Source organism: Pleurodeles waltl, chromosome 7, assembly GCF_031143425.1.
Source record: "Pleurodeles waltl isolate 20211129_DDA chromosome 7, aPleWal1.hap1.20221129, whole genome shotgun sequence".
NCBI classification, from domain to species: domain Eukaryota; kingdom Metazoa; phylum Chordata; class Amphibia; order Caudata; family Salamandridae; genus Pleurodeles; species Pleurodeles waltl.
Window position 1 is genome coordinate 582,490,430 of NC_090446.1, and position 72,089 is coordinate 582,562,518.

Below are 72,089 nucleotides of genomic sequence, written 5' to 3' on the forward strand. Positions count from 1 at the left end.
TAAAAATCAGACTGGTGACTTGAAACAACCAGTCTGCTTTCACTAATGCACTCTTCCCAGGTCAGTGATGAGTTGTGCCTGCACTGGGAACTGCGATTGACTGTAATGTGTGCCCTGTCCCAGCACAGAGTTGGGCAGCGTGCCCTATTTGTAATACACCCTTAGTAGTATATACCAAGATGCAGGTCTTACCCTGTGGCCTGCTCAGTACGAACTGAGGCTTATCTGTAAAAGATAATCAGATTGTTCTTCTTTTGGTTTGAGCCCATTGAACTGTGAGTTGCAGTTTCTTTTACTGATCAATTGAACCTTTCAGTAAATACATGCCCTATTTCTTTTTACTGAGTAACTGCACTGATATAACATTCACATTATTGTGTTTTTGTATTAATTGTGTCTGAGCTTCTACACCACTCTCTAAGATTAATCATTGACACCGCCCCTTAGTTCTCGATGAGTCAAAGGCCAGCGAGTGGCTTCTTGGCATTTTAATGGGCTTCACAGAGGTGCTCCGAGCAGCGCTTCAGTGGCTGCCAGCAGGTTCTTTGTAGGACAAGAAGGAAAGGTTACATGACAGAAAGTCAACAAAATCCAACTGGACACCTCTATGTGCCCCAGACCAACAGGAATGCCATTTTAGGAGGATGTAAAACACCAGATGTTGAAATATGTGGAGACACTCCAGGAAGAACTCCTTCTATGCCCATGAAGAGCACTCAGGGGGGCTGGCGATTGCTAAACAGACGGGGATTGTATACATTGAGCTCCGGCTGTGAACAATGGAGCGCCCCCTGAATCACGCGCCTGGGGGTGTGTCCGAGGAGGAATGCCAGGCGTTGCTAATGTTTTCATTTGGAAAACACCCAAACACCGCTTGGAGTCACTTTGTTGTTTTAAAAAGGACACTTTATTTCAGAAGGAGGCTGAGCTCACATTATAAATCTTTCATCTAATGCTGTACAAGCTATAACATCCTAATCATTAAAATAACATTAAAATCTAAACAACGCCCCCGCACCTAAACACTACACCATACCCACTCTGCCTCTAGCGCCCTCCCCCTTATCCTCATCTTGATAGAAGCATTTCCTTCTCTCTTAACTCCTGCGGGCCTGTCATTCCTTTTCTTTTTCCCTCTCGAGCCCTCTGCCCTCCTGGGAGGGATTGCTGGCTTCACACCAGGGGCTGCCTCTTATTGTTCACTATTGTGGGTCTCTTAGTACTCCTACCAATCCGCATTCCGCTCCCTTTCCACTGCCCCTTCGGCCTCTTTCCTGTACCCTGCTTGTCGTATGTATTTAAACATTGTATGCGAGCCAAATTGTCAACAAATCTGAAGCTCCCCCCCAGATCTTACTGACCAAGCTAAACCCCTGCTCTGTCATTCCTGAAATGTTATCCTTTAAATCATTTAGAACTCTTTTTCCACCACCTGAAAAACCTCCGCCCAACATGTTCTTTCTGTCTCCCCTTTCCACTAAAGCTTTGTTACTGCCAGCTTCTCCAAAGCTCCCAGCAGTGTCATTAGGCAATAGCTGTTCCCCAGGCGTAGTACTTACTGATGAAACAAACCTGGTAACCTGCAAACTAGATCCAGGTGACTAACTAGTCCAAATCCTTTTCCATAAAAATACTGAAATGGCCCCATTCAGTTCTTCAAGGCCCCTGTTAATGTCCACAGGCTTCCCTGCCACTGTCCATACCCATTTAGGCAAAAGTTGTATGTACACCATTGTATTGCATAATACATATAGCTCTTACTACCCCAATGTAGGGGGTTAAAGCACTTGAATTCATGGGTAGCATCCTACACCATGTGTGGCTGGAAGGATAGTTTCTTTGTCTTGATCCTATGTTGGAAGTGTTTCTCCATATCATGCGTGATTACCACCAAAGTCCAGTTATCGTTTTGTTGGATGCAACACGTAGCATTGTGGTGTATGATAAAGTGTAAGAGATAGATGCTCAGAACAGTTCTGCATGTCCTGATATGGTATTTCTTATAATACAGCCTGCTTAGCTGGTTACTGCACTATGTTGCCTAGTCTGAGATTTTGTGTATAGTTGTGGTCCTGTGCAGGTAGGGTTGGAGGGTTAGATGAATGAAGAAGTGTGTTGATGTGGCTGTTTTTTATCATCCCATATCTAAGACTCTTTGTAAGATGTAAAGAAGTGGTCAAATTGTATTTGGGTTCTGCAGTGGTGGAGGATATTAAAGCCCTCTGAATTGACCAGCAATATGTGACAGATCTCTTCATTTATTGCATGCCTGTTCGTTTGGTGATGTTTGGGTTTTTGGCTTTACAGTGCTGGTGAAGGACACCCCTTATAGCATATATGTTTTATGTGAGTTTAGGAAGTCTAAGTTACAATTTGCTGCTTACTGCTGCGTATTCTGGTCTTAATATTATTGTGGGTAATAACTGTTATATATGGAAGTACATAACAATATAATGCCACTGTGAACCATAGGTCAGCACTTCTTACCTTACCTGCATGTCGAAAGCAGTTTTCTGGTTGAGTTGTGTCCAGTTTGTGGGTTGTAAGCTGAGGATTAGGCTTGAGGGTGCAATTGTTATCTAGGTTTTGTTGCTGAGGTAAGGATAGTGCAGTTATCTAGGAAATATCCATGTTTTCAACTGCCTTCACAAGTGTTTATGCTTTTGGGTGTTTCTAATGTTGGCCAGTAGTGAGTTCCAGAGCTTGGCTACTTGTATTGAGAAAGCAGTACTTCCTACTGATTTCTCATTGTAAGGTGGTCAGATGATAAGTGATGAAAGCCTGGTGCACAGTCTTTTGTTTGGTTTGAACTGAATTTAATGTGAAGGTATACCAGTCCTTTTCCTTGGGGGGCTCTATGGACAATGCAGAGTGTCTTAAACATTGTCCTTCTAGCAAACATTTTCATGGATTCCAAGATCATGAGGTCTGCGTAGTAGTGTGTGGTAGTGGACAGTGTCAGATGCAGATGATAAATCAAGAAGCAACAAGTCAGCTACTCTGCTCTTGTCCACTGTGAGTTTTAGCTCACCTCATGTGGATATGATGGCTGACATTGTGCCTCTGCCTGGTCTGAAGTCGGACTGTTGGTCTGACATCATCATAATGCTTGAAGAAACATTGATTATCATTCATTTGATATGCACCTGTAGCTTTCTGGACCGATGGATAGAGTTTTGTTTTTTGAGGAGAGGTCTAATGTAGGATGTTTTCAGCTCCGGTGGAAATGAATTTAGTTCCAGGGACTTGTTGAGTAGGCACCTGGCTACCTTCCCTGCACAGGTTAAGTGAAGGATATCTATGAAGATTTTTGGCAGTAGTGGTTCTGACGGTGATTCTGATGGTATGGCTGTAGTGGTAATACGGAGTATATCTTATTGTGACAGGGTATTGAAAGTATACATTGACTGCTGATTATTGTTGTCTCTTTCTGTGGTGTGAGGTAATGTGTTGTTGGTTGCTGTTCACATTCTCCTTAAGGTAGTTTACAAGCTTTTTAATTTTTTAGATCAAATCATTTGAGATTTTGTCATATAAATCTGGTAGCCATGGTATTTCTGTGTTTTGACACTCTGGATTGCAGAATTCTGTTAACATTTTATGGAGATATTTAGATGGGCAGTCTGCTTCAATTAAGCGTATGGAGTAATGGTGTCCTTTTGTGGTTGTGATGGCTCTTTTATAGGCTCTGTTATAGTCACAAGTGTGTTTTTGTCTGTTACATATCCTGATTTTGTCAATTTGCGTTGTAGTATGTTTAGTTGTGTTTTCATTCTTTTGATGTTGTTACTTACCCATGTGGTATTCTTTTTGTGGTCAACCCTGAATGTGTAATTTTTTGGGGGGCATCTGTTTGTCCAGTGCATTGGAGAGTCAGTGAAGATCCAGCATGTTTACTGGGTTTCTTTCAAGGTGGATATTGAGTTGGTAGAGGTCTAATTAATTTTTAATGTCTGTATAACGGCTTGTTGTTGTGGGTTTTGGTGTCTATGAAGTGTTGTCATTGATAGGTGTTTCGCTCTTGAAAGTGATGATGTTGTGGTCCCTCCAGCTTACGAAAGACTTGCCTGTATCTACAGCTTGTCCTAAAGGTGCAGATATGACAATTAGTGTGTGTCCTGCACAGTGAAGTCTTCAAGGTTGGTTGTAATAGCTGTTGTTGTGGTTAGATTCTTCTTATCAAACCATATGTTGAGGTCTCCTAGAATGTATACATTTGGGTGGTTCAGGTCAGTGTTGCTTACTGTATCAAATGAGACATCTTTAAAGTTGGTATTGCTATGTGGTGGTCTACATATTAAGAGGAAGTAATATGTTATAGTTGGATTGGGATGACATCTTATCATCAAGAATTCACAGCCGCTCATGGTGAGGTTTTCGGTTGTTGTTATCTGTTGTGCTTTTTTATGGAGGACAGCCAGGTCTCCTTTAATTACCAACATAATTTTTGTTTGTGATGAAAAAAACAGATGGGTTGACTTTGTGGCAGGTGGGTATAGAATCTTTGCTGAGCCATGTTCTTGTAAAGAAAGTGAGGTTCTGTGTTGTTTCTGATATTAAGTCAAAAATGTTATAGTCATTTTTGTTCATGGATCTTGCATTGAAGAGTAGGCATTTTATTTGTTGTGTTCCTTTCTTCTTCAAGTCCTTGTGCTTTGAGGAGGATGTATGGTGTAGCATGATTGCAGGTGACGGGACATAGGACATTTTGATGTGGCTGGTTTGCAGGGTGTATTGTGGTTGTGGCTTTTGGCAGAGGTGGAAGAGAGCTTGTTTAGTTAGAGAAGTGAGAATTTTGAGGTTTGTGTGTGTGTGGGGATTTGTGTGGTGGGTGGTGGTGTTGTAATTGCAGTGTTGTCTGGCTCTTCTGCCAATTTGTCTGAGTAACAGCACAGCCACTCTTATAACATTTCCACTTTAATTGGTGTATAGGCCTATACTAGAACTCCTCTCCCCTGTGCCTCTGCTCCTGTGAAGACTTCTGTGTGTGCACCACGTTGTGCCACATAGCACTGCACCAGGGGGTGCATACCCTCACATTTGGAACAGTTGTCTCTACGTTGCACGTTGAGCATAATACACTCCTCTGTTGAAATACCTACATGAAACAATGACTGTATCTCTGTTTGTGTTTCTCAGGCTTCTCTTGGTGGAGCGATCTGGAGAAGTGGTTTGTGGTGGGGCAATAGGAGGCCTCTCTGCATGTGCACCAACAACTTGCTTCTGGTTGGAGTCATCTATTGCAGCCACAGTTAGTTATCATACACACATCAAGCCCTTGACGGTCCAGGATCCTCCTATCCCTAAACCTTTAACTATGATGGAGCCACACTTAACCTCCAAAACATATATATGCCCTTAGCTTATGGCTTTAAGGTACTTAAACAAGGCAAAGTTACACTCAGGAAACATCTCAATAAATGCTTACATAAACGGTGAAAGCCTCCATCCACATGCCAATGTTAGTTGTGACTTGCGGTCTGCTTACTTACCCTCTTTCCTACTCACTGGATAGTTCTTAGCAATGTGTTTCCCTGGGTTATAATTTTAGTACCTTTCACATATTCCCTCATCCACAGCTTGCCTTTTGCCCTTTATATAAAATGGACTACCGGAGGTGATACAACCCTTGAGTAGCGTAAACTTGTCACATTTGACCCTCCTTTGTCAACCGCCTCCTTGCTAACAGTTGGGTAGTCCTTATTCACCTTTGTCTTTGCTCCTGTGTCAATGTTTTTAATCGATGGTCCGGATGCACAACGGCTGTCTCCTCCAGAGCGTGTACTAGTGTCCTAGGCACCACCATTCCTACTTCCTCTTTTTCTTTGTCTTTGCAGTTTGTCTTCTCCTTCCCTAGCTTCCTTGTCGACTACTGTGCCTGCTGTTCTAAATATCTGTCTCACAAGTTCCACCATTACTTCTGAAACTTGGGCCTACCTGCCCCTTCATATGCGTCCTCTTGTATTCTCTCCACAAGCCTCCCACCTGCCGTCTTCATACTCACACTCCTCTCCTTCCCTGGCCGAAAGTGATCTGCCCGTCCCTCCAAGTTGCTTTTCCCTTGTCTCCTCTTCTTCACTTGTGTGCCTCATGATAACTACATCTAATCCTTGGTCAGCTGGGAGGCCAGTCCACGCTCACTGACCTTCTGCCTTTCTGACCACCAACAGCTGCCTCCTTCCCACTGCCAAATTCTGAAATTCAGAATACTGGTGATCTAGGATCACTTCCATCACCACTTCCTGGTGATTGTTCTGTAGCAGCCACCAGTCTCCTGGAGCCCATAGCTCGCTCCTGCTCTCCTTGTTCCAGTCTCTCGTCATCAGAAGATCCCTGTTTTATCCTTTCGGTGTCATGTACCTCAGCCACGCAGCCCTTTCACAGTCCTACGGCCGCCCCTACTTAGGCCCTTGATATGAGTTGTGTCTTATTTGTGATGGGGGTAGCAGCAGTTACGAGTCCCATTGGGATTAGGAGATCCACAAGAACACCCGGAATCTCTTTACTTTCACTCAGAGATTTCAGCTGTTGAAAACAGATGAAACCCTTTGTGTAAAAGTCCAAACATGGGAAATTACCAGATTCAGAATTATCAATTCCCCAGGTAATTCCTCATTTCTTAGTGGATCCTCACCATCCAACTTCTCCTAGATGGGATTTTGCCCAATGCCGGAGTCACGGGTACCCGTAGTATCAGTAACTCTGCGGTGGGGAAAATCTGGTCCTTTTTCCTGTCATTCATGATGAAGCACAGAGTCTGACACCTTGCCCTTTGACCCTTGCAGTCTAGTACTTGTATGTACCTAACCCTTGTCAGTGGATGCCATGTGGCCCGTGGTCCGATTCCTGCATGTGCCCATTTTTAGGGTCGAGCGCATAAATTCTACATCCCTGTTGTAATCTCTCTTTGGGCTTTTAACCAGGCCCATGTCACGCCTATCACTTTCATTGGTTTGTGGGCTTGCCTTTTAAAATCCGCTTGATTTCATTAGTGAAAGGCATGCATACGTCATGCCGTTTCCGGTGTTTATCCCTCCTTTGGCACACTGGCCAACTACTGAAAACATACGAGGCTCCATGTTTTCAACCTTGTTTCTGCACTACTTTATCTTTTAATTTCCACACAGCGCGATCGCGCTGGGTTTTACATAACGCAATTGCGCTTGGGTTTTTGGTTTTCAATTTCAGTGCGATCGCGCTGGGTTTTACATAGAGCGATCATGCTTATTTTTTTTTCTTTCAATTTATGTGGAAAGAAAAGTCCGGTTAGGAGTTTACAATGCTAATAGCTCTAACTCGAGTAAATGCGAGACCAATTGCATTTGAAATGCTTCTTTCTTCTGACAGCCCTCTTGCTGTTGTATGACCATCTTCTTGAGGCAGGAGCAGTCCCTGCCCTCTTTGCCCTCTAGTCTTCGGACCAGTCTCCAGTGTTGTGCTGGCTGTCTTCCTACTCCTCTCCAACAGTGTGTGCTGTGCAGTGGTGTAACGCAACTTGAGGCCCCCCCTGCAAAGTACATAGAGGGATCCCCACCGCCATCCAACACAGTCAGGAGCTTCCATTCCAGGAGCCTGTCACCCGTGAACAGTGTACTGTGCTGAGGGGGCTCCCTGGAGCTCATTGATGTCAATTCATCAGAATGCAAGGGGTAGCGTAAGTGACATCACACGCCTCTTGACCTTCACTTTCTCTCTCACACACACCCTTACACTTACTCATACATTGTCATACACAGTGTCTCTTCCATAAGCACACTCTTATCCACAAGCACACACACAACATACATTTAAAAGCATTTTTTTACGTACCTAAGCTGCCAGATAGGGTCATATTCCAGCTAATTGTACTCCATTTTTTATTACACTAATAGTGAATAGTCTGCTAATAATCACTAGTATTGTAATAAAAAAAATGACTGAAAAAACGGAAAGCAGAACCCCAACTCACGTCCATAAGAACAAGCTGTCCCTGTATTCCTGGCACCGACTTTTCTACCTCTGAGGCCAGGAGTTGCAAAAGCAGTGCCAGGGTTCGCAGCTGCAACCCCTGTGGACCCCTAAAAGACATCCATGCTGGAGCTTTGTCCCCACCCCCACACAGTGGGGGCTAATTTCACACCACTGGCGCTCAGGTCATCCTTTTACGTGTCAACAACTCTGCCTTCATGCTCACTAGCTGACATGTACTTGGCCCTCTGAGGTGAGTGGGAGTGCACCTTCCCTTGGCATGTAGGACTTTTTGAGATATCTTGCTCCTGGGGAGCCCTCCTGTCCTCTAACTGGCCTGCATTCTGCTCTGTTACTTGGACCTTGCCCTCAGCTTGGTCTGCGCTGTTGGACAATGCCCCCTTCGTGGCCCTTTTTTGTGAGCAATGGAAGCTTCATCACTACCCCTTCTAGGGTGGCTAATTTTGAGTTTGGCCACCTAAGCTCAGCCGGGCCATTCACCTCAGCTGTCCATCTATTCCCTCCGTTGTGTTGTGCTCCCACCTTCCACAGAGCTCTTCCTGAACCCTGACGGCACGCAATAATGGGTGCTTAGACGTCTGCCAGTGCTGCCCCTTTGGGGGCTACCTGTTGCTTCGACATAGCGGAGGTCCTCTTCATATGACGTCCTGCTCGACACCCTCAATATCTTGAGGGACACGTGCATTCAGCATCCATAGGAGCCAACCTGATGTGGGATTCTTCAAGGCTGCCCACAAGGGATTGCTGTCCCCGTCTAAAACATCATAACAGGGAGGCAAGGCCAACGGACGGCGATGTCCTCGGTATATCCTCCTGCTCCTCTGAGAGCGCCTCAGACTCCCCAGTGGAGAGGGATTGCCTCTCCTCTTCTCAGGGTCTCCAAAGCCGAAGCTTAAGGGAACATGTTAAACTTTCCTCGGTAAGGTCTTTCGATCCACCAGCCCATGGCCCTTACTCAGTGTAAAACAGAGGTGCTGGTGAAAAAATACTCTCGCAGTAATTTAACCCGGCCTCCTCCAACTGCTGGCAAGACTCAGTGGTGCATAAATAGGCTGCACGAGTTTCACAGCTTTTATTTGGATCCATGCACCGGAGAGGATATGCGATCTTATGAGAGATGCACACCGAATCTTCTTGGTGCTGCTGAATCAAACATAACCACAGAGTAGAAAAAAGAGCTAAAATGAAACTGACGGGTTTCAGGAAATTAATAGATACTTAATAATTTAACAAGCAGAGTTTTCAGTTGTTTGCGAAGACGGACTCAAGGAGATTGTTCCAAGCATTTGCTGCTCTTAAAAAAAAAGGCCCTGTCACCAAATGAAAATAACCTCGTATTGCGGATTTGCAGTAGCCATTGTCCCGTTGAATGTATAAGTTAAGCACTCAGCTGCTGTGATTCCTGGGGAGACAATGTATACTGCACAATGAATAACAGCTAGCACTTTAAATAGTTAATGCATTGATCTAAGAGAACTAAGGATGGGAGACCTATGGCCTCTTCTCCTGGTTCCAGTCCGACATCTGGTGGCAGCATTTGCTCCAGTTGTATCAATTTGTCTGGAGAGTTAGATATATGGAGGTGTCATAGCCAAGGCGAGATTGAATTAGAGCAGAATTAGAGCACTGAGTACTGGAATGTTTTCTTTATTTATAAAAGGTAAAGTTAATTTATTAAGTTCAATTGACAAAAGCATATGCTAGTAACTTTTAATGCTTGTACTTTAACGGATAGGTCACAGTAACTTGTTACAGAGGAACCCTGCGTTCCTCAGAACCTGAATGTAATATGCTGTACAAACAAGAATGGTTCTTCCAATAAAATGTACACAACACTTGACATCTGCAGGAACGTTGAAATAGTCCTCTGGTTATGATAAATCATTACACAAACTCAGCTCTTCAGGCAACTGTGGGGGGGTCTTCATTTGGTTAGTATGGCCATTAGAAAACTGTATAACAAGATGCTCTATAAAAATCAGAGAAAGTGATGTGGGGCAATGCTCATGAGTTGTGACAAAGGTGATAGTGAATAATATAATGACTATTCACAATTATAGAAAAGCTTGGTTGCTTTTAGGACATTGTAGACCCTCATAACTTTCATAATTTGTCATCAAGATACGCTGAATATTATTAATTTGTGGAGTCCAAGCATATATATTACACTAACATTTTGACCCACATGCTGATTTTTTAAAGGAACTGGGGCCACACGTACAAAGATCCAGTTTTGTGACTCACAAACTGCGAGTCTTAGCAACTCGCAATTTGCGACTCGCAACACCGGATGTACAACAGTGTCCATGACACTGTCTGCGATTCGCAATGGGGTCGCAAACGTCCTACCTCATGAATACTCATGAGGTAGGTCGCAACTTGCGACCCCATTGGGAATGGCAACACTCACAGGGATGGTGGCCTGCTGGTGTCAGCAGACCACCATGTCTGTAACTGCTTTTAAATAAAGCAGTATTTTATTTTAATGCATTTTGAAAACAAAAATGAAAAGTTTTCTTTTCATTTTTTCAGAGCAGGCAGTGGTCAGTAGAACCACTGTCTGCTCTGAAAAAATGTTGTTGCATGCATTCACAAAGGGTAAGGGGTCCCAAGGAGACCCTTTCCCTTTTGCGAATGGGTTAGCACCAATTTGAAATTGGTGCTGACTGCGATTGTTTGGGACCGCATTCGCGGTCACAAAACAATCACACATACTATTTAGATTCGGTACTAGGAAGGGACGCCCTTGGCACGCCCCTTCCTAATACCGAATCGCAAACCCCAAACTGCGATTCAGTAACAAGTTACTGAATCGCAGTTTGGGCTTTATACATCCCAAAAAGCATTTTTCTAGTCGCAAACAGGCTGGTTCTGAGAATCGGCCCCTTTGCGACTAGTAAAATGATTTGTACATCTGGCCCCTGGTCTCATCAGGATAAGAGATAAGGATGTTCTCTCAAGTGAGTGGAAATATATGCTGGAGAATGTTGCAAGAAACATAATCAATTCACTTCAAGAAAAAAGATAATGGTTGGGGGTCAGAGAATCCCCAAACATCTGCCACCTGATCTCATCCAATATCATAGCAAGTTGTCATATGTTGAGCACCTTTCTATACAGTTTTCTGATGTTGATATTAACCCACTGAAGATCCTTAAAGTTGACTGAAGAGCTGTGTTTGTGTAGTGATTTATCTTAATGTGAGCATTTTTTCCACCTCTGTATGTGAGATAGGTCCGCTTTCAAATAAATGACTAGGTTACGCATGGTGTTTGGTGGAATTGGTGGAGAACACAGCCAGACAGATGAATTCTTCTTATGAAAGTTGATTCTTCTAATAAGAAGCTCCGTCGTAGCTGAATTAAGATTCAGGAAGTGAGATCTGATCTCCCAGAGTACTGTTAGTAAAATGTTGGATTAAGAATCCTGCAGACCTACGACTGACCTGATTGATGACTTTGAGAACATAAGCCTGGTGATCATCTTGGTCACCTCAACATATGTACCATATTGGACACTCGGGGAGTGCAGGAATTTGGCACAAAATGTAGGATGTAGGTATTGAATAAGTTCGTGTATCCTTTCCTCCTCCTTCCCCTTCTTGTAATCATGCAGTTTTATCTGACTGCTGCATGTAATTTGGAATTAAAGGCCATATTGGTAAAGATGCAATCAAAACTCAAACAGGGTTTTTTTCTCTTATTTTTTTTTACAGTGGCAAAAAGATACATGCATGCACTTTTCTTGAATTTCATCTCTTTGAGCCATATATACGAACACATTTTCCCATAGACACAAAATGGGTAAAACCCTTTGCTACATCTGTCCCTTTGATCTTCACTGTCAAGGATCTCTTCAAGATGTCACCACAGGCATAGATTGTGCCTACAGTCCAGCAAGGGCATTGACTATGTGCAATAAAGCTAAAGGATGCGTACTCCAACATCCTGATATCGTAACAATTAGAAACTATGTGCAGTTTCTTCATGGAGGAGGGGGAAGGCTTCACTTACTGTTACTGAAAGATCCCATCTTTCAGTCTGAGTTTGGGTCCATGCGTTTTTACCAACATTATGCCGCCCAGCAGGGTAGAAAGCTCTTCGTAGTAGCTGGAAAACATCCCTATACTTTTGAACATGTCCCCTGCCTATAGCTGTCTGGTTATAGAAGACACTGAGTGTGATGACCTCAAAGGTTCAGGGGTTCTTTTGGGTCTTTTTATGATTCACAGCACTCATCTGCACATTTCACAACATTGCAACCAGAATCATGCTCTTTGGTAGGTCCCGAGCAGGTATGAAACTGTTTAAAGTTTTAAACTTGTCCTCCTCAAACACATGCATCAATTGTGGAAAGTGCCAGGACTGACAGATAATTCTGCTCTCTCTTTCGGCTATGTACAGTAAAGTTTGATTTACAGAGCTTTCCAGATAATGGAGCTCTTATCTCTGCAACAAGCTAGTTCTTTGCCATGTCCCTCAATTGCTACATTGTCCCGTTAACTAGTGAATGACCAGGCTCAGTTATGTTGTGCTCTCGATGGGCATTATTCACTATATCCCGTTGGCCAAGATGTAGTCCACTACATGCGAACATACAGTAAGAACAAATGGCTCTGATTCTGTGGAAAATATAAACATTCTCATTGTTGGAAAATGGGTTATTGGTAAGGGCAAGTATTTACCTACACTTAGCAATAGGCCACTAACCTCCACTTAGGTCCAGTTAGGTCTCAGTAAATTAAACCCAGCTCAACCCTTGGTAGCTTGGCAACGAGCGACAAGGCTTAACTTAGGAGACAGAATGTAAAACATTCAAATATCACAACACAGTAATTAAATAAAACACAGGAAACAGTTTAAAAATCCAAAATCAATTTATAATAATAGATTATATTTTTGTCTTTAAAATGACACCAAAACGAATAAAATCGGATAAGGGGAATCGGAGATATTAATTTTTAAAGAATTAATGCTTTCTAGCGCATAGAAGCAAATAGCGCTCAAAGGGTTAAAAAAGGTCACACTGGAAAGGAACAAAGTCCAGAGTTCAGGCCACCCACAAGGTAACACTGTCCCACCTACTTCCAGAAGTATTTGATTCAGGAAAGTGGTTCACAGCACCAGCCAAGGGTTCAGAGGCTCTGGTGTGCCTCTTGGGGCCTGGGACTACAACTCCCACAGTGCACCTCTTCAACTTATGGAGTTGCTCCAAACATCTCCAAACTTCTGGATCTTCTTCCAGAGGTCCTTTTTGTGTCCTTGAAGTGTCCACAACTTGATCCAAGGTTCCAGAAGCTCTGAGTTGCTCCTTGGGAGTTGGGACTACAATTCCCAAAATGCACCTGGTCTGAATCCTCAAATGGCCACTAGACGCTGGTCAACTGGGCTCTGCTTGCAGGACTTGATGCAGGGGACCCTGGGCAGCTCCTTTGTACCTGTAGCAAACAGGGAGTCCCTTCTTGAAGCAGTAGAAGACAGGTAAAGTCCTTTTAGTGGTGAAGCCCAAGTGTGCAGCTGGTGCAGTCCTCCAGAGTGCAGTGTCCAGGTGCAGGTCAGGGGTCCAGCAGGGCAGTCCTTCTCCTGTAGTTTTTCCTTGTTGGAATCTGATAGGGATCTGAGGTGTAGGTGCAGGTCTGCCAGTTTTATCCCTGCTCCTGGGTGAAAAACAGGGCGGTCCTGGTTCTCCAATCAGGAGCAGGGTCCTTGCCCCTGTGATGACCACTTCCTGGGAAGTGTGGCAAAAATCAATCCCAGGGAGCAACATTCCTCAAAAATCCATCATGGCTGAGTAATTTTTTGAGGTTATATCTGGTTGAGCCCACCCACTGGTGTGGCGAAAAATCCTAAACACACCTCTCTCCTGCCCTCTCCTAATATAATCAATGGGGCACCTAATTTTCTGGGTTTGCAGGATGTGAGGGTGTTTGCTGGGTTGCTCCAAATGTCCTTCTCTGCCTTTGAAGACCAGTTTGGCAGCCCTCCCCCTTCCTGCTTCACCATCTGCTGAGGGGAGATCTCCTCCCCCAGGCACATCTCTTTGTGTGGAGCCAGGCCACTTCACACCTCATCAAGGCAGCCTGGTCAGGCTGCCAGAGGATGGCCAATCAGAGGACAGCAGCAAAAACACTGCAGGGCTGAAGTTGGCAACTTTTCAGGTAAAGTTTAAAACTCTTTACCTGAACAAGTTATATTAAATCCAACAAATAGAAGTTGTGGGATTTATTATAACAATTAGTTTGATACCAAACCTCTGGTATCTGTTACTTAAGGGGACTTTTAAAATTAAATACAAAGTCTCCCCATTCTAGCCTATGGAGGCCATTCACTACAATGAGGGAAAACCGAATGTGGCTGTTTTACCTCACCAGGGCTTATAAAACTATTTTTATAAGGTCCATGGTTATAGTTACATGGCACCCAGCCCTAGGGGCACATAGGGCACACCTTAGGGGTGACTTATATGTAAAAATAAGGTATTTTAAAACTTTGGAACTACTTTTAATTCCAAAGTTGAATTTGCATGTAACTTTAATTTATAAGCAGCCAGCAAGGCAGTCCTGCCTTTAGAATTACACTGGGCACCTCGGCAGTGCACCTTTGGGGGCACTACCTATGCTAGGGTCCCTAAACCTCCATGCCCTACCATATACTAGGGACTTATAGGTAGGTTGACTTAGCCAATTATGATTAGCCTAATTTGCATACTGATTTTACACAGAGCACAGGCCCTGGGACTGGTTAGCAGTACCCAGGGCACCATCACAGTCAGGAAAACACCAGCAAAAAGTGGAAAATGGGGGCAAAAAGTTAGGGGGGCCTCTGCAATCAGCCCTGTTCTCTCACACTCATGTACTCTACATCATGTTTTGTTTTTCTTTCATTTCCAGTTAAACTATGTATCTCAATGGAGTCTTGAAGATATTATTAGGCAGAGGTTAGAATTGATGTTGTTTTTTTTGGAATGCGGTGGTTAAGTATTATTTTGTAGGACATCTCTCCTTGTATGCCCGTTTGGAAGCCTCAACCAGGTTGGGAAGGCTACATTCCTCATTCCACTTCTATTGGTCAGGGGAGAAGGACACTGCTTGGCCTGGACTGTGGCTGCCTATGCAACAATAGGTCCTAATGTACAGGGAGAGAGTCTGGGGCTCTGTGGGCCACCATCTAACTCAGGCGCAAACGCCATCAACTCCCATGATGCAATTCTGAGGCAAGAAGAAGGGAATCAGCATATTTAGAGAGGGAGTTATAGATGATGTTGAAAAACAAATAACATCTCACTGCGATGGCTTCCAAACAAGGGCCTCTTTTCTAATGCACCCAAATAGATTTTTGTTGAAGAACCTTTCTAAGCTAAGGGCCACCAAAGAAGATTGTGTGACCTATGTATGATTTATTGACAGAAGAAACAGAATTGGGGAACAATTCTTAATGAAGTGGAACTAGTTTAAAATATGACTCTGTGGGACGTATCTTTGCAGTGGTTGTTGGAGGGATCTGAAGATGAGAAGTAATTTTTTTTTTTCTGTAGTTAAAAAATAAACCCCTTCCTGTGAAACTTGATCTGTTATTGCACTTCTGAACCAATGGAGACCACACAATAGTTCATTGCTTTAAGCAAAACGTGTTTAATATTGACATACGCGGCCTGGTAACTTCTGTAAAGTGTATACATTACTGTGTGCTGTAGAGAAAACATCATAGTTCTATGGGCAGCTGCAACAAGCTTCATATGGTTTGGTGCTGCTGCCTCACAGCGTCTATATATGGCCCTTCCGCTAGCCCCGACTACAGCTGACCACGGAGTGAGCTCAGTGATGGGGCATTCAAAGGCCTGGCCTGGTGAGCAGTATGGGCTGCTGCCAGATGCATGGACAAGGCTTGAGGACACTCTGGATCTGCTCAGTAATGTCTGAAGACACTGGTGTGTCCCTATGAACAATGCTTAAATTGTGCCAGTGGTTGCTGATGGCGCTCATTTTAATGGAACAAGACATATTTATTATTATCAGACCAATGATGATGCAACAAGTTTTTGGAGTTGGGGTTCTGGCCTTTGGTGACACCACACTAACATCATATGAGTTAAAAACACCAGTTTCACTGTATAAGTGAGTAAAGTGGAATACCTAAGGCTTTGCAGGAGTGCCTAGCTGGAGAGATCCTTAAAAACTGGATCAAGTGCCTTGACACCAGTGCTTAATTTGTGCTTATTGTTTCCAGTGAGGAGCACCAACACTTATTTTTGACGGCTAGCGCTTATTATTCTGCCTCAAGCATTTACTGCGAGCAAAAGACACATATGGGAAAGATGGAGGAAGAGAAAAATGAAAAAGAGTCACAATGGGATAAAGCAGAAAGCTGCAAGAGTGAGCTGAAGAGGATGGGAGTTGCTGCAAATGGATTGAAGAGGCCCAAAATTGCTTCAGAATTACGCTGCCTCAGTATTCTGTGTTCGCACGTTTAATTGCAGTAGCGCATGTTTAGGAGGAGGGCTTTGGGCATCAGCACGTTTTTATTTACAAATTAAGCACTGCCTGACACTAGAATATTTTTCCAATTACACTCATCAGAAGGTTATAGGTTAGAAAGACTGTTTCGAAGGGAAGCACATAACTGCCTCCGATACATCAACGTTTTCAGTGACCCTAAAGTAATAGAGCCCTTGATCTTCTAAAATATGAATATTCCTTTAAGACATTCTGAGAAATGTTGAAACAGGAACTCAGTCCAGGGTTTGCCATGCCACATCTGGGTAACAGACCTCCATACTTTAAAGGAATGTCTTCATAATGCGTTGCTCTTAGTTGATTGAGAAACATTATGAAGTAGTTACACAATCTAGGGCCAGATTAATGTAGTTGTTTTTTTGTTGCAAACGGCCCAATTCGCAGAATCGGACGTTTGCGACAAGAAAAAAGCATTTTGGTACATACAAACCCTATTTTGCGATTCAGTAACCTATTTACCAAATCGAAAAATATGCTTGTGAGTTGTTATTTGGAAGGGGCGTACCAAGGAAGCCCAAATAGTGAGTCACAGGGAGATGTATGATTGTTTTGTGAGCGCAATTGCGGTCGCAAAACAATCGCAGTGACCACCAATTTCAAATTGGTGGTAACCCATTCGCAAACTGGAAGGGGGTCCCCCTGGAACTCCTTCCCCTTTGTAAATGGGTGCAAAAATGTTTTTTCAGATTAGGCAGTGGTCCCACAGACGACTCACTGTCTGCTCTGAAAAAATGAAAAGAAAACTTTTCAATTTTGTTTTTTGAAAAAAAAACTGCTTAATTCAAAAGCAGTCACAGACATAGTGGTCTGCTGAGCCCAGCAGGCCACCATCCCTGTAAATGCGACCATTCCCAATGGGGTCGCAAATTGTGACCTATCTTATGAATATTGATGAGGTAGGTAATTTGCGACCTCTTTGGGAATCGCAAACAGTGTGAGTTACAATGCTGTACATTTGGTTTTGCGTCTCGCGAATGAGTCGCAAATTGCGAGTTGCAAAACTCACTGTCATACATCTGGCTCCTAGAGCATTCTTGTGTCTTTGTAAGAAATGCGTCCAAGTTTTTATTTTTATGTTCTGTTGTCTTATGCAGAGCAGACAGGTTGAAATATGACTGAAACGTTCTGCTGGCTGAGGAATAAAGCTAATTGAAAAGACCCCTGACGCAGTGCAATGCGTGAGATGCTCTAACCTTATGACTACTGGAATGGCATTCTTTGCTATGTAACCCAGTGCCTGAGTGGCTTTGCCCAATTTGCTTTCAAAGATTTTGTGTAATTTTACCAAGCACTCTAGCCTATTTTCTTAATCTGCAAGAATGAAAAAAGTAACCAGCTGGTTGACAGGTTTTGACAGGGTGGATGCTGTCCAAGCGAGTCAACTGTTCATCTGGAGCAGCACTCTCTGGTAAGCGTGCCACATGGCTGGTATATCAGTGATGCGTGTGCGCTCTGTAAGTTTGTTAAATCCAGTAAAACAAGCATTTGCAATGCAACGGGTCTCGCGTTTGCTCGAGTTAGAGCTATTTGCGTTGTAAACTCCTAAACAGACTTTTCTTCCCACATAAACTGAAAATGAAAAGTAATACAATTTCACATAAGGGAGCCGATTTGAAGTGCCACACCGTGAGAGTGAAGGTGACTAAAAGATCCTTCCGGTTTCGCCTTTGCATAGTAATAAATTTTTTTTTTAAAAGCGTGATCGCGCTGTGTAAAACCCTGAATTCGCAAAGGAGCGCTAAGATAAACAATAGAATTAAACTGGTAGTCATGAAAAGTGCTCGATTAGTGCACAGCGAAATCTTGCTGCCTACGAAATAAAGAGAAAAAGTAGTCCAGAAATTATATGGAAAACATGGAGCCTTGTATGTTTTCAGTAGTTGGCTGGTGCTCTTAAGGAGGGCTAAACACCGAAAAAGGCATGACACATGCATGCCTTTCACTAATGAAATCAAGTGAATTTTAAATGGAAAGCCCATGAACCAATGAAAGTGATGGGCGTGACATGGGTGTGGTTAAAAACCTACAGGGAGATTAAAACAGGGACAGAGCGCTTGCACCCCCAACCCTAAAAATGGGACACTAGCAAAAGCTGGCTCTTTTCCTATTTAATATTAAAATTTTTAATATCAATTATGAGAATAAAACAGGTGAAAATGTTTTCGACCTGTCTAAACTATCTGAACAAATATTAAATTGTTGCAATAGCAAATACAAACAACATTGAGTAAACAACACATATACAGAGGGGTTTAAACAAAATTGAGTATGTGGCAACTGTGTCGGAAGTGCGAACGTCGTGCTCCTAAGAAAAGGCGTCGGCTTCTTCCCCAAGCACCAACAATGTTGAATATTGGGACCAGAGCTGCTTCCTGGGATGTTACTGCCGTTCTTTTGTTTGTGTGTGGGGAGGGGGGGGGGGCGGAGGGGAGTGTGGAAGAGCGGCGGAACGCTCTCTCACTACAGGCAGTCCTTTGTAGTAGTAAAACTCTGACTTTTTTACCTGTCCACTTTTGCATTTTCCTAAAACACATGTTAGCTTAAACCTTTTCACCTTACGTTTTTTAAATCTGTTTTTCCCTTTGTAGTTGTTTACACAGTATCTCTTTTTGATCCTGTCTGAGGATCCAGCAACTCGTTAGAGTCCAAAACAATTCTTGTCGAATAGTTTGGTCTTGACTAATTTTGAGACAAAGAGCTGTCCTTTCTCTTAAATAAAGTAACCTGGTGATAGATTTTCAACGCTCCTCGATTAAGAATTCCAAATGTAAAAGAAAGACGGGACGGCCTCACTAGGGTTTGCGAACTTTAGTTCAACCAGGACAAAGGTGAAACGTGAGATCATGACATCTGTGAATCTGATGCAAAACGTTAATATTTGTAAACATATAGGGCCTATTTTAAGACAAGTGGCATTGCATTGAATGCAGCGCCACTTTTCTTGTGTCCCTTAGCGCCCAACTAAAGCCACCATGTGCAGGGGTGTAGGAGACACTAAATTTCTGGGGGGGACAGGGACAACCTTGAGGTGGGCCCCCTGCACAAAGTTTTTACCCAGAAGGGTTGCCGTGGTGGGGGGAGATGGGGAAGGCGGTCGCTTCCAGTCGAGTCCTGTGTGGCCTGCAATTCCCTGTCTGCTGGGCCCTTTGCTGCCTGTTAGGCAGCAACAGACTCTGTGATGCTGTTTGCCTGTGTGCAGTCCTAAGAGGCCTGTACTGCCTGCTGGGCGCAGTTCTACCCATTGATTCCTGTGCTGCCTGCCATGCACTGTGGTGCCTGTTGGGAGCTTTCTTTCTAGTCAGGCTGTGTCAGTCTCTGGGCCCCTGCCTGCCTATGAAGGTCAGTAAGGCCTATGATTGTTGCTAGGTCCTTGTCTGACTGTCAAGTGGCAGTCTCTGTGCGGCCGCGTTCCTGTGAACTGCTGTGCTGTCTGACAGGGCCGGCCTTAGTGCTGGTGGCGCCCTGTGTGACATTGTTTGTTGGTGCCCCCCAGTGACCACCTCTGCCACGGATTCCCTCACTACTATCCATCACCACTCTCTCTCAGATGCATTTCATTCGTTTTATAGCACCACTCATACCGGGAAATATCCCTTACATTGCAATCAATGCAATGCAGTGCATTGACCACGCTGCCATTACCACAAATATGGGTCTAGCACGCATGCCTTTACCACACATATCTTTACCACGCATATGCGTGGTTACAGCATAGAAAGCGGTCTAGCTGTCCGGGTGGAACAGGAATAAGCAGAGGAGAGAAAGGTAAGTAGGGCTGTGGCCGGGTTTAGGGTGGGAGGTTGGGGTCATTTTTAGGACAGGGTAAGGTCGGGGTAGTTTTTAGGACAGGGTGGGGTAGGTTTTAGGGTTCAGGAGGAGGGCTTGGAGTTCAAGTAGCTTTTAGGACAGTGTGGGGTAGGTTTTAGGGTACAGGGTGGGGGTCATGTAGTATTTAGGACAGAGTGGGGTAGGTTTTAGGGTTCAGGGTGGTGGCAGGGGCGTCAAGGTAGTTTTTAGAGCAGTTCAGGGTAGGTTTTAGGGTTCAGAGTAGGGTCAGGGTAGTTTTTAGGACAGGGCAGGCGGGTTTAGGGCTTAGGGCCGGGGCAGTTTTAAGTCCTTGGAGGGGTGGAGTACGGTATCAGGTGTAAGGGGGCAGGGTAGGGAGAATTGACCACGCATGTTCCTTCACCAAACATGCTTTTATAATGAAATTCGTTGTAAAGCATGCATAGTAGTAAAGACACGGTCGTTGTTGAGAGCGCGATGTTAAGGCATGCACGATATACGCATGTGTTGTTCCATCATTCATCCCTCACGCCAGTCTAGGGTGTCAAAGCACTTTACATCACACAGACATTACGCAGAGACAATCATCATATATGTGTAAATAGTGCATATGAAATGTTACATAAGACAGAGGACTACAAGGTGTAGGTGTCACAGGTCATCCATACTGGTAGCAGGTATAGTTTAAGAGTGCTTCATCTGGAGAAGCGCAAACTCAGAATTTAAAACATAACACCATGGTTGGGGGCTCTCTTTAATAATAAGAACTGATTTGCGCTCAAATTAACTTGTTTTGCAACATTAAGTTAATCAAAAAGTGGGGGGAAATCATAATGCTCTAATCTACACCTTGATGTTTGCATGCAGCTATTTGAGGAGTTCATTGTTCACTGTTCTATATTCAGTTTTAATTTATAAATTGCAGGGGATAAAAAAGGAGCTCTCTGATGTAGGAAGCTGGCCTGGTATGTGGTGAGTACCTATGGTATTATCACCTTATACCAAGTCCAGGTTTCCCCTTATTAGTGAAGTGTAGGCAGTGTCTAGAAGCTAGGCTCTCTAAAGGTAGGTGGATGAGCAGCCAAGACTTATCTAGGACACATGCAAAGATCATGCAATACCACTGTAGTCACACAGCACTTACACACCTGAAAAAAACATGTGTTACGAAAATAAAGGTTCCTTATCACAGTAACACAAACACTAAAACACTAGATAGGCAATACTCCAATAGGATGTAAGTAACACACTATTATATGTACAGCAGCAATCAGAAATTGGCATAAAAAGCTATAGGAAACAGTGAAAAGCAATAGGCAATACTGAAGGCCTAGAGGGGACCAACCATATACTAAAAAAGTGAAATGCGAAAGCCGGGTCCCCACCCAAGGAAGTGGAATCGGTAGAGGGGATCTGGAGGAACTAGGAAACCCCAAAGGTAAGTACCAGAGTGCCCCCCAGCGACCAGGAGAAAAGAGGTAAGTTACTGTTTTTTCCCCAACCCACCAAAAGGGAAACATCCTTTTTTATGACTTTCTTTTTACGAAAGTCGTGGTTAACGAAAGCGCAACAACGCTTTTTTAACCACGACTCCGTTATTTTGTGCCTTAACTACGTATGTTCTGAACAATGAACATGCGTGGTTAAGGTACAAAGAAGGGAGTTGGCGAAGGAGGACGACGCAGGTGAGAAGGAGTCAACTAAGGTAAGTGGTGGGTTTAGGTTTTGGGGAGGGGGTGGGGGTTTTTAGGTTTTGGGGTGGGGTTGGGGGGGTGGGGTGTTTTTGGTTTTGGGGAGGGGGTGGGGGGTTAGGGGGTTTTAGGTTTTGGGCTGGGGTTGGGGGGGTGGGGCATTTTTGGTTTTGGGGAGGGGGTGGTGGTTAGGGGGCTTTAGGTTTTGGGGTGGGGCATTTTTGGTTTTGGGGAGGGGGTGGGGGGTCAGGGGGTTTTAGGTTTTGGGGTGGGGTTGGGGGGGTGGGGCGTTTTTGGTTTTGGGGAGGGGGTGGGGGGTCGGGGTTTTGGAGTGGGGTTGGGGGGGGTGGGGCGTTTTTGGTTTTGGGGAGGGGGTGGGGGGTCGGAGTTTTAGGTTTTGGGGTGGGGTTGGGGGGGTGGGGCGTTTTTGGTTTTGGGGAGAGGGTGGGGGGTCAGGGGGTTTTAGGTTTTGGGTTGGGGTTGGGGGGTGGGGCGTTTTTGGTTTTGGGGAGGGGGTGGGGGGTCAGGGGGTTTTAGGTTTTGGGGTGGGGGGTGGGGCGTTTTTGGTTTTGGGGAGGGGTGGGGGTTAGGGGATTTTAGGTTTTGGGGTGGGGTTGGGGGGTGGGGCGTTTTTGGTTTTGGGGAGGGGGTGGGGGGTCAGGGGGTTTTAGGTTTTGGGGTGGGTTGGGGGGGTGGGGCGTTTTTGGTTTTGGGGAGGGGTGGGGGTCAGGGGGTTTTAGGTTTTGGGGTGGGGTTGGGGGGGTGGGGCGTTTTTGGTTTTGGGGAGGGGGTGTGGGGTTAGGGGGTTTTAGGTTTTGTGGTGGGGTTGGGGGGGTGGGGTGAGGGATGTAGGGTGAATGGTGCCTATTACTAATACTTTTATCAGGAATGCCTTTGCAATGAAATATCGTTGTTAAGGCATTCGTGGTAAAATCATTAGTAGTAAGAACGAGGTCGGTGTTCCGACCTCGTTGTTAAGGCAGTAGTTGTTTTTAAAGTCGGTGTTCCGTCGTACAATCCCACCAAAAGGACTTCAGAGAAGGATATTGCAAAACGCAGACAGGACTGCAAGAGACTAGAGGAGGATCCTGGAAAAGAAGGGGACCAAGTCCAGTTTACGTAGGAGTGTCTGGTCGTGGCAGGAGCCACTACCCACCCATCTGTGGATGCAGGAGTTGGTCGACAGGGAGACGAAGATGGTCAGCAATGCAACAATGGAGCAGATGAAGAGTTCCTAGGTGATGCAGTTGATGTCCCACACCGGATGAAGAATTGCAGTCAGTCTGGGGTGTGGAAAACCCATCAAAATGCCTTAGCAAAAGCAAATGTCGCAGTAGGAGAAAAGTGGAGCTGCCAGGGACCAGCAAGGTCCAGGGGGACTCAACCAATGGAGGGGAGTCCCAGGTGACCATCAGCAAGGCAGAGAGTCTGGAGAATGAGAGGCAGCCCCCACGGAAGACCTATAGGCAAGGAGCCCAGGAGCTGCAGAGAGGCCTACGCAGCACACGCGAAGAGAGGTCCCACGTTGCAGGCGAAGCACGTTGAGGGCTGTGCTTCACAGAGAAGAGTGCTGGGGCTGAGGCTATATGGAGCCTGAAGATCCCTTGGAGGAGATAACAACAAGCCTTGGTAGCTGCAAGAGATGCAGTGCATGGGGGTACTGTCCTGCATGGGACGGCAAGGACCTACCTACTCCACAGTTGGACAGATGGAAGAGAGGACCAAGTGGACCACTTCAGACTACCACCCCTGATTCACAATCCACGCAGCTCAGGAGGAGAGGAGATCCACGCAGCCGGTTGTTGTTGCAGTTGGTGCCTACGGATGCAGGTAAGTGACTCCTTCACTCCAAGGAATTTTCCTTCTTTCTTCTCATGCAGACTGAAGACTTGCTGCCCTCCGAGGAAGCACAGCTGGGCAAATGTTGCAGTTGCTGGAAGGAGTCGGAGAAACAATGTCGAAGTTGTTGCTGGAGCTGCAGATTGTAGTTTCCTGTGAAGTCCAGTTGCGGTTCCAGTGGCCAGAAGTCAAAGTAAACGTTGCAGAGGAGTCCTGCTGGAATCTTGCATGTTGAATCTGAGGACCCACCCAGGAGGGAAACCCTAAATAGCCCAGTAAGGGGGAATTGGTCACCTAGCAGAGTGACCACCTAGGAGGGGGCTGACACTTCACCTCCCTAACCTGGCCACTCAGATGCTCACAGAGGCCTCGGCCAACCTTGGATTCAAGATGGCAGAATCAAGTGCCCACCTGGAGAATCTCTGGGCACCACCCCCGGTGTGGTGATGGACAGGGGAGTGGTTACGTCCTTTCCATTGTCCAGTTTTGTGTCAGAGTAGGGGCTGAGGTCCCTGAACTGGTACAGACTGGTTTATGCAAGGAGGCCACCAATGTGCCCTTCAGAGCATACTAGAAGCTTGGCAAGGCTACCCCTCCCAAGCCATGTAACACCTATTTCCAAAGGGAGAGGGTGTTGCTTCCCTCTTCCAAATGAAATCCTTTGTTCTGCCTTCCTGGGCATGAGCTGCTCAAGCAGCAGAAGGAGGGCAGAAATCTGTCTGAGGGGTGGCAGCAACGTGGGCTGCCCGGAAAACCCCAGAAAGCTGGTAGGAGCAATGCTGGGGATCCTCTAAGGAGCCCCCAAAGTGCATGGAATCATACAATCAATACTGACAATAGTATTGGGGTATGATTCTGACATGTTTGTTACCAAACATGCCCAGGTTCGGAGTTACCATTATGTACCTGGACACAGGTAGTGACCTATGTCTAGTACAAGCGTAAAAGGGCATCGCGCACACTCAAGAGGTCCAGGAAAATGGAGCTGGAGTTTGTGGGGGCACCTCTGCTCCTGCAGAGGTGCCCTCACACACAGACACTTGCACCCTGCCATCGGGGCTAGGAGGGCCTACCATAGGGGTGACTTACAGTGACCTGGTGCAGTGACCTGAAGTGAAAAGGTGCAAGCACCTTTTCACGCACGCAGGCTGCAATGGCAGGCCTGCAAACACAGCTTACATGGGCTCCTATAGGTGGCATAATACATAATAAATGCTGCAGCCCATGGGGAACCCCTGATCCCCCAATGCCCTGGGTACCTGGGTACCATATACTAGGGACTTATAAGGGGCACCAGTATGCCAAGTGTGGGGTGTGTGTGGTCCAAGCAACCAAATTTAATGGGAGAGCGCACTGGGGTACTGGTTAGCAGGATCCCAGTGAACACAGTCAAAACATTCTGACAACAGGCAAAAAGTGGGGTAACCATGCCAAAAAGAGGGTACTTTCCTGCATCTGACAAAAGCAGTAACCCACTGACCTATTCACATTATATACACTTTGTGATCTGCATGTAGACATCCTTTGTAGCAGGCATAGTAACCCTGTACGTTATGATGAGTCAAAACATCTACTAGACAAAACTTCAATCTCTCTCCAGAAAGACCATTAATCACCTGAATTAACTTCAGATTTTTATTGTTGCCTGAAAACTGTTGGTGGCAAGGAACATCCAGCAGGTGCATTTAAAGTCACAATATACTTGCAAACATAGCACCCCCATCCTAAGTCAGCACCAAGTGCAGCAGCAGCGGTTGCATCGCCCTAGCTGCCTTACCTAGCCCTGTGCATCTCTCTGACCATCTGGTTCTTCCTGGGACCCATGCTTTGTGCTGGTCTCTCCGCTGTCTATCCAGCAGTGTCAGGCTCTGTTCCTCCACAGCCTGTGAAGTCCTTGTAAAGCCTGTGAGCTGCCACATTGCTGGCTTTGCATCCACAGGCCATTGGCAGGAAATGAGATTTACAGACGGACCTTAGCCTTCAGAGCAAGCTTTCACAAATACCAGGAAGGCTGAGGGAGAGACAGGGGACCGAAATGTTGGGGGGCCAGGATGTCAACTTAGGGGACAATAATTAGCACTGGGACAGGCAAGCTGGAGAGAGAGGAGCGTGAGAGAGAGTCGACAGAAACGGGGGCCCTAACAAACATTGGCACACAGGGTGCCAGTAGTGTGCTAAAAGCCGGCCCTGCTCATATCTCACAGTAACTCAACAATACTGTTTTTAGAAAGGGAGATACTCTGCAACACAGCACTGTATTTAAAAAGAAAGGGAGTTACTTAGCAATAGTTTATTTAATTACCCAAACCTCCTTATCTTCTTCAAATCTTGCTGCTGTCTTCAGGGTTGGATCTTCAAGGGACACGAAGAGTTGGCTCAGGAGGGACGGGATGCAGACAGCAATCAACAAGGGCCTCTCGTCTCCCTTTGTTCTCAGAAGTGCAGACTGCAGGCAGCTGATGGCAAGGTGAGAAGGAATCCCTTGTGTGCTGCAGCACAACAAAAGCGAGGAGGGCGAGTGTCCTGGAGCCAGGTCACAGGTCAAGTGCAGGGCCAGTATAGGTAGCGCTTTCATGCGCTAATGGCCCTGCGAATTAAAGGAGAAGGGAAAATTCTTCTGTCCCCTCGTCCCCCCCACCCTTGTCCCCCGTGTCCCCCCCACTCCAAAATCTGGGGGGGACATATCCCCCGCGTCCCCCACACTTCCTACGCCCATGACCATGTGCGCGCCGTATATAGCATTTGGCGCACCACGGCTATAGTTAAGGAGCACATTGAGGCCCATTGAAAACAATGGTGTGCCTCCTTTTAAAGCCTGCTCTGTACAAGCGTTAAAAATGCTTCTAAAAATGGCACAAATACATTTTTTAGATTTAATTGCGCCATTTGTTCGGCCCCCCTAATGGGGGAACACCCCCTTGCATATATTATGCCTGGTACAGGCATAATGTGGCGCAAAGGGTTACAAAGTGGTGCAATGCGCCACTTAGTAAATATGGCGGGCTATTTTGGCCTCGTTGGGCCACTATAGCATTTAAAAAATGACGCTAATGTGGCGCAAAGCGGTTCAAGGCCCTCTGAAATCTGGGCCATAATATGCTTACCTTCACCAGTAAAACACCTGAAGGGAAGAGGTAACGTGAGCGTCCTGGTGATCAGGAGTAATTTCTATTCCTCTGAGAAAGTGTTAAATTTATGCACTAAAATCCCATGGAATAGAGGACTCCTTGTGGTTTTGCAACCAGGAAATTCGATTCCATGTGGTAATTTCCAACTCCATGGTGGCTGACTCAAAATTACACGGTACTGGGGTGAAATGGTAAAATCACACGTAGTTTTACTGAGAGCCAGTACAGTGCAACTCGAAATTATGGGCATACTCATCAGACTGCCTAGAAACTCTCACCTCATAAGCTCATTTGATGGACTATTGATTTCCTCTTAAAACATTGAGTACGTGGTTAGAGTGTTGTGAGATTCAAAGAACTGCGGCCACCTGTTTTGATGACAGCACACTTTACTTCCGAGATCTGTTTCCTGTTCTCCCCTGCCAATTTCCTTTCCTGCATCTGGCATCTGGGCCTTCTCCTACATTGCTCCAAAAGACTGGAACGAGCTGTTGCTGCACACCAGAGCCGTCTTTTCCATTCTAGAATTCCTCAAGAAGCTGAGGATGTGGGTTTTCAAATAGGTCCTACCACTCTAGTCCTAGGTCATGCCAAGGTGACCCTTCTTAAGTGACAGGATACCAACCCAGGTGATACAGTGGTCTTCAAATACACATAGCATAATATAACAGCCCCACAGGCGTCACGTGTGAACTTAGTTCAATGCACTAGTGACTGAATGTGAAAAACAGGTCATTGTAGCCCTCACAACCCCACTCAATACATAGTTGAGGCAGTGTCCGTGTTTTTAGGTCACTTACAGTCTCTAAACAGGGATCCAGTGACGCAGTGGTAATGTAGAAGCCTAATTTTGTTTTTTACACACTATCAGACACAAGAACTGCACTAAGTATAATATACCATAACTAAAAAGTGTTTATTTCAACAGTCTATTTCTGTTGATTAACACATCTAAAATTACCACACAGAATATTATCAAAACAGCACAAATGTACGTTGCGAACAGCAAGAGCAAAATGAAAATTTCTACCATAGTTAAAATGCAATCTAACAACCTAACATCCTAAAACCAACTGCTATGCGTTATACTAGAAGCGTATGGAGTAGCATATCTTGCATCTAGAGTTTCTTAGAAAGAATCAACGTATTGCATAGCTGTTTCTACAGAAAAACACTGTAGTTATCAGTAGTCAGGGTCAAGTGTTCCACCAAGAGGAGAACAAACATCGGCAGTAGTTTCTCTCCTGTCAGACTGGGCATCAGCTTTCAGTGCAGAACGGGATGCTGCAGCATCATGCAGTCTGAAGATCTTCTGGCAATACCTTGCATGATTATCTGGGGTGAAATACCTTTCCTGCCTAGTGATCAACTGGCAGTACTTTTATACTGTATCTTATCTGAGATGGGAATTTCTGACATAACCCTAGGAATGTCTGATATAACATATGCATCAATATGCAGGTCTTGGATGCATTCTTTGTTTTGTAAACAAACTTTTTTTTAGTATTAGATGCATTCTTATTGACAAAAAGGTAAAAACACGTAAATTCAGACTACAGTGTTTATTATCTGACATTCAGATAGCAGTAACAAGGCATTTGTTCCACATTGATGTCAAATAAGGTGTCTTATTGAGTTTATTTTCTGCGCCTCACTTGTCTTATCGATGTTATTGTCTGAGTGACTTGACACTTTCACAGGTTCTTGGAAAGATAAGGACAGACATATGTGTTAAAGGCCGACATATTGTCGATTAGGTAAAAATAGAGAAAATGCAGTCTCGGCTTGCTCAAGATATAGTCTGGCCTCAGGGACTTTAAATTACCACTCAAATAGCCCTTAAGAATGTCTCAGGCCTACCACTGCAGCCTGTATGCAGATTTAAGCTGCCAATTCGGCCTGTCAGAATAAACCTTTTTGCCAGACCTAAGCCTCCAATTTTAATACATATATGTCACTCCTAAAGTAGATCCTAAACAGCCCATAGGACAGGGTGCAGTATGCTTAAAAAGTTAAACATGTACTTTTAAGTTTTATATGTCCTGATATTGAAAAATTCCCAAAGTTGTTTTTCACTACTGTGAGGCCTACCTTTCCTGTAGGATAACATTGTGTTACTTTATTACATTTAATAAATGCTAACTTTTGATTGGGAATAGGTAGAAATTTCATGTTTTGACCCAAATGAATTGTGGTAAAAAATCCTTTTTAATGTTAAGGTCAGATTTTAGATTACAATTTTAAAAATGCCCCTTTTAGAAAGTAGGCATTTAGGTGCCCTAAACTTTCTGAGACCTTTGGGAGTTTCCAGCTACCTGGGCTCGTTAATTGCTCCTCCATCAGAAATGTATATTGTTCCCAGACAGTGAATAATAGGTCCTGGGTGTACCTGGGAGAGGGACATCATGTCATGATGTAAGGGGCGGAGCTGTTCCCTGTCCAACTTACATGTCAAAGGGCTTCCTCCAGCACACTCACAAAGGAACTCAGCACCTGCCTTTTGTCACCATAGACCTCTTGGAGCCTGAGCAGAGGAAGAAAGGAGAAGGAAATAACTTTCCTGAACCAGATGTGGGGACGGACTACAAGTTTCTCCCAGTTCAAAGGGTGGCACTAGGTATTAATATTGAACCTCCTGAGCGACTCATCAATACACTCCTGGAGCTGTGGACATTACAGAAGAAGGAATGCCTTGTTTCTCTAAGTACTACCCTACTGCTTGTGGCATGCCTTGTCCCCCAGAGTAATAACCTGCTGCTTGAGGCCTGCCTTGTTCTTCGGAGGACTGCCCTGCTGCTACCAGAGGACTACCTTGCTGCGTGAGTCCTGCCTTGTTACCAGAGGACAATCCTGGTGCCTGAGGCCTGTCTTATTCCCAATAGGACTGCTCTGCTGTTTGAGGCCTGCCCTGTTCTCTGAGAAGGAAGACTGGATCAGCTCTGTTCATCTCAAGCTAACCTGAGTGACTACAACGATCAGTTAGCTGACCTCCAGTTCTGAGCGACAGGGACACAACAAGCTCCAGACACCTCTGTGCAACTGCCCAGCTGACCTGCTCAAATGGTCGAACCTGGACCTGCAGCTGGATCTGCCTGGATCTGCACCTAGACCTGCTTGAGCCTTGGTGGCCATTGCTGGAGTGAGTTCCTGATCCCCAAGAGGTGTCTCAGCAGGCCCTGATTGGATTTTTGTTGTTTTGGTCTCATTTTATTTATGCAAATTGACTCTATTTTTCTAAACTGGTGTAGGACTTTTCTTGTGTTGTCTTTTCACTTTATTACTGGTTGTGTGCTGCTTAAATATTTTACACATTTCCTCTAAGTTAAGTCTGACTGCTTTTGTGCCAAACTACCAGAGAGTTAAGCACAGGTTAATTTAGTTACTTGTGGTTCACCCTGACTAGGACTGTAATTGTTGCTTGAGTAGGGTTTTCACCCTACTCAATCAAAAACCCAATTTGGTACAATTCTTATAAAAACACATGAAAGTAAGCATAATGATCCACAATTGATAGTAAAAGTAAAGAAAGGCAGCAAAGCAGTGATAACAACGAATGCAAACGATTTTAGATAAAATGCTATTTTAAGTATGATGTCTGGGCCTTTGCAGAATCTTAAAACATGAACAAATGGCTGGTATTTCCCTCAGGAACAGATCAAAACTGGCAGTGCTGATGCAGTGGCACCAGGACCCAGATGTCGAGGGGGCCCAATGTGACTTGTAGTGCTGGTTAGCTAATGTAGAATTTGTTTTTACTACTGCCTACCTTAGACAGGTGTCTGCTGTTCCAGGACAAAGTTGGGTTCAGGTTGGGGAATTTGGTGCAGGATCACTGAGAGCAAAACAGACCCCATGCAGGAACTGGCATCCCCAAATTCTACCAAATACAGCACATTTGGCCTGTATCTAGAGGCTGTATGGCTGGGTGAGGACCTGGTTTGGTCTGTGCCTCACTCTCCAAATGTGAGCTACTGCCTGGACACTTCCACATACATGCAGGAAACTAAGCAGCTTTACATTTTGTCAGAGCCTACTTGCCCAGGGCTGGCCTGGAGAGGTAACAAGCAGCAGTCACCGGGCTGTAGCTGTCAATACTGAAGCAAATGCAGTGGCACCGTGGCTAAGAATTGTAAAGCACGCACGCACATCACATCAAATAATGATTTGTTCAAAATATCAAATCAGGTGATGGGAGCCATATCTTTGCTTGCATTAGTGCCCCTAGTTCTCTTGCTATGCCAATGGCTGATGAGACTTGAGGAACAGCAGTGAGGCCAGGGGAACAGATGCTTGGTTGGTAGCAGAATAATTTAAGACCAGGTGAGTTGTAGCTAGATCAGTAAAATGACAACCGGTAAATTGCTATCTAACTTGCAAAGGCAGAATTTTCAGGTAGCATTACAGAAAAGTCCCTCTTTACAGTGTTGGTGCCCAGTTTATTTTTCAGAAGCTCACCAACGTTGTTGCAAAATATCGAGGTTGTCCAAGACCAAGGCTGTTTAGGTAAGATGTTACCTACTGCCTCTTTCATCCACCAACATACTCTCCCTATCCCTTATATCTCTCTTGCAGGTTTTCTTTCATCCCTGCTTTCCCCTTTTACACTATTTTCTGTATTTCTCTTAGTCCTTCTTTCCCCTTTGATGCTTTTCTCTCTTTTGTACTAGGTTGGCATCTGAGGGTGCAAAATAAGTGCCGGTCCCACAGAAAGAGTGCAGGTGAATTCTACCTGCAACCACTAGTGTTGTAGAACTTTTTTCATGCAAGTTCGGAGCCCATTAAGTGCTGTCTGATGAATTGAAATCCTCACCTAAGGCTAATCACCAAATTAAAACATATAAATAATGTGAAGCACATTAGGCTTCACAAGGAAGACAGAGAGTGGTTACGTTTCAAACCTTAAAAGGTTTATTTAAGGTGAAAAGGTTCACAAATTCAAAATCATCAAATCAGTGCTAATCAATAATCAATACATGGAAGCATCAGTCAATATGAAGTTCAAGTTACTCAAAATTATGAGTTCAAGCTATTATAAAATCGCCTTAAAAATATAAAGTAAAATCAATCCTCCCATAAAGAGACTTTCTGCAGCTCCTACTATGCTCTGCTCGGTAAGTATTCTAAATTCTAAAGGCATTCTAGAAAAGTCCTCCTCAACATTAGCTTAAGCCACCCAAATCTTACATTTGCTACTCTTACACATGGTTCCCATACAATTCTCCAGTCAGGTTAAGGCATAAAGATGCAAGACTAGCTCACTGGTTTCTTAGGACACTACACAATGAAACCTCTCTAAATGTCCTTCAGTCATCTGCTACCTAACGAGATACACTGAACCAGCCTGTACTCTGCAGGTGCACTGCAACAATTCATAAAACATTCTGCAGTTATCACATAATGAGAAATATTTCACATGAGAAAGAACACGAGGCCACATCACATTTGTTTTTAATGACTTCAGCTTTTCCTAGAAACAAAGCAATATATGTAACATGAAAAGATAGCAACCAGACATTATCCGTTTTAAACACAGGTCTACATTAGCCATAGTCAATCTCAACATGAATAATACATAGTTAATACAATGCGTGAGGACATGCTAATGTTGATATAATGCAAGACATTTAATAATAAGAAAATTACCTCATCAATGTTCTCTCTGGTGAATCTGGGAGTCACCACACATCACACCCACATTTTTTGCAAATCACCCCTCACAGAAAAGTTGCTCACTTTTGCAGCTTGCATCTAGATTCCTCTAGATCTTTTAATTATCATAAATGTATTTTTTAGTTCTTCAAGTTCCACCTCTGTATGTTTCCTTTTTCTCCCTCTTGATTCATGTGGTTGCATTTCTTTTCATGTATTGCCCCAGCCTTTGTAGTAATCATGTTTATACATCCTACAACAAGAAATAAACATATCACAAAATTATAATGATTAATATCGGAGTTAGTATGTTTTTCAGTATTACATTACCAATATCACTAAACCACTCATCAATCTTGCTTCTCAGGCACATATCTTTTCCAAATCCTTTCCCTCACGAAAAATGTCTGTAATGTCAGTTAAAAACATGTTAATGTAATTACTGTTAAGTGCAGCATTGCTGGACATGTAGCATACAACAGGCTCCACCCTCTTTCATGTGTACGCTATCTAAAGCAAGCCTTTTCTGCCAAACCATTGCCCTTAGAGCTATAAGCTCAGGATCAATAGTAGTTAAAGCCCCAACAGTATTAGTGGCAAGATGATCTATCGAAGTAGACAGCTTTCTGATCTTTAAATCATTTAACACTATACCTTTAGAAGGAATCATAGCGCCAAATATATGGAAATGGAAAGGAACTTACACAGCGCATTATGCCAAGCCATCAATGTGCTAGAAAGCAACAGAAAGGAGCATCCGCTAACTCCAAGAGTAAAAGAGAACCTGCCATTATTGAAGAGAAAAGAGCCATGTTTTCAGTTCCTTCCGAAAGGCAGCAAAAGAGTCCAGACTAGAAATGAGTGGACATGGTGTTACACAATTTGGCAGCCACTACAGAAAAGGAGCGGCCACCCCATCTAGCTTTCCTAAATCTTGGAATAGTCACCTTGCTAACGGAAGATGACCTAAGATGTCTTTTTGAGGTGTACCAATGAAAAGCTGTTCTCGGATGTACAGACCCTTGCTGGGGTCGATCCTGAAATACCATGCAGAGCGCCTTCAATGTCACACACTTTCTAACAGGAAGCCAGTAAAGGGACTGCATACCCTCCCTTACTGAAAGATGTTTGGGAGCAATCAGAACCAGGCAGGCGGCCGCATTCTGAGTGACCCGCAGTCTGTTGAGTGAGAATACATTGATGTTTAAATATAAGGTATTGCAATAATCAAGGCACAATGTTATTAGAGCAATAACTACTTCTGCTCTAAGGTATTAGAAACATATATTTTGTTTATTTTCTTAATGATTCGTGTGGGCCTGCAGCCTTGCGTTCTGAACTTAATAGTTAAACTACTTGACATATATCAATGTGGCAGGATACCTGAAGTGCCTGGCATAGGTGTGAATTCCATGGGATGGTGGCAGTATAAATGCACACGTGACACGCAAGGGTACATTCAAGATGTCTATTGTATCAAAAGGTGCCTGCAGGCTCAAAATACACATTACTTAAGAGATGACATATGGCCAGTCACTGGGATTTTCTGATTCTGCAGATGGGATGATTTCCGCATAATTATGGATTGGCCGCTTTTGTCACATAGTGCCATTAATTTGCAGATTTAAACAAAAATAAATTCTACTGCAAACAGATCAAAAGTAACTAAAACACTACCATGTGTGTTGCCATGCAGTAGCAGGCTTTTTGTCACGAACAGGCTAGTCACTTATCCTTTGCAGATTGCTGTATTTAGATGTTAAACTGAAATTAATGAGGACAAATCTTTGTCCACACAGAATTAACATAGGTAAAAATAAGAACATGGTCAATACTGCTTCGACATATGCCCTATTAGGCCACATCATTTATCTTTTCTTGTTACATAATTTAGTACACCTTACTGAATTATTTGGACCTCCCTTGCCTGGTAATTACAGCTAGTCCTAAATATGGCAGAAACAATCTGAAAGGATTTTGCCTTTGTAGGAATCTGGCTCTGTATATACTATATCAAAATGAGATATAGGCCCTCATTATGACATTGGGGGTAAATTCCGAATTCCACCGCAGTGACTGCCGCCAACATACCGCTGCGGAGCCAAACATCCGTTTGCCAGATTATGACACACACAAAAATGACAGAAAACGCCACAACCACAAATCTGCCAGACCCACTGAACATGATAAATTGACGGAGCTACCATCCATACCGTTACACCACCAATACTACGCCCTCCAAATAATGGCCCACGAATTACCACAGCGGACATTCAACAATGGTAAACCATTGGCGTTGAACACCGCCACAGCGAATATGGCCACACAAATACAAAACAAGACAACATTGCCCAGAACAAAAAACCCACACCTGACACAAATACACAAATCCCACACACCCACCAACAGCACTATAAAACACCCCCCCACACTACCCACAATCCTTTGGAAAAAAACAACAACCCCGCTACACTTTGCCATGCTAATCCCATAGACAACTTCACACACACACCACAACTACCCATTCATCTGTCACGCACCACACACCCCACAGCCCACACCCAACCACATTACTCAACACCCTCTGCACAACATACACACCACACAACACCCATGTCCCCACAAAGGCACCCCTGTTTCACTGATGAGTAGTTGCAGGTCATGGTTGAGGAAATAGTCAGGGTAGAGCCACAGCTGTTTGGAGCAACCCCATACCTGCATGCCACCACCACCCCTCACCCTGACATCCATCACCCCACTCCATGCCACACAGTGCACCACCACAATTAGCAAACCTAAATGCCAAGCCCTGCATGCCATACCCACTGCATGCACATTCCTTCCAGCCTTGCATGTACACCCACCACCAATGCATGCACAGGATGGAGAACTAACAATCCCACAATCCATCACCATACACAAACAAAGGTGGCAGGGCAACAGCAATAATATAGGGGAAGCTAGGGATGCAAAATATGTCACAGACATGTAGCATAATACACCACTTACATCCCCACAGGTGCCCCAGCCAATCTCAGCGGCGAGGAGGTGCCATGGCTTCCCAGTCCCCTACCAGCAGATGCCCCCAGTGATGACAGCAACTCTAGAGTTCTGGATCTGGATGAACTCCCTGGCCCATCAGGGACCACTGGTCAGTCGGCTCCCAGCCCACACCCAGTCCACCCCAGAGCCTCCTCCCTCAGTATCCAACACCACCGTAGCCACCCAATGTCCCCAGAACTCTGTCCCCAGGACAAGTCAATCAGCAGTGCATCCACCTGTACAGGGTCCCCAGTCCATACCTCACAGGCAAGACAATGAGGGTCCAGGGGTCAGTGGCAGTGAGTACACCATTGATGGGACACAGGCACAAGAGGCTAGGGACGGTCGGAGGACAGCTGTGCGCCAGGGGGTGGACAGGCCCAGGGAACCGACTGCCCAGGAGGCACTCACTAATGTCCTGGGGGCTTATCAACAATCTCAGGACAAGATGGGTCAGGTGATAAACATCATGCAGGAGAACCAGCTACTGCAGTAGGAACATCACCAGGAGATCAAGAAAGAATTGCAGGCCCTGAACACCACCATGGTCTCCATTGCAGGGCTGCTAGGTGATATGGCCAAAATCATGAGGGACTACACATCACACCAGCGGGCCCCTTCCACTAGCCAATCTCCTGACCAGCCCTCCACATCTGCATGCAGCTAGTGGACAGGAGGCCCTGCCACAGGACCCGCAGGCCACCAGCAACCCTCCCCCTGCAAAAGGTGAACCACCCCGCAAACGGTCCCTGCAACCCAGACAGACACCAGAGACACTTGCCAAGACAAAGACCACTGCCAGGAAATGAGGCCCTCCTGAATGTCCACCTTGTGATCCACTGTGTCACCTTGTCCACTATGAACTGCCATTGCTCCCCTTCCTATGGCCCTTTGGACACTGGACCTGTGAAACAAACAAACTGGCCCACTACACTGGACTATTCACAACCACCACCCCACTCTATTGCACTTCCCATTGTATACCAATTTTCAATAAACACCCTTGGACACAACTTGCTTTATCTATAGGTAATGTACAATGTATTCAATTGTAATGAACTGCGTGATCCTGTGTAAATGTCCAGTAACATGTTGATCCATCCAACAAATGTGCCTCAGCAGTCTGTAAACATAACAGCAGTACACTGTTGGAACAACTCCAACATTTGCAATAAGGGAACGCATAGGTGCAGTCAGGTGGAATGCAAAGGTAATGACGTGCATTATGCTGCAGTCACACAGCACTAAAATGGAGAATGTTTAGTTCAACAGTCTTACCTGAGTGTCATTGGAAGTACTGCAGGATCAAATGTAACCTTTTGTCCACATCCTCCTCCACTTCCTCCTCCCCCCTGTCCTCACATTGCTGCATCTGGGATGCCAGCCCCTGGATGGTATTCACTATGATTGACTGCCCTACAGAGATGGCTCTCAGGAGGTCAATAGCCTCCTCACTGAGAGCAGAAGGGCTGACTGGGGCAGGACCTGAGGTGCCTGGGGCGAAGGAGATGCCCACCCACCTAGGTGAGCGGGCACGGGCAACTCGGTGGGAGGCTACTGGGAGGGCGGTGCTGGTATGGGGTGGCAGCAGAACCTGTAGCTGGGGTGGTCCCAGAGGGGTCCGCCACCACCAGGGAGGTCCCATCGGGGGAGGAATCAGAGTCAGTGGTATCAGCTCCTGCCCTTGTCATGGTGCTCCCCTCGCCCCCCGTCCACTCGCCCCCTCGGCATTGGTGGATTCTGCCTCCTGGGTCCTGTGAGCTGCAGCTCTCCCACTCACAGGTGCCCCTGCTCCTTAGCCAGATGATGCTAATGCACACATGGACAGGATGACAAAAGGAGAGAGAGCGGGGAGAAAGAAAGGGAGCACATGGTCAATCACAGCACCAACAGCACAGATGGCATACACATCACTGTCATACACTGAGACTGAGAATGGGCAGTATCAACCACACTGGCATTCCATTGGTTAAGTACCACAGAAGGTAGGAGCCAAACACTGCCAGCTACACACCTACTGGGACCAACTAAGCCCTGTCTGCCATGGAAAGCCAGCTACCTAGCTATCAAAAACTTGCATTTTACCCTCTTAACCTAAGCTGGAACACACAGCAATGTCTAAACTGGCATATTGGGGCATCCACTGACTAGTACCCTGCACCTAAATCCCATGCCAGGCAACAGAGATGGTTGTCAAACACACAGTACTCACCACCTTGTGGCTGCTGTGATGCCCTCAAGTGCCCATCCAACTCAGGATTGACTACCGCCAGTATGCAGGCCATTAGGGGGGTCAGGTTCCGTAGGGCACCCCTCCCTCGTTGGGAGGGCATCCCCAGCTGGACCTCCATGGTCTTCCGGACCCAGCGGTTCAGGTCCTTCCACCGTTTCCTGCAGTGGGTGCTCTGCCTCCTATAGACCCACAGGGTCCGCACTTCCTTGGAGATGGCACGCCACAACCCCTTCTTCTGATGGCCGCTGACCTGCAGAAGACACATAAACAGTGGGGCACCATGAACCTGACAATCCGGCCTGTCACACATATGGCCTACAAACTGCATTTGCCCCTCATCAGGCACACACATGACCCGTACACCTGCATCAACATTGCCACCTGCCATACCCCCCAAATGACACACTGCTAGTACACTCATACATCTACATGCAGCCATGTCGCATGCAACCTACCCCTGATGTACTCACCTGTTGGTCTGGACGCCCATACAACCGTCCATAAAGGGGTAGGACCCCATCCACAAGCCTCTCCAACTCTTCTGACGTGAAGGCTGGGGCCCTTTCCCCTGTTGCACGTTCCATGGCAGGTTCCAGACACAGGTCACAGCAGCACACGCAGTGGAGATGTCGTCCTGTGGAAAGTCAGGAATCAAGTGAAGTGGTAGAAATAAAATGGTGGTCACGTCTGCGGCAGTGAACACTGTCAGCTCCGGCGTTGATCATCATTGTTCCTATTCTCCATAGAGGGCCATGTTAGCCAATGAGGAATTGCACAGCAGTGCAGATCGCCTCCCGCCATGATGCGAACGCCGGCGGAGTGAGGTCACTTCCACCTCTCCCTCATACAGGACAGGCGGTTTTCCATTTTCTAATGCTAGTACACATGTACAGATTTAAAAGTGTGTTATAGTCGAATGTACTCACCTATACAATTCCAGTGTCCAACATACAAGCATACTCTGTGTACACTGCTGTAGTCTGTTCATGGTTCCTGTTGTCACTCCCTTCTTACTTTTGGGTGCCTTAGGTACCAACCACTGCAGAAAAATAGGAGGCGGAGGCAAGCACCTGTGTACAGACCCCTTGTGAACTTGGCTACACTGGAGGACAGGCACATCATACTCACCTATAGTCTGGACAGGGCCACAATCACAGAGCTGTGTACACAATTGGAGCCTGATCTGCTACCTGCTATCCGTAGCACCACAGTAATACCTCCTCTTGTGCAGGTACTCTCAGTGCTCCATTTCCTGGCAACTGGCTCCTTCCTGGTGACAGTAGACTTGGCTGCAGGAATGTCACAGCCAATGTTCTCTATTGTGCTTGCAAGGTTTTGTCTGCCATGCTCAAACACATCTGCAGCTACATCACATTCCCCCAGGTAGATGATTTACCCACTGTGAAGGCTGGATTCTATGTAATGGGACATATACCACATGTAATTGGGGCCACTGATGGGAACCATACTGCCTTAGTCCCCCCCAGGGCCAATGAACAGGTGTACAGGAATAGGAAGAGTTTCCACTCACTCAATGTCCAGATGGTGTGCCTTGCTGACCAGTACATCTCCCATGTCACTGGCAAGTATCCTAGGTCGATGCATGATGCCTTTGTTCAGAGGAATAGCACTATTCCACAGCTGATGGCACAACTACTGTGGCACAGGGCGTGGCTTATAGGTGAGCCTGAGTCCACACCCAATATATGTCAGTGTATGCCTTCAGGAGTCATACTCTATGCCATTGTGCAGTACTAATGTGGGTCCCTCACTTCTTTTAGGTGATTCCGGCTACCCAAACCCATCCTGGCTCCTGACCTCTGTTATGAATCTGAGAACAGGGGCTGAGAATAGGTACAATGATGCTCATGGGTGTACCAGGAGGATTGTTGAAGGGACCTTCAGACTCCTTAAGGCTAGGTTCAGGTGCCTCCATCTGACAAGTGGATCCCTATGCTACTCCTCTGAGAAGGTCTGCAGGATTTTTGTTGTGTGCTGCATGTTGAACTATTTGGCCCTCAGACGGCATGTGCCCTATCTGCAGGACGAGGGGGGTGACAATGCAGCTGTGGCAGCAGTGGACACTGAGGACAGTGAGGAGGAGGAAGAGGAGGAGGATGTGGACAACAGAACACATATGATCCAGCAGTACTTCCAATAACACTCACAGAATACCGTTGAACTAAACATTTCTCCCTTTTAGTGTTGTACTGTGTGGCTGTAGCATAATGCTACTCATTACCTTTGCATCCCACCCGAATTTCACCTTTGCCTTCCCTCGTTTCAGATGTTACTGTGGTCACAACAGTGTAAGGCTGTGATGTTGTCAGACTGCTGAGACACATTTGTACCATGAATCAACATATTACTGGACGTTTACACAGGATCTTGCAGTTCACAACAGTTGTACACCTTGTACATTACCTTCAGATAAAGCACTATTACTCAAGTTGTGTTCAAGGGTGTTTATTAAAAAATGGCATACAATGCAAAGTGCAATAGTGTGGGGGTGATGGTTAGGAATAGTCCACTGTAGTGGGGCAGTCTGTTTGTGGCACAGGTCCAGTGTCCAAGGGGCCAGGGGAAGGGGAGAAATGGAAGTTAAAAGTGGACAAGGTGACACAGTGAAACACAAGGGGGACATTCAGGAGGGGCTTATTTCCTGGCAGTGGTCTTTGTCTTGGCAACTGTCTCTGGTGTCAGTCTGCGTCGCAGGGACTGTTTGCGGGGTGGTTCATCTTCTGTGGGGGGAAGGTGCTGGTGGCCTGTGGGTTCTGTGGCAGGGCCTCCTGTCCACTAGCTGCAGCAGATGTGGAGAGCTGGTCAGTACGCTGGCTAGTGGAAGGGGCATGCTGATGTGCTGTATAGTCCCTCATGATGTTGGCCATGTCACCCAGCACCCCTGCAACGGAGACCATGGTGGTGTTCAGGGCCTGCAATTCTTGCTGATCTTGGTGGTGTTCCCCCTGCAGCCGCTGGTTCTCTTGCATGATGTTTATCACCTGACCCATCTTGTCCAGGGATTGTTGGTAAGCCCCTAGGACATTAGTGAGTGCCTCCTGGGCAGTCGGTTCCTTGGGCCTGTCCTCCCCCGTGGCGCCCAGCTGTCCTCCGACTGTCCCTGGCCCCCTGTGCCTATGTCCCCTGAATGGTGTGCCCAGCCACTGACCCCAGGACCCTCATGGTCTTGCCTGTGAGGTGTGGACTGGGGTCCCTGTACAGGTGGGTACATTGCTGATTGACGTGTCCTGGGGACAGAGGTCTGGGGACGTTGGGTGGCTGCTGTGGTGTTAGATTCTGAGGGGGAGGCTCTGTAGTGGACTTGGTGTGGACTAGGGTTGCAGACTGGCCAGTGGCCCCAAATGGGCCAGGGAGTCCATCCAGATCCAGAGCTCAAGAGGTACTGTCATCACTGGGGGCGTCTTCTGGTAGGGGACTGGGTAGCCGTGACACCTCCTCGCCGCTGAGATTGGCTGGGGCACCTGTGGGGATGTAAGTGGTGTATTATGCTACATGTCTACATGCATCATTAGCTTCCCCTATACTATTGCTGTTTGCCCTGCCACCTTTGATTGTGTATGGTGATGGATTGTGGGATTGTTAGTTCTCCATGCTGTGCATGCATTGGTGGTGGGTGTACATGCAGGGCTGGGTGGGATGTGCATGCACTGGGTATGGCATGCAGGGCTTGGCATTTAGGTTTGTTTACTGTGGTGGGGCGCTGTGTGGGATGGAGTGGAGTGGTGGGAGTCAGGGTGAGGGGTCGAGATGTCATGCAGGCATGAGGGGATGATAGGTAGTAAATGTTGACTCACCAGTATCCAGTCCTCCGGCTACTCCAGTGAGTTCCTTAGGATGCAGGATTGCCAAGACTTGTTCCTCCCATGCTGTCAGCTTGGGGGAAGAGGTAGGGGTCCACCGTCTTTTCTCTAGATGGCGGGCTGGTGCCTTGCTGCAATGGAATGCACCATCCCCCATAGGCCATTCCACCTCTTCCTGATGTCGTCCCTTGTGCATGGATGTAGCCCCGCGGCGTTCACCCTGTCCATGATCCTCCGCCATAGCTCCATCTTCCTGGCAATGGATATCTGCTGCACCTGTGCTCCAAACAGCTGTGTGTCAACCATGACCCGTAACTCCTCATCGGCGAAACGGGGGTGCCTTTGTGGGGACATGGGTGTTGTGCGGTGTGTGTAGGTTGTGCAGAGGGTGATGTGTGATGTGGTGGGGTGTGTGGTGTGTGGTGCATGTGGAATGTATATGTGTGTGCAGTTCTCTTTTGTGTTAGCGTTGCTAAGTGTATCCGTCTTTTTGTGTTAGCAAAGGATTGTGGGTGATGTTGGTGTGTGTTTTATAGGGCTGTTGGTGGGTGTGTCAGGTTTTGGATTTTTGTTCTGGCCAGTGTTGTCTTGTTTTGTATTTGTGTGGCCTTATCCGCCGCAGAGGTGTTCACCATTAATGGTTAACCGCCGTTGAATGTCCGCTGTGGTGATTTGCGGGCCATTATTTGGAAGGCGTAGTATTGGTGGTGTAACGTTATGGGTGTTAGTTTCAACAGTTTATCACGTTCAGTGGGTCTGGCGGATTTGTGGTTGTGGCAGTTTTCTGTCGGTTTTACGTGTATGTGTCATAATCTGATGGACGGATGTTCACCTCCACGGCGGTATGTAGGCGGCAGTCACCGCGGCAGTATTTGGAATTTACCCCCAGTTTCATGATGAGGGCCTTTGTTTGGATTTGGTAAATAAAACAGTTTACAAGTTTACAGGCAAATTACACTTTTCAATTTCAAAAGTTGACAGTGCAATTTTCAGAGCAGTTGTGGGAGGGGAAAGTGTTAGCAGTGTCGGATTGGGATCACAATTAGGGACGGGCACTCCCAAAAAAGTGTCCCATTAGTATTTCCCCTTGAGAAAACATCAAATTACGCATTTATAGGAAAGCGAAGGTTACACATCTGTCATGGATACATTTACTAATAATCACGGTGCTTTTGATCTCATGTTCTGAAGCCTATCAGTATGTCCTTCCAGTATGTCGAGAATATGGGCACCAAGAGACTGGGTGTAGGCCTAGAGAACAGCCCAGCCCGGCAGGAAAAATGTAAAAAATGTGTTGCATATACACAGCTCTGTTACCTGTTACCCATGTACCAGGATTGCCCCTCTCACTGATCGCCATTTGCTTAATCTCAGTATGTAAAGTTGGTGACAACTAGAGGCACTGCAGTTGGCCCAGGCTGGCAAGATGAAATTAAACATCCACAACCACATTTCTGACTAGGGATTCCAGCTGGCCATTTTTTCTTTTTAACAGCATGACTGTTTTTTTAATGTCCTAGGTGGTACGGAAATGAAGAAAATCACTCTAAGCTGGTATTTTTAATTCTGGTCATTATGTACTTTAAAAGTAAACGTAGTGCAAAAGCACATTAAAATATTGTCTTAAAGGTGAGTTACAACTAGTCCTAGAGAAAGGCAGAAAAGCCAATCTAAAAAAGAATATGGATGGTTTTATGTAAGGAGTCCTCGTTATTTATCATTGCTTGGGCCTTTGCAGAACATGGCTGTTTATTTTTTATTTGTGTAGTTTTATATAGCGTGAACTCGGCCCAAAAGTATTGGAGCCATTTACATGAGCACTAGTTACACTGCACAAGGTCAAATTCGGTTTTATTTAGGCCTTGAGAAAGTAATTGATTTGCCCACAAGCACACAGGATTCTGAGGGATGTTGGGACTCAAAGTACTTTAGAGCCTTTCTATTTTTATCTTCGCCCTGAGAAAGGTGCCTCACAGAGAGGCCTATGCAATTGCAACCCCCCATCAGCCTAAAAGACACAAGGGGCGAGGTGACAACATCTGACACCCCCATAGGCCTCTGCCTACTCCTTCCTCCCCTGCTCACCATGGCCAGAATGTGGTGGCCCAGCAGGGAGGTGTCAGGGGAAAACAGCTGCTGGGTCAGGCATGTCAGGGGCCTGAGGTGAGTCCTCGGTCGGCCTCAAGCTTGGCTTGGGTGGGTGGAGGCATGGCCAAGATGAATACACATTACAGTGGCCTGGCGGGGGCCTGCCAGACTGTAAGGTTCTGTGGGATGGTTAACTGAAGCACTAATAAAACTAGCCCACATGTGACCCTGAATCACCGACCCATCGGCCACTTCCCGACGGCCCGCCTTCCCAATCCGACCCTGAGTGTTAGTGCAGTCTCTAGGGTTTAGGATGTCCACTGCTCGGTGTTCAGGATGACCCAAACTTGCACCACCAGTAACACAGGGCCGGCCGGGTGCAGTGGTCAAAGTTGAAGGTAGGTTTAGAATGGGATCCTATGGAGATTGGGGGCACTAGTAAACAAGCAGCTGGCAGGTAAGTACCTGTGACTTCGGAGGGCAGACCTGGGGGTATTAGGTGAGCATTGGGGGTGGGGTCACAGGTCAGCACCAAACACACACTCTCTGAGGCACAGGGTCGGACGGATGCAGGGTGCAAACCCAGCATCGGGCTCCTAATGCTTTCAACAGGAAGACCCTAGGGTCACAAAGATGCGGCAGTCTGGCTCCAGGGAGCTGGTTTTGGGAAACAACAGGCTGGACAAGGAGAGGGCTGCCTGCTGAACGTTGCTGGGTGGGTGATCAGATTCCCCAAGGCCAGGGGGCTGTGGGTGCAGATGTACCTTTAGGCGCCGGGAATCTTCGTCTGGTTCTCTCCCGGACAGGGGGGTCCTCTGGATTTAGGCTGCAGGTGTCGTTGTGTTGGCCCGGAGGGGTCAACCCAGGGTGGGCACAAGGTCAGAATCACCTGGGGACCTGCTCTGGGCCACCTGGACTTGGGCCGTGGGCATAGGGTGCAGAGTGGGAAGAACTTGCGGATCCAGGGCAATTCTGGAGTCCTTCTTGGTGTTTCTTGTGGACAGGGCCGCTGTCCTTTTGAGTTCTTGGTCCTCTGGTGGGTAGGCAGTCCTCTGGGGGTTTGGAGAGGTCGCCTTTTCGTAGCAGGGTTTCTGAAGCTGCAACCAGGCCGGTAGGGCTGGGGCCAAATCAGTTGGTGTCTTGACTCTTCTCTGCTGGGGTCGGCTTAGCAGTCCTTATTCTTGCTTCTTTCTTAATTTCTTCTCGAGGTTGCCAGGAATCTGATGAGCCAGGTTCAGGGGAGCCCTTAAATCCTACATTTAGAGGCATTAGAGGGGTCAGAGGGCAGTAACCAATGGCTACTGTCCCTGAGGGTGGCTACACCTTTCTTTTGCCCACTCCCTTTAGGGAGGGGGCACATTCCTAACTCTATTGGTCCCTGTCCTCCAAATCAAGATGGAGGATTCTGCAGGGAAGGGGTCACCTCAGCTCTGGGCACCTTAGGGGTAGTCCTAGCTGAATTAGTCACTCCTCCCTGTTTTGCCTAATTTTGCCATCGGACTTGCTGCCAAAAGTGGGGCTTTGTTCGGGGAGCGGGCATCTCCACTAGGTGGAGTGCCCTGGGCACTGTAACAGGAGGCCTGAGCCTTTGAAGCTCATAGCCAAGTGTTACAATTCTTGCAGGGGGGAAGTGTGAAGCACCTCCACCTATAGCAGGCTTTGTTTTTGGCCTCAGAGAGCACAAAGGCTCTCACCCCATGAGGTCAGAAACCTGTCTTTTAGTGGCTGGTTGGCACAGACTGGTCAGCATTACACTAAACAGTTGGTTAAAATACACGGGGCATCTCTAAGATGCCCTCTGGGTGCAATGTACAATAAATCCAACACTGGCATCAGTGTGGGTTTATTGTGCTGAGAAGTTTGATACCAAGCTTCCTAGTCTTCAGTGAAGCCATCATGGAGCTGTGGAGTACGTAATGACAAACTCCCAACCCATGCACTTAATATGGCCACACTGCACTTACAATGTCTAAGAATGGACTTAGACATGTAGGGGCATATTGCTCATGCAGCTATACGCTCACCTGTGGTATAGTGCACCCTGCCTTAGGGCTACAGGGCCTGCTAGAGGGGTGACTTACCTATGCCACAGGCAGTGCTTGGTCGGTGTTACACCAGAGGGGGATGCCATATTGACTTTACCTTTTTCTACCCACCAGCACACACAAGCTGCTATGGCAGTGTGCATGTGTTTGGTGAGAGGTCCCTTAGTGTGGCACAATACATGCTGCAGCCCTTGGGGACCCTCCCTGGTCACAGAGCCCTTGGTGCCACTGGTACCTTTTACACGGGTCTTACCTGTGTGCCACGGGTGTGCCAATTGTGGAAACAATGGTACAGTTTTAGAGAAAGAACACTGGTGCTGGGGCCTGGTTAGCAGGTGGGGGGTACCCATACCAAAAGGGGCACTTTCCGACAGCCATCCTAAGAAAAGTAATTGAAAATATGCATACAATCATTTTATATCTAAGTAGCGGTTTTAGTTTCATCCTGCTGTGTCCATATTCTTAACTTGTTGCCCTATATGAAAACAGTCACTGCCAATGTCACATGTTTTCACTTTTCTGAATTAAAAAGATTTTTCCAAGTTTCACTAACTTACCTGGATACAGGACGGGTAGGAGCAGTGCAAGTCATGTTATACAAACAGCTGTATTGGCAGCTATTCTGTGTCAGCACTGGCAACATGCACTACTAGTGTCTTGCTTACTCCAAATCTCCAGGGGTAATAGCTGAGTCTAACATAAGTAGAAGGACCTTAAGGCGGGACAGAACTCTTTAGGGTTCAGGGAACTGTGTATTTGTTCTCTTCCAACAAATTCTCTCTTTATGTCACATGGATAAAATGGATTATTGGGCTACTGTAACCCCTTGGTCCTAAACCAATAAGATAATATAGTGGACTAATGCACTTGTTGCTAAGATGTTACTACAATTTGTGAAGTTCAAATATTGATATTCAGCTTTTTCATTTTTGACTAAAGATTGAGACAGTAGATGCTGTAACAAATTGTATGCCCATCAATATAAAAGTTCTGAGCTTCTAGTGGTCCATGATCCCTGATAAACGACACACTTATTTGAGCTTCAAGTAATTGTGTTTTGGCACATTATGAAAGGCTGAGCACATATCCAGCTTAGACCACTAATGTATTAACTATCAATTAACTAACAGCTATGGATGCGATGGTGTCCTTTCGTCAGAAGTCCTGAAAAACCTAGGTAAACAGCTTCCACCACTGTGGCTCAATGGGGTAGTGAAATGTAATTAAAAAATTATAGGTTCAAAACAAAAGAAAATGGTGATGAATGATGCAGAGATATGGAGATTAATTAGAGGAGAGTGTGAGGATAGAATAAATGAGGGTAAGGAAAAGGAAGGTTAACAAAAATAATGGTAATAAAAGAGGTGGATTAAAGAAGAGAAAAGTAGTGAGTAGAAGGGAAGAGAAAAATATGACAAAAGGATTGACCAGAAAAGAGTAGTAGAGTGATGTGTGTCATAAGGTAGAAAATGTGATTAAGATGTGTAAGAGGTGAATGACTAGGGACATAGCATGAGAATGATGAGCAAAGTGGCTGATGGAAATAGGGTGATTGACAGATCTGAACTGAGAAAGGGATGAGAGGTGAACAGAGGGAGAGGAGTGGGAAAAGGTGAAGGTGGTGGCTGAGGCTGATAAAGGATTAGGATGATGAAAAATGAAGGTAATCGGAGAGGAGCGATATTAACAAATGCTAAATTGTCTTGAGGGAGAGAAGGAGTGTTAAGAGGGAAGTGGTAGCACAGAAGGGAAAAGAGAGTGATGCGTGGGGAGGGTGACAGAGGCAGAGAGGGTGATGGAATGGAAGAGACTAGAGGGAAAAAAGAAGAGGAGAAGATATGCCAGTCACAATTTAGAAAATACTGTTGAGACTAGAGGCACTCACATGAGCTATACATTTCCATATTGTTTCCCTTAAAATACTTTCTACTCAAAGGACTGACAGCTCAATATTGGCTGAAAAACTAGCCCTCAAATTACAGTTCCAGTCTTAATCCTCAGAATCAATGCTTTTGTCACAGTGGACAGCTAAGGGAACAAAAAGGCTTGCATATGATGTTTGGCCAGTTGCCAACTTTGATTGCCCTTTCAAATTGTTATCATATTTATTTAGAATAAATGGACAGTAGTAGGATCTTAAAAAAGTCGCACATCCCTTTAAAATAACTTTAAATATTCAGATCCCCAAGTATTTATAGATCTTCTGCATAAACACACTGTGTAATCAAGATCTTGGCGCTGCTGGTGTTTTAAATGCTTAGGGATGCTAGTGGAGAACAGGTACAGGGCAGCAGGATTACAAAGTCCATTAATGCACACCCACTAAAGTGGAACCGCTTGTGCGGAAACAATCCAAGCTGTCTTTTCATACACAAGAGTATTACCCAAAAGGCGGCAGCAGTGAAGGTAAGGCTGACAGAAAAGGGTGGGGTGGAGAGAGTCAAGGTTGAGATGGAGGGAGAGGAGGTTGTGTTTCACTGAGGGGTTGTTGAAGCAGAGAGAGGGAGGGAGATACATAGGAATTTGTGAGGGAGACATGAGGACCAGGCAAAGAGACTAAGGATACTGAGGAAGAGAGATTGAGGCATGAGTGGTGAAGAGAAGAAGCGGGGAGTGAGGGAGAGAATGAGAGAAAGGCATGGCGGAGAAAGAAAGGTGAGAGTCAGAGAAGAATGAAGTGGAGACAGAAGAATAAAGTGGCAATGGAAGTGGAATAAGAGGATAGTAAGGTAAAAAGAGAGAGAAGATTGAGGCAGGAAAAGAGGAGGGTGATGGGAGAAAGAGATTAGGCGAGGTGGAGAGAGAGAAAGAGGAGGCTACTGCAGGGAGACAGGAGGGTGAGATGGCAAAAGATGGGTGAGATGGAGACGAGGGGGAGGTGAAGAGACTAGAGCGCAGCAGGAGGATGCAGAGAGTGAGAAGAGCAAGGTGAGGCGGAGACAGATGATGGTGAGGCATAGAGAAAGGAGGATGAGGTGTAGAGAAAGCAGGGTACATCAGAGAGATCTGAGAGTGAGACAGTGAAAGGAGAGTGACACAGAGAGCAATAGAGATAAAGAACTTAGCTATAAAAGACACCGTCAGAAATAGAGGTAAAGCTAGTAAGCACTACCCCCACAGTATGCAGAGTATGTAGCTCATCCCTGTACAAGACTATCCAGCATGCCTTGGCTCGGGTTTCAGACATCCAAGAGATGCTACACAAATCCATTCATCATCTTGGCCCACCCATGCTTCTTCATGGCCCTCCCAGATTCCGATTCCTGGAGCCGAGCCTGGTCCTCATTAGGCTTTTTTGGAGTGGGGTGACTACTGCCTCCTTCCACAATTGAGGAAATACTCCCATAGAGAATACTTGATTAAAACCTCTTGCCAGAAAGGGCGCAGTCAGGTCCGGTGCAAGTTGAAAAATTCTAGGTGATGTTGATTTCAAGCTCATAAGAAGATTTTATACTTTCAGCAAGGAAACTGGAGTGAAAGCAGGCATAACAGAGAGTCCATAATGGCCTACAGGATCTTTCATTCCCAACACAGAGGGGAGCTCTTCCTCCAGAATGTTGAACTTGGAAAAGATCTTTTAGATCTTGTCTTTGAAATATGCTGCAACATTAATGCAAACATTTTGAGAGCTTTCCAAGGGTTGCTGAGTCGGCGGTATGGAAAGCTCTTTAACCACCTTGAATAATTAATTGGGATTATTGGTAGCAGTCCTGATTTTGCTAATGTAATAAGTGGATTTAGTCTTAGCAATAGCACGTTTATATATAAGTAACACATCTTTCTTTTTACCTTTCCCTTCTGATGTAGGATTAGCCCTCCATTTTTGCTCTTGCCTCCAGCACTACCATCTAAGATCTTTCAACTCTCCCAAAATCCAGGGTGTGAATATTTTGGCTCTAGTGCAACTCATAGATTTGATAGGGGCAACTCGATCAATGGCAACCGTAATCCAGTTTTAAAAGTTATCCGTGCTAGGTTTGTTGGCTCATTACTTTTTTCTAAAGCCTCTTTATGTGCAGATCCCATGTCTTCTGCGTTGATTTTATTCCAGCTCCTATCAAGTATAGGTTTATCATGTGCCTGTCCTACTCTCTTCTGTGTTAAAACTTTAAAAGTCACAACTGATGAATCCACCCAGCTTAGAGGAAGAGTATCCCCCACCAGCAATGCTTCTTGGTTGGTGAAAATCCCATTCAATGTATGTCCTGCTGTGTGGGTCTGGGATTTGACCAGTTGTGTAAATCCAAAGCTTGACATAAATTCCACCTGATGGAGCCATTGCACCCCTTATCTATCAAACAGAAGTTAAAATCACCCAATATAGTGATGGCGGGGTTGGCAATGTAAGGTTCCTAAAATTTGACCCAAGGCCTCGATAAACTAAGTTTGAGAGCCAGGTGGGCGATATACCAGTAGCCCAGAAAGTAATATATTTTTATTTGCTTTAAGTTTAAAATCTGCCACCTCACATACCCCATAAAAGATCACACTAATGGGCTCTAACGTGCACTTAATATATCGCCTACTATTTGCAAAGCACAACGTTTAACTCTCCCATGAGTCACTATCATGTTATCATTTGCGTCATTTACATGATATTTTTAGGAAGCACTAAAGCTAAATAACAGCCGCTAATCCAGTTAGATGGAAGTTGAAAGTATGCATTTTTCTCTCACACATAATAAACTTCCATATTCTGCCAAATATGCATCTCCCAAAAGCTAATTAGCCCGATCACAATAATTCAATCCCACCAAATTTGGATTTCAAACCTGTTCTCCCTCTTTTACAACCCAAAAACATCCCTTCGTTTTTAAATCCAAAGTGAGTTTTGGATGTACTCTTAAATCGTTTGCTGCCTCTTCTTTCTTCTCCCAAACACTCCATTCTCTTTTCTTTACTTTTTCCCCATCCTTCAGTCACCTCTCATTCAATTCTGTAGTAAAAATCTTTTCAGCTCTGCCTAACCTACATAAATCCTTAGTGTTGGTCAAGTTAATAAATGTAGCTTTTGTTAAAGGTCTCATGTAATGAAGCATTCAAATAACAGACTTTGCTCTGGCTTGTGGATTTAAAAGCTTAATTGTGGGTGTAAGGAAAGGCCTCTTTATGCATGAACACCCACAAAGTTTTGGTATGATGTTGCTGTTTTTTAACTTTAAGAGTGTGCTGAGTCCTGCCAACCAGGCCAGAGTGCCAGTGCTCTGACCTTTAAAACATGTATTTTTGATTGGCTCACCCACAATTGGCATTAGTTAAATTATTTGTCCTTAGTATATGGTAACAGGACTAACCAGGGCCTGTGAGTTAGTGTCCCTAGTGGACTGCAGAACGTATTATGCCACCGCGAGCATGACAAGATAAAGGTACGAATCCCAATCGGCCATTACTGGCTTGAAGAACAGCTCTCAAACTGCTAACTCGACTTTGCCATTTAAAACAATGACAAAGTCCAGACCTCACTTTTTGATATATATGTCACCCCTAAGACAGAACTATTAAGCCTAAAGTTACGGTCCGGCATATTAAAGAGTAAAACATGTATTTTTTACATGGTCTAACAGCAAAAAAAACACATTGTCATTTTTTCTGCAGAAAGGCTTGTACCCCCATTGACAAGTACAGGGTTACACACTGACAACTCAGCTATGCTAACTTCTGAATGGAACTACTAAATTTGGAACTTCAAGATATCAAAAGAATCTTTGCATTAAACCTGACTTGATGCCCATGTCAAATTTAATGTAACTTTTAAGTAAATGGCAACTGTAGAAAGTTGCCACTCTATTACCCAAAGTTTTGCATTGACTCTTTATGGTTTATAGCCACAAGACAAACCTCTGCCCTCCTGGGGGGAAGTGTGAACAACTATCAGGAAAAATACAAAAAGGACTGCTGTTGGAAGAGGTGTTACCTCTCCCTAGCAAGAAGGCCAAACATGGTGTGAGCCAAAAAAGTGAACTTCTAGGGGAAGGTGATTTCAAAGCGCTAATGGTGAATTCACACAAGACAGGCTGCTCTTTTGTTCTGGTAGACAGGTTAGGGTAAGAGACAGGGAGGTGTAAATAGTTGGTCTTACCCCTGAGGAGTATAGACGTACGTTTAGGAAAACTTACAAGGATGGACTTTGTAGATGCTTCTGTAAAGTCACTGCAAGGCTGGATCAGTGGTTACAAGGTAGATCCCTGTGAAGGGCTCTACAATGTAGTGGTAAAAGAGCACATACTTACTAATTGTACCTCATAAAGGTTACACCAGCATCTAGTGGATTCTTAGCTATCTTGTCCTAGAGAACTGGCCAAGATATCTGATGAATGGCTATGCATAAGAGTGCCTAAGAAATCCTATGGAGGTGGTCCTAACAAGGGGGACAGATCATCCTTCTAGGGAAAGAAGTGGGAAAAGAAAAAAAGAAGAGACACGTAAGGAACTCCAAAGGAATGTTCAGTGGTGGAGTTTGACTGCCCATCCCAGTTTAAGGGAAGGGCATACCCAGGCAAGAATTATGACCCTTCAGCCTCCCCTCAGTGTGATAGATTGGACCTTTGGTTGCGCTTTAACAGGGAAGCTCACATTATATGGTAATTTATTAATTATCCATTTCAAGTTCCTGCAACAGATGTATCACACACCTATGCAGCTGCTTAGATTTGGGCTTAGGCTTCACGATAACTGGGCAAGATGTGCTCCTGGTGCAGATTTCCTGCTTCTGGCATGGGAGTGTGTAGTAAAGTACCCTCTTTCTTGGCATAGTTACCCCAATTTTCTGCCTGTTGTCAGTGTGTTTGACTGTGTTCACTAGGATCCTCCTAACCAGGACCCCAGTGATTATCCCCAGAAGGAGTCTAACCCTGAGGGGAAAGGCCGGGCTTGAAGAGGCGGATGTTTCCTTGAAAGACTTGCCAGAGGCTGGCAGAGCTTCGGGGAGCAGGAATTCCCTCCCGACAAGACCTGAGATAGGAACAGAAGACTTGACACACTCTTGAAGGCCTGAGGCAAGTAGGTGAATTGTCAGTGTTGCCTATATAGGTATACTGGTAGGAGAGAGTCTTGCACAATGAGGCAGGGGACCCCAAACCAGGGGCAACCAGGAAAGTGGTGATCCTCCAGCAGTAGAGAGAATTCCTCCTTAACGTATCCCATGAAACTCCCTTAACAGGCCCTCTGAGGCAGACCAAGACCTGTGAGAGATTGGTCAATCCCTTTTGCTGTCCCCAGATGTCTGGGAAAGTGAAGGGGTTCTGTTGCTTCTGGGACACCCATCAACCTAGGGGTTCTGTTGCTCCTGTGCCACCCATCAAGCCAGTGGCAAGACAAGATGCACGCCAAACCTGCCCTGATGCAGCTACTTGTGGCGGGGGCCTCCTATGAGAGGGTGAGAATTGACATTATTGATCCTCTAGACCCACACATTGCATCTGGAAATATATTCATCCTGGTGGTAGTGGGTCATGCAACTAGGTATACAGAAGCCATTCCATTCAGGACAGTGACTGCGCCTCCAGTGGCTAGGGCCCTCTTTTGAATCTTCACTAGTGTAGGGTTCCCCAAGGAACTTAAACAAGGTATAATGGACTCTGTACTAGGCCTTGGAAAAAGGCAAACAAGAATTTGGAGGATAGCCAATTGCTTGTGAGGCACTGGTATGACCTGTCCTCGCTAGTAGAATACCAACCAGGATAGTTGATAAGGAATGTAGAGCCTATAGCTCCATGGGGTCCCCAGGAAAGTGGACTGTGCCTATCCAATTTTGGAAAAGAAGGGAGATTCACCTATTTTGTAAACATAGGCACCCAAAGAAACACTCAAGGGTTATCCATATTAAAAGGCTAAAACCCCACCACAACAGAACAGACATGACTATGCTCATGGTGACAGGTGGGGTTAAAGAAGAGGAAAATGAACATCTCCATCATTTACTGACAAGCACTGCCAGTGATGGCACAGTGGATAGAGAAGTTTTATCCACCGGTAACAGACCAACAGCAAAAAGACTGTTTCAACTTGTTTAAACCAATTGCTGCTTTGTTTTCCTTGACTTCATGTCTGACAACTTGATGTACATATGCCGTGGACACAGGTAACAGCTTGCCTGTCAGTAGTGGGATTCATAGGTTGTCAGATGAGGTCAAAGCTAGGATCAAAGCTGTGGTACCAAGATGCTAGAGCTTGGGGTGATTGAGGCCTTTAACACTCCATTGGCCAGTCCAGTTCTGCTAGCACCCAAGCCAAACCTCAAAGGGGGTAAACCTGAGTTGAAATTCTGTGTGGACTACAGAAGCCTAAATACAGTCACTAAGACTGATGCTCATCCCATAGCCAGAGCTGATGAGCTCATTGATAAGTTGAGAGCTGCCAAATAACCTAAGCACACTTCATTGGACTTCAGGTTACTGGCAGATAACCCTCACACATGAAGCTAAGGAGAGGTCTGCTTTTTCAACTCCACTCCTGAAGGACACTTTCAGTTTAAGGTGATGCCCTTTGTCTTGAAAAATGCACCTACCGCCTTCCAGAGGTTGGTGGATAGAGTTCTGTCATGTTTTGAAAGTTTCATGAACTTGATATTGATATGATATTGCTTTATTTAGCTTCACCTGGGAATAGCACCTGGTCCAACCGAGGGGAGTTTTTCAGGTCCTGCAGCAGGTATACCTCACTATCAAGGCAACTAAGTGTCAGATAAGGCAAGGCTCAGTAGTGTACTTGGGCAACCAACTAGGCGGATGCCATGTACAGCCTCCAAAGCCCAACATTCACACCATTCTGGCTTGGGAGGCTCTAAGACCCAAATCCAGGTCAAGGCCTTCCTTGGCATGACTGGTTACTGCAAGAGGTTTGCAAAAGGTTATAGTACCATTATATCACCTCTGACAGAACTTGTCTCTAAGAAGTAGCCCAGAAATGCTATCTGGACTAAGCAGTGTCAAAGGCCTTATAAGCTCTAAAGGAGGCTCTGTGCTCCTCACTGTGCTATAAAGGCACCTGATTTCACTAAAGAGTTTGTTGTCCAGACAGATGCTTCTAAACATAGGATTGAGACAGTGTTATCACAGGTAAATGATGAGGGCCAGGATCAAGCAGTTGCCTTTATTAGCAGGTGACTCCTCCCCAGAGAGCAGAATTGGAGGGCCATTGAGAGAGAAGACTTTGCTGTAGTTTGGTTCTTGAAGAAGTTGAGACCCTGCTTGTTTGGACTTCAAACTGACCACATATCTCTCAGGAGAATTGAGAAGGGCACAAGATGCAAAATTGGCTAGGCACGCCAATTCTTTTGTGTAGGTTTGTAGCACTGGAAATGCACTGGTCCACAGGTCTTTGCTGCACTTCTCAAGTCATAGACAAACCAACTAGAACTAGTTTCACTCAGAGAAGCTGAACACATAGAAGTCTACCTGTTCCATTCAAAGTCATGTAAATAAAACCCAGACACAAACACTCTGACTTTACAATGATTTCTACAAGGAGGGTGTTAATTAGAACTGTGCAAGGGGGTGGGCAGTGATCTGAGGGACAACCCTAAGCCTTAAGTGACGATTTATGATCTCAGGTTCTACATCATACAGGGGGACCCTCCTATGTACCTAAGCACTGCTCACAAATATCTCTTAGTTACGCAGAGATTCAGGGGACCCACTCATGATATATTACACAGTTTTAGACATAGAGTGCCTCTAGACAGTCTACCCAATGGGGTGCATTTAATAAGGTCTTGTACCGCAAGCTGATTGGCCATCTGCCACCAATTGTTAGTTGTAGCATAGCCTGCTAACGTGGGCTGTAGCCACCCATGATAAAAGAAGAATTCCCTAGATGTACCAAATCATTCAATACATTCTAGCACTCTGCTAGACATGGTGGGTATGGTGCCAAAATATCAAGGCCTAAAAATTGTTTACAAAAATATTGTTCCATTTGAGGTTATAATAGAAAGTCTACAACCAATTGAGCAATATTGTTGTAAACAATACTTAGGTCATGATATTTTTGTAAGATGGTATTCTTGTTATCAATGTTCTGACATGAAATGTCCAAAAACATATAGAACATTTGTCAGAGGACTTGTGGCATGAGTCTCCTGTACATAAAAACTATACCGGTTGATAGGAATGAGAAGATGAGTAGCAGGATAGCATATAGTGACTATGTAATGAATTTAAGATTTTAATCCTACAGACCTCAAATTCAACAGAGACACCCTTCTACAAAAGTACCCTAAAGATAACAAGGACTAGAGCACATTAGTCACATGAATCTGCCCTTTCTATTTTGCCTAAAAAGGATAAACCTAAGGCAATGTAGAATTTAAACATCAGGGGAAGGAGTCCCCCACCTTCTTTCCTCCCAGTATTTGCATTAAAGCAAAGGAGCAACATCAGGGATACAGTTTCCTCAGATAAGTACAGAAATTGATGTGGGTCTCAGAACACCTCAGAGGCAAGCATTGTTTCCTGATTGTAACTCAACTTACATGATTTTCAGCTTATTGTGCCCCCGTAAACTGAGATATATTAGAATGACCACAAGAAAATAGAAAGCAAGCATAGAAGTAGATTATGGCGGGGAAAATTAACTATAAAATGAGTCCAACCATATCAGTTCTAAAACATGTAGAGGTTACAACTTGTTAGGAAGCAGGGCTAGATATATTGCTTATCATTCGAAACTCAGTGAGTGTGGGAGAGTTTTGCACTTGCCCCTTTCTGCAGTTACCCTCAAACTTTTTGCCTTCACACCTCCTGTTTTCTGAACCCATTTTTGTTGGCTTTTAGGACTTTGCACACTTTTTTACTGCTAACTAGTGTTAAAGTGTTTGTGTTCTCCCCCTAAAACATGGTACAATTGGCTTACATCTGATTGGTACATTTAATTTACTTGTAAGTACCTCGTACATGGTACCATGAGTGCCCAGGGCCTGTAAATTAAATGTTACTAGTAGGCAGCAGCACTCATTGTGCCAAACACTGAAAGAAGCCGTTTAAAACATATCTCAGGCCTGCCACTAAAGCCTGTTGTGCAGTTTAAGCTGCCAATTTGATCTGCAAAATAAACATTTTGCCAGGCCTAAACTTTCCTTTTTAACACATACTAGCCACCCATAAAGAAGCCCTAAATAGCCAGTCGGAGAGGGTGCATTGTATTTAAAAAGTAGGATATATGTTTTTAAGTTTCACATGTCCTAGTAGTGAAAACTACTAAATTTGTTTTTCACTACTGTTTTTTATTAGCATTTTCACCTTTAGTTTAGAGCAGATTGCCAGCTCTTGTTAGCCGGATATATTACACAATATAGCACAATATGTCCAGTTGTTTACTGCTATCATATCGCGCCATGTCTGCACCTAAGGAGTTTTATGCTCTTAAGGTGGTGAATAATAAACAACAATAATCTATAAAAGTGAAATAATTACCCAAACCCACAGTCACCATATACAGGGTGTCCAGTGATTATGGGAGCCTCTCACCTACTGCAAAGTATTAAAGCCCCTTACTCACATTCCCCTAGGTTGATGACAGTTATTGCCTTTGTAAGACAGTTCCTACTGCTCAGTTTGTTGCCAGGTCCCCTCAACCTCTTTATACTGGATGCTCATCCCAATGAATAGGGTGTTTGCTGCCCCTTGGGAACTTCAGTATAGTTTTATGCTCCTCAATCGTCAATGGGTGCTTGCAAGTCATCTAGCAATTCTTCCCAGTCTGTTGCTTTAGGTTTCTTTTGCAGGCCTCACACCTCTTCCTGTCTCAGTGCTGTCACTTTCCTCTACCCAATTTCAGGAGTGGCTCGCAGCAAGGTAAAGGGGCGGGGCGGCACATGGGGGAGGAATTAAAATAAAATTAGGGTAAAAAAAACTCACTTACCTTGTCCTCTGCGCGCCGCACCTCTGTCCCTCGTCGACTGCAGGCACAGGCTCCCAGCCTGCCCTGCGGCCAATCCTGATGCTGCTCAAAGCAGTGTCAGGATTGGCTGGAAGCTCCCAGCCAGGGCGCTCCCAGGCAGACTGGTAGCCTGTGCAGGCTTTCTCCAGCCCAGCACTCCAGCCCAGCAACTGGGTTGCTGGGCTGGAAAGAGCTTACAGTGCATGTGTGCTTGGCCGGCCCAAGATGGTTGGTCAAACACACATGCACTGCTCGTCAACCCAGTAGCCCCGCCCTTTTACCAAACAACGATAATAAACACAGTTTATTATCGTTGTTTGGTAAACGTTTTGCAGCTGTCGCTGCTGGCGGGGCGCAACGCTTCTCTGCCCTCAATGAGGAGCCGCCTCTGCCCAATTTAAGCATCTCTGCACTCCCGTGCTTTACCCCAGGCAGCACCCTAGCCTTCCAGTGCATAGCTATCAGTCTGCAGGTAATGAGGATTGCCAGGTCAGTGAAGTGTGTGGTATCACCACCCACCAATCTTTTCTTGTATAATCCAAGATGACTACTGGCCATAGTGTGAAAGTCATTGCGTCCCATGAGATCAGCTAATTCTTTAGTAGGCATTAGCCACAGGACGTGAGCTATGGGACAGTTCCAAAACGTGTGCTATTTCTGTCTCCATACATCGTAGGCAATTTTGTGATGAGCCAGGGAATATCCTATGTAGTCTTAACAGGGTAAGTGTTAGAAATTTGGTCTCTAATTGGCAGAGGTATACACCCTATCCAAGTAGGGACCAAAATCCTAGTCAGGGCAAGACAAGCACACAACCTAAATTAACCTGTGGTCACCGTCTAGTAACCTGACACAGAGAAGGCAGGCTTAACTTGTAAGGCAATGTGTAAAGTATTTGTGCAACACACACAGAGGAATCATACACGCTTCCTTTAGATGGATTATGTTAATATGATCTGCTGTGCTCTTCCTGGTAGAGCAGCCATCTGCTACAGGATTATAGCAGGTTTGTAAAGTACAGTGAGGGGAAGCACCAGATCGAGTGTGGGCCCACATGGGGCAGAAAGAAATTTGTAAAGTATGTTATCCCTGTTTTACAGTACCTTGCGCATAGCTTTGTCGTCGTTGGATGAGCGACCACACTAAGGTTAGGTTTGTTTGAGGTTGCAGAGCAATTTACTGCCGACACCGCAGCAGAAGGTATCCAACACAGGAAGGTTACAAGGGACCAGGGCAACTGTGAGGCTTCTACAAGTGCTGGCAGCTGCAGTGGCACTGATTGTGGTAACGGTCGGGTCCTCGAAGGTGCCTCTTGAGTGTTTGCACTTGTAGCGGGACCGGATGTGGTGATCACCAGTTTCCTCCTCGAGGGCTGCAGAGAGTGTCATGCCACAACATCAGCTGCCGCGGAGATAAACACCGTCACCATGTTGCTGTGTGTAGGGTGCTAGCAGCTTGGTTCCAGCAAGTTGCTGGGTTCTTGTGACAAGGGTGGGCAAGTCAGCTACCCTGGGAGTTACTCTGGAGGTTGACTTGTGATTTCTTGAGTAGGACAAAGGTCAGTAGGCAGAAAAGCAGTCCAGGCAGGTAGGGCAGCATTTCCTCGGAACAGTCTGTACCACAATATGGCAATCCTCCAATGCAGCAGCCTTTACTCCAGCACTTTTCCAGGTCTAGTAGCGTCCAATAGTGAGCTGTTTTAGGGGGTCAAGAGAACTAGTACGTATACTAGAAAGTGTCTTTGAGGTGGGGGAGGGCTACAAAGAATTTCTGTGAAGTGCACAGGCCCCCTTTTCAGCTCAGCCTCGGCTCCAGACTATTAGTGTGGATTCATTAGCCCCTTTGTGTGGGCTCTGGTCACCACTCTTTGAGATGTAAGTGTGAGCCCCTCCCAACCTTCTCGCCAGGAAAACCCATCAGTAGGCAGATGAATGCAGATGTAGCTGAGTATCCTGTGTTGTGGGTGTCTGAAAGGAATGCACAAGTGTAATTGTTATTTAGCCCAAGCCAGATGTGTATTGGAGATAGGCTGTAGGCACACAGGGCAGAGAGTGTAGAGAAAAGTCTACCTTCTAAAAGTGGCATTTCTAAAATAGTAACAATTAATCTGACTTTACCAGTAAAGAGGACTTATTATTACCATTCCAATGGTACTAAACATGATGCAGCTACTTGTAGGAGGCAGGCCTGTTTTGTAGTGGGTACTTATGGTACTTGCACCTTATACCAGGTCCAGTTATCCCTTATTAGTGAAATGTAGGCGGTGTAACACCCCTCTCCCAAAGGAAATCTTTTGTTCTGCCTTCCTGGGCTTGAGCAGCTCAAGCAACAGGAGGGCAGAAACCTGTATGAGAGGTGGCAGCAGCTGGGGCTGCCTGGAAAACCTCAGAAGGCTGGAATGGCAATACCGGGGGTCCTCTAAGGAGCCCCCAAAGTGCATGGACTCATACAACCAATGCTTGCAAAAGCATTGGGGCATGATTCTAACATGTTTGATACCAAACATGCCAATGTTTGGAGTTGTCATTATTTAGCTGGACATAGGTAGTGACCTATGTCCAGTACACCCGTAATATGGCGTCCCTGCACTCACAGAGTCTGGGAAAACTGTCCTAAAGGTCGTTGGGGCACCTCTGCTAGTGCAGGGATGCCCTCACACACAGGTACTCTGCACCCTTCCCTCAGGGCTGAAGGGCCTGCTATAGGGGTGACTTATAAGTGACCTGGTGTAGTGCAAATGGCAGTGACAGGGTGCAGGCACCATTTCACACAGGCTGCAATGGCAGTCCTGTAGAAGACTTTGCATGGGCTCCATATGGGTGTCAAAAGATATGCTGCAGCCCATAGGGATCCCCTGGAACCCCAATGCCCTGGGTACCTAAGTACCATATACAAGGGATTTACAGGGGGCACCACTATGCCAATTGTGGGCAAAATACTGGATTACCAGTATGCAATAACCAGAATTTAAGGGAGAGAGCATAACTACTGGGGTCCTGATTAGCAGATCCCAGTAGACACAGTCAAACACACTGACAAACAGGCCAAAATGTGGGGTAACCAAGCTAGAAAGAGGATACATTCCTACACTACTCCTCTCAGATCAGGAATTACAGCCTAACGATATTACAAGGAATTCCAAATGCTGGGATATGAGAGGGGCAGGCCTCACAGTAATGAAAAATGACTTTAAGAGTTTCTCATTACTAGTTCATGGAAAACTTAAAGGTACCTGCCCTGTCTTTTGCTTACATGGCACCCTGCCCTTTGATCTAGCTAGGGCCTACCTTAGGGGTGACTGATATGTAAGAAAAAGGGAGTTCTGGGCTTGGGAAGGGATTTTAGATGCCAAGGAGGGGTGGCAGGAGGACTGCACACACAGGTTCTGCAGTGGTAGGCCTGAGACATGTTTACAGAGCTAATTAAGTGAGTCGTACAATCAGTGCAGCACGCACTCTAGTTGTATTTTATTTACAGGCTTGGGTATATGGTATACCACTCTACAAGAGACTTACATGTAAATTAAATCTGCCAAGGGGGGATACATCAGTGTTACCATCTTTTAGGGAAGAAGCACATGCATTTTAGCACTGAATAACAGTGGTAATGTGCCTAGATTCCAAAGGCTAAAAAATATACGGTAACAAAACAGGAGGTAAAAGCAAAAAGTCTGGGATAAGACCACCCTAAGGATGCCAGGTCTAACAGTAAGGTACGCTCTGTGCAGGAGACTGTGCTCAATGTACTGAAGCCTTGTGTTCCAGGAGACCTTTCTCGGACAGAGGAGTGTCCTATCCCATTTTTTCCCCATGCACTCATGGCCTCTGTCCTCCTGGCAGGCTCTATGAAGTGAGACCAGGAGATCCGGTGTATGCTGTGAAAAGGTGAGAGTCAGCCATGTTATCAGGTGGTGGCCAGTGCCTACTGTGTGCAGGGTGTGTGTTGTTGGGTGCGTAGTAGGTTCTGCATCTGTGATCTGCCATAGTCTTTCAGGTTCAGCAGTGAGGCACCTATGTGCCAAGAAGTGCCCCGCTAGGAGCTCTTTATCGTCACACAATTGTTTGAACTGAATCAGGATACCGTCCTGAAATAAGTCCTGAGGTGTGGTTGCCCCGACTCCCCCCCCCCCCACAGTGTCACCCCAGCATCCCCAATCTGTGGCCTAAAGGATGATATGTATCCTATGCGGATTTCAGGTGTATATGGGGTATCTTCGTCATGTAGTGCGGGTTATAGCTTCACTAAGCAGGTTATTAGCCTGGCGGGGGAGCCCTCCCCACTGTAGGAGTACCTTACCCACCACTTTTTGTGCTCACACTGTCAGGTCTTAACCCAATTCCTCCAAGTCTCAGCCTGCCAGCCAGCAGACTGGACACTGTGGTTGTGCCATCAAATAATAATGCCCAAAATTCAGAGCACTGAGGCCCCTTCTCTCTACTGGGGGTTGTAGTTTCACCAGTGCTCCACGCCACCACCCTTTGTTCCACAGAAAGCTGCCTAGCAGGGTGTGCAGCATGAAAAATGTGCTTTGAGGGATTGTCACCATTAGATTATGGAAGTATCTTAATAGCTGAGGGACTATTACCATCTTTGAAAGAGCCATCCTGCCCTGTACTGACAGTGGGAGTATGCCCTAGAACACGATCTGTGGGCAGCAGAGTGCAGTAATGGCCTAAGTGAGATTACCATCTAGGAGATCTGTAGTAGCATGGTAGAGGTTAATGCCTGAAGGTGCGTGGTTCCCAACGGAGGGGACGGCTGTCGACCACAAAGTTTTGCTGCGGACAGCCTGGATGGAATGGGAACAGGCAGGTCTTTCACCATTTCACTCCTAGTCCCGAGGCGGTGTGGAATCCCGCCAGAATGGTTGTGATAACATCAATCCCATCCCGTACATCATGTACATAAATCAGCACATCATCTGTATATACAGATATAACATGTATGTTACCCTCAATAGACCTCTAACAGTTTTGCCTCTCCTGTCTGAGCGTCAGTGCTAGTGATTCCATCGCCAAGGTGAACAGTATCGAGGACAGGAGCCAGCCCTGGCCTGTATCTCTACTGACACAAAAGGGGGTTGATACACAGCCACTAATTTTCAGTCTTGCTGTGAGCTTTGTATAGAAGAGTCGTAATAATCTTTGGAGTCTCTCATCTATACAAATGGCCTTCAAGGTTGCAAACATGTAGTCCCAGTCAATAGTATTGAATGCTTTCTCTAGGTCTTTGACCTCTATTGGAGCGTCAGGGTATTGCCCCCTATTTATTTTGACCCATCTAGCCCCTGTAGTACCCCCTTAAGGAAAAATTGAATAATTTACGGTTTGTGTTTCGGCCACTGCGTTGTTTTCAGCCACAGGTTGTCCTGGTTGGAGCAGGGAAGTTAGGTTACGAGGAGTGTGGGGGTGGGGCTTAACATTGATGTCAACACAGCACTATAGAAGCCATGAATGGGATTGCATACACTCACAAGTGTGCTTGTCAGGTTGGCTGGCTGCCGTTTGGTGACCAGCCTTTCTCACAGGTTCTCATTATCCTAATGAGACTACTGGATTTGGGCTGCAGAATCACCTGAATTGTGGAGTACTGAGTGACACCTGTCGGCCTAATCCAGGTTTTCCAGCCAACTAGCAGTGCCTCGTCTCCACCAAGAGCTGGGATGATTGTGGCAACTGGGCGCATGACTTAAAGGACTCCTCAGGGGAATGGTGGTCGATCAGATCTCATCTTTTTCTCTCAGTTACATTAGTCTCACACAGGCAAAGACAAACAGAAGCAGAGTATAGTTCAATAAGGTCTATTGAAGTAACTGCACATTAGATAAAATGGTATGTATTGCAATAACTAGGATGATAAAACACACTAGAAGCAAAATTGCGACAATGAGGGTGAAACACAAAAACAGTCCCACCATACTGTTACTGGGAATAATATATTGGTTTCCTACCTAAGCTAAGTTAGAGCACAGCGTGATAAACCCTAATCCGTCCTTCAGGTTTCCCCCCTGGGAAAACATCATCCCCCATACCTGAGCTAGGAAGCCTGTTGTCTAAAACGACACCGATTCCCACATAGGCCAGGGATTCGGCAGTCTAAGTAAGCAGCTCTAGCAAAGACGTTCAGCAGTCAACATGCAGTAGTGGTCATCTGGCTGGAATCTCTCTCTAACTTGTACGGGACAGAGAAGTGTTTTTATAATAAAACAGTTGATGTTCTAAGAAAAGATCCCCATGTAAGGATATGTATGTTACTGTGAATGTCGGAGACACAGCGTACGACTTTTGTCAGCAACCCTATCTGACTGCAGCCTTGAGGAAAGCACAAAGTGAAATGAATACTATGCTAACGTAATACTTTCCTAGGTGAAAGAACAACCAAATAGAGAAAATAAAACAACACCGCAAATGTGGCTTATGCACGAAAAATAAAGCAATGCTGATTAAAATGTAAATGGGCTAAAGTGCACAACAGCAGGCCTAGTTTGCTAAAATAAAGTGTATAAAACATGGCTAGAATAGCTACACAACAAGCCCAACATGTGCAGAGTCTGGAGGCCTCTCACCTAGCCGGGGTCCCTGGGCTTTCCTGACCAAGTCAATCGTAGCACTGCTCTCAGCTTTTAACAGCAAGGGAGCAGCACCTGGATTGGCCTAGGACAAGCGGTTAGGCCTCTTGTGTAGGGTCCTACAGGGAGTGTGGGGTGAGTCAGGTCCAAGCCGGAACAGCGATTAATCACTGCATGGTTTTATTATGAAGCCATGCAGTGATTTGCCATTTCTGTTCCTTGCTCTCCCCTCCCCGCCCCCCTTCATGTGCAGCGCCAGTAAAGGCATTGTGCACGAGGAGTGGAGAGCAGCCTCACTCAGCTCAGCAGCTACTGAAGTGAACTTGTGGTGACCGCGGCTGAAGCTTGCAGTCCCTTGACCTAAACAAATGGCAGCGCTGGCTCAGGCTCTGCACTCGGAGTCACCGTGTTGGAGACACGACAGTCAGTCACTAAGGCAACAGCTCTTTATTGGCCAATGTGTTGTTCCTGCGTCAGTCGTTCTCTGAACACCTCCTGTGTACGACGTACTAAGGCACACCTGTATCTTTCTGTTCGCCTACTTCTCAGCGCTTGCGAGGAGTCGGGCTGATCATTCTGAGCTCTCTGCAGAGATGGGGCTACCAGGGACCCAATATTTCATTCAGTTATTTCCGCCCTGGTATCTTATTTATGTATTTGTGCAGTGCTGCATTTTCTTGTTATTCCTGGTGTGTGGAATGAGTTTGTCCGTGCCATAGGTGAATGGAAAGATGCAGGTGTGCCGCATTCAGAAGGCTGGCTGTCTGCCCTGTTATCTCATTTATGCCTCTGAATGAATGTTTGTGAAGTGGGGCCAATCCAGGAATAATAGGTACTAGGCGGATGTGTATCCCTTTCTGGGGGGGACCTCTCTGCTCTCCTAATCAGGGCCGTTCATCAAGGGGTTTGTTTATGGTACAGATAGCTATTTCTAAAAGGCCTCTGTAAACCATTTAAAAAGGAAACTGTGAAGTTGTTTGTTTTCATGATTGAACGAGGTGTGGTTATTTGTTGTGTTCAAAACCTCTCAGTGCCTTCTCTTAAGACTTTGGGCCTTATTTATACTTTTTTGTGCAAAACTGCACTAAGGCAGTTTTGCACCAAAATGTTTTGCACCGACTTGCACCATTTTTTAGCACCAGCTGGGCACCATAATTATGGAATGCTGCAAGCTGGTGCAAAGGGTAGGCTAGCTTAAAAAAAATGAGGTTAGGCAGGATTGAGTCAAAATAAATAATTCTGACCAAATTAGCATAATTTTTTGATGCTAAGGGGCATATTTATACTCTGTTTGTACTGAATTAGTGTAATTTTTTTAAAAACTCTAATTCAGTGCAAAACTAACTCCATATTTAAGCACTGGTGCTAGACCCGTCTCGTGCCAAATTTATGGAGTTAGTCATTTTTTGGAAGTGGAAACCTACCTTGCCTTAATGAGATGCAAGGTAGGCGTTCCCATGCAAAAAATGACTCTAGCACTGTTCAATCAAAAGGACACTTACTGCATCAGCAGTCACATGACTAGTCACAAAATGTTGGCACTGCGTGAGTCTCACCAAGAGAAGACGTTTTATATCCTTTAAAAAAATTATTGTTTTCGTTCAGATGCGTACTAGAGGGGATGTTTTTCCTATCCTGCAGGTTTGATGTTGGTTCCAACCGTGTGTGCAGGTAAGAAAAGTAAAAACCTTGCTTGCTGCACTGTAAAAGTTGGACACCACAGTAGCTAAACAATTTTAAATCTGTAAAATATGGAATATTTTCATGTATTTAAATATTTTAAGTCTACACTATCACAATTGCTTTAAAAAGAACCCTGCTTCATCAAAATTGCTTTAAAATGCATGATTTTACCAGTCTTTTTTTCAAAAATCCTTAACTCGCTCACGTCAAAATCCAAAACAAATTTTACGCCCCACCACAGTGAAATGTCACCAGTTGCCACTGATGACCATGCATGCCCCAAAAGACCATCTCACTCATTTTTCCCATAGGATACCATCATGTTACCTTTTTACATTTAATAAGTGATAACTTTTGATTGAGAGCAGGTACAAATGTCATCTTTAGACTCAAAAGAATTGTATAATCGGATTTTAAATTACAGTTTTGAAAATGCCACCTTTAGAAAGTTTGCATTATCCTGCCATAAACTTTCTGAGGCTTTTTAGGAACTTCCAGCTGCCTGGAAATTGCTTCCCCATCAGGGATGTGCATTGGGCCCAGGCAGTGAACAGTAGAGCCTAGGTGTAGCTAAGAGAGGGCCATTCTGCCTGGATGGAAGGGCAAAACTGTTTCCTGCCCCACTTACATTTCAAAGGGCTGCCTCCAGCACACTCACAAAGGAACTTGACTCTAGTTGTTTGTCACTTGGACTTCTTGGACCCTAGGCAGGAGAGGAAAGGGGAAGGAAGGAACCTTCCAGAACCTGATGTGAGTGTGAACTATAGGTTTTCTCCACTTCAAAAGGTGGCACCATGTATAAATATTGGACATCCTGAGCCACTCACCAGTACTCTCCTGGATCACTGGACATTACAGGAGAAGGTCTGCCTTGTTCCCCAGAGAACTGCCCTGCTGCTACCAAAGGACTACCCTGCTGCTTGTGTCCTGCCTTGTTCCTCAGAGGATTTCCCTGCTGCTTGAAGCCTGTCTTGTTTCCCATAGAACTGCCCTGCTGCATGAGGACTGCCCTGCTCTGTGAGAAGAAAGACTGTATAGGGGGTTGGCTCTCTATATACTGTACAAAAATGATGTGCACTGTACAGAGAGTCCAACCAACCCCACCTCCGTTTACAGAGCTAAACACTAGACCATGTAATGCTCTAATGTTTATAGTGCCTTGGTCGAGGACCTAGGCCTATCTTGGAGAAGTGCTAAGCATTTGTTGTACTCATGTGGATACACACTCAAAAGAATAACTAGATGATATTTCAGATTTTTAAAACATGTTTAAGACCAAGATCATCAAAATCAGGTAAGTACTTTTTTTTAAGTTATGATTTTTCAAAGTTTAGCACAAATATTATTTTTGTGTGTAATTACGCACAATAGAAATCAATGGGAGAAAGCTTTACAAATGCATATAAAATCAGGCAATGCATTTACCAGTGTTTCCTTTTGTAGAGATCTGGCCCAGGGAACCTGCTTAGCAGGAGCCCTGGTCACTAACAACTTCAAAACCACATCAAATACCACTCAAAAAATGGGGGCTAACCATGTCAAAAGAGGTACTTTCTCACAGACTCGACATGCTGTCTTCATCCCAAGCTAACCTAAGTGACTCCAAGGGTCAGTTGGCTGACCTCCTGTTCTAAGCTACAGGACACAGCAAGCCAGAGGCCTTCCTGCAGTTGCCTAGCTGACCTACTGCAACCGGGCCTACCTGGACCTGTAACTTTGCCTGCCTGATCCCTGCTGTCATCTGCTGAAGTGACTTCCTGATACCCCAAGGGTTGCCTCCCAGGTCCTGGTCCCTTGGCTGCTATCAGTTGAGCTCCTTCTGTGAAATCTTGGTTTAGGTTTAAATCTGTTTTCATTAATTTTTAATGAGCAGGACCCAAAAATACAATTCACCATCCCTGACATCCATAGGTCAGTGAGATATAACAAGGATAGTGAGTAGGTTTAGAAAGGAAATAAGGGAGGAAGTAGTAGAGAAAGAGAGGTGGGAGGAAAGTAGAAACTTAGGATTTAACAGGGAAGGTATACTCAACAACTCTCAATATAGAAAGATGCAATGCAATCAGAGTAGTGTGTATAATGTCCTTAGTGGATGTAGTGTGTTCCATCTGAGATAGTCAGAGTACTTGTAGGTAGTTGGAGTAAGAGAGTTCTCTACATTCCTGAGTAAAGAAGCATAGACAGGGGCCCTCTATTCTGTCAAATTGTGGCAGTTTGTGCTTCACCTTTGCTGTCTAGTTTGGTTGGTATAGTTTTAGTTCCCGATATATCCATTATAACTTGTTTCGCAGTGCACAGGCAAGAGTAATGGCCCAACTCTGTGTCGAGCTTAGGGGGTATGTTAGGGCATTGGGAAAACCTAGCAGTATGTAGCTGGGAAAGTGGGGTATGTCGGTATCATACATCTCATTAATATCTGCAGGTACAACTGGAAACCAGCTGCCTCAAACTCAACTCAGACAAGACGGAGATCCTCATACTTGGCTCCATGCCCTCTCCTTAGAATGACTCCTGGTGGCCTACCGCCCTGGGAAAACGCCCTGCTCCCACCGATTGCGCACGCAATCTTGGCATCATCCTGGACTCCTCTCTTTCTATGACCCATCAAGTATATGCCGTCTCATCTTCATGATTCCACACCCTTCCACACCGTTTGACTCCTTTGAAAGATCTTCAAGTGGATCCCCACTGAGACAGTCACCCAAGTACTCGTCAGTAGCAAACTGGACTACGGCAATGCACTCTATGCCAGCATCACAAAGAAACTGCAATCAAAACTACAGAGAATCCAGAATGCAGCAGCCAGGTTCATCCTGGACCTTCCCCGACACATCCACATCTCCTCCCACCTCAAAGACCTACACTGGCCCTGGTTAACAAACGCATCGCCTACAAGCTTCTGGAACACATGTACAAGGCACTACACAACATAGGACTGGCTTACCTCAACCACAGCCTCACCTTCTAAGCACCCAATGGGCAACTCCGTTCTTCCCAGCTTGCCCTCACAGCCATTCCCAGAATCTGAAAAAGCACAGCAGGGGGAAGATCCTTCTCCCACCTCGCAGCCTGGACATGGAACAGGCTACCACTCAGACAGACTGCATCACTGAAGGAGTACAGGAAGGACCTCAAGACCTGGCTGTTCGAGTGAGCAGCATGCCCGCAACAGCGCCTTAAGGCCCCACGGGTGACAAGCTGCGCTATAGAAGTATTGATTGATTGATTAATTGACCAAAATTGTTGCAGTTCTAGACATTGCTAAAGAATATGGGTTAGTGTTCCCAGGTCACCGCATTGCCTCCAGCAACTACCTTCCTTGTCTGACTTCTATTTAGCTAATCTTAATGGTATATAGTACCAATAATGTATGATTTTCAGTAGTGTTTCTTTACCATGGGCACTGTAAGCTGATCTGCGTGCTCAGTGTAAAATGTCTGTCTACTCCTTCAATGTGAACGGACTCTCACACTTCAGTTCCCATCTCTCTGCTGAGGATTTGTGATTAGATGTCGAAGCATTAAGAAAAGCATAAATATCAGAGAGGAGACTCTTGTCTGTATTATGGGTAAGGAGCCACCTCTTAAAAGGTGTAGGTTTCCGCCTGGCATGTGGTTTAATGTGCAGTTTTGTGACCTAGTGTCTCATTGCAAGATACTGCCAATGGGTGCTAGAGGGGATGGCATAGTCTTAATGTATTTGCAGAAAGTTGAGAAGGCCTGTCTGATCATATAGGTCTCCAGCGCTCTTGCAGTTGGCGTCCTGCCACCGTGAGAAAGAAGCACCCTGTAGGGCTCGTGGTAAATCAGGGTTCCCGATAATCAGTGTTTGTGTAGAGATTCAGGTGGACAGGATCTTTGTCATTTGTAATTTATCCCATGTGCCCACCGTGGCCCGAACCACCGGGGAGACATAGACTCCGACTAGTTGATGCTGTTTGAGGAGCCAGGGTACATTCCAAATGTGAATCTCGGTTACCGCTTGATCTATAAGGTGTTTCTCAGTTCGGGGTCTAGACCAGTCTACCATGTATCATAGTTGCGCTGCTTGGTAATAATGTTATAGGTCAGTGATTCCCTTACGACCTTTGCCGTGGTCTAATAGGCCTGCTTCTGCACCATTTGTGGCCTCTCACCCTCCCATAAATAGTCCACAGTTAAGAGTTGCAGTTTCTCAAGTACATGTAGGGGAGGTTGGAGTGGCACTGTCTGCAACACATATAGGTGGTAATTTTGACTTTGGCGGTAAAAACTGCCTACTACCACAGTGAAGGCCGCCAAAATACCGCCGCGGCTACCATCCATCCACCATAATATGAGCACTGCCGGACTTCTGCTACAAGAAGGGCGGAAATCCAACAGTGTTCATGGTGGCGGATGGTTTTAAGGTGGCGCTGCTACCACTAGCATTGCCACGCCAGTAGAACGTCGCCAGCCATATCATGACCTGTGATACGGCCTGGCGGTGTTCTGCTGGCGGGGCGCTGCTGGCGGTAGCAGTGCCCCTTCCCATTCCCTGCCGGAAGACCTCCTTGTCCAAGGTAAGTCAGGCTTCCGACAGGGGAGGGGGTGGGAAGGTGGGCGGTGTGTGTGTGTGTCTGAGTGTGTGCATGAATGTGTGAGTGAGTGTATGAATGTGTCTGTGCGTGTTGTGTTGCTTGCGTGGTTGTATGTGTGAGCGAATGCGTGTAAGAATGGTAGTGTGAGTGCATGTCTGCATGTCAGTGTGATTGTGTGTAAGAATGTGTGCGTGCATGTCTGGAAGGATGAGTGTATGAATGAGTGTATGCCAGTGTGAGTGAATGGGTGTATGCGTAGTGCGTGTCTGCGGGTGTGTGCATGTATGGGGGTGGCGGGGTGAGTGAGAGGATCGGAGGGGGTGAGGGGGTGGTGTGTGTGTGTTTTGGATCGGGGTAGCGGGGTGTATGTCAATGATGAGGGGTGGGGGAGTTAGTGTCTGTATGGGAGGTGGAGGTGAGGCTTTGGATGGAGGGGGGCGGGGTGTCAGGTGTGTGTTGGGGGTTGGGGAACCGCGTACAGGTGACAGGGAAGGAATTCCCTGTCACTGGTAAGGCCTACTGCCATGGTTTTCATGGCATTGCTAACGCCACGATAACCATTGTGGTAGGCAGGCTCATAATGCCGCCGGTGGTACTGTGCCAGCCACCGGGCTGGAGATTGATATCTCCGGCCCGGCAGCTGATACCACCATGGCGGTATGAGTGGAGAAGTGGCAGATTGGCTGCAGCCAACCCGCCATTCTCATAATGCGTTGGTATGTACTGCCAGCCTGTTGGCAGTACTCCCGCCACATTTACACTTACCGCTGAGATCATAATGACCCCCATAGTATTTTAGGCAACAGTGTAATTTTTATCGCTCTCAATCTTCCCAGCCTAGACAAGGAGCCCAAGGAGTCCAGGAGTGTAAGCCTGCTTTAGCTGTGGAGAGGAGTGCTGCATAATTGCAGTCCTCTGTTCCCTCTAGCGTAGCCCGTATTTGTAAGCCCAAGTATTGGACTCCTTGAGTAGCCCACATGAAAAGGAAGAGATGGTTGAGATGGAGGCAGTCAGTCTACGATATAGTAAGGCTCAGCACCTGTGACTTTTGATGATTAACCTTAAATCCTGAGACTTTTCCAGACACCTCAAGCTCTAACAGCAATAGGAGCAGAGATTTGAAGGGGCGTGTGGCTGCTATCATTACATCATCCATGTACATAGCCAATTTATGTTCCCTGCCGCCCATGGTGAGGTCCGCTATCTGAGGATTACTATGTACGGGTTCAGCGAGTGGCTTCATATACTGGACATAGAGAATGGGGATTGGGAGGCAGCTCTGTCTGGTGTCACGTGTTATGTTAAAAGGTTGAGACAGCATCCCATTCACCCTAAACTGGGCCCTACAGTTGGTATAGGTACACTATACCCAGCATTGAAACCGGGACAAAGGCCAATCTTGGCTAATAGCAATTGGAGAAAGGGCCAGTGCACTCGATCAAATGCCTTCTCTGCATCCACCAAAAGCAGCAGTACTGATGTTTTGGGGTGATTTCTTTTGTCGATGAGGTGACAGAGGGGCTTGGGGTTATCACTGCATCCTCTTTCGGGGATGAATCCGGCCTGGTCAGGGTCGATCAAGCCCTGCATCTAAGGGACAA